The 72,089-nt window shown below is 37.4% G+C and overlaps 2 protein-coding genes across 2 annotated transcripts in view; both read left to right on the top strand.

Annotated features, from left to right (window-relative positions):
* Positions 1 to 3,889: 3,889 nt before the first annotated feature.
* On the top strand, positions 3,890 to 30,252 carry ING3 (inhibitor of growth family member 3). The gene is made up of 12 exons (XM_028525547.2): positions 3,890 to 4,069; positions 4,323 to 4,394; positions 7,234 to 7,334; positions 8,760 to 8,825; positions 19,065 to 19,161; positions 21,176 to 21,247; positions 22,063 to 22,182; positions 22,444 to 22,601; positions 23,186 to 23,379; positions 24,672 to 24,861; positions 26,007 to 26,045; positions 27,793 to 30,252. The coding sequence occupies exons 1-12, from the start codon at positions 4,042 to 4,044 to the stop codon at positions 27,907 to 27,909; spliced, it is 1,254 nt and encodes a 417-aa protein (XP_028381348.1). The 5' UTR covers positions 3,890 to 4,041; the 3' UTR covers positions 27,910 to 30,252.
* Positions 30,253 to 39,910: 9,658 nt separating this feature from the next.
* Positions 39,911 to 72,089, top strand: part of CPED1 (cadherin like and PC-esterase domain containing 1) — a 275,507-nt gene continuing 243,328 nt past the window's right edge. The window contains 2 exon segments of the mRNA XM_028525677.2: positions 39,911 to 40,522; positions 68,109 to 68,292. Of these exon segments, the coding sequence (XP_028381478.1) occupies positions 40,274 to 40,522; positions 68,109 to 68,292 (433 nt within the window). The 5' untranslated portion in view covers positions 39,911 to 40,273.

Here is a 72,089-nt window from a genome sequence, read left to right on the forward strand (position 1 = left end):
GAAGGCAACTTAAGCAACACCATGACACTAAGAGTGCTGTACCTCTGTGTCCTCCCTTGCAGCCATCATCACGTAACCACCACAGTGGGAGTAGTTGTATTCATTAGTTAAGAAAATATTTTATTTCACTGCTTCAAAAGCAAGGTCTCAAGATGGTGGTTTTCTTTGTAAGACAGAAAGTGACAGAACTTTAAGGCATCAGGCTGCCCTGGCTGCATGGCTCAGTAGGTTGGAGCGTCATCCAGTATACCTAAAGGTTGCTGGTTCTGATTCCCAGTCAGGGTACATGCCTAGGTTGTGGATTTGATGCTGTACATTCTGGAAGCAACAAATTGATGCTTCTCTCTCACACTGATGTCTCTCTTTCCCTCCACATTTCTAAGAATCTACGGAAACATGTCCTCAGGTGAGGAATTAAAAAAAAAAAAGATATAAGGCCAAACATCCCCCAGAGGTCATGCTATATGAAGAATTTAAATTTTCCTTTCTCTTGGACTTCTAATAACAATCATATTTTGCATTCATTTTTAACCCTTTCCCCGCATCTTAATTCCTTATATGTAGCCAGTAGCTTTCAGTGCAGTACTCTTACACAGCCTTTCCTGCATCACTTCCCCTTTGAACTTAAAGACAGTGGCAGTACAACAGTTGGAGGTGAAAAAATCTTTAGTGAGTTCTAGGTGGTGGCCAGCCTCAAAGCCTCAAAGAAGCAGGGGCAAAAGACAAAGCTAAGTGTAGCAAAAGGAGCATTAGCAACATGGACAATGTAGAAAGGGACTTAAACAATATCAATGGTGATGGTAACAGAAGCTGACATTTATGGTATCTTAACATTTACCAGGAAGTGACCTAAGTGCTTTGCACGGATAGTGTCATTTCACTCTAAAACTCCTTTGATTTTCTTACTATTGCTATTTCTAGCATACTGATCAGGAAATGAAGGCAAGGAGTTTTAAAATATCTTTCTCAAGGTGATACAACCAGTGTTGGAGAAAAATAACAGAAGGGAAAACCACCAAGGATAAAACTAAACGTGCTCATGAGAACTTGCAGATAATGTTATTTATTGTGCTGCAATTAATGCAATTCTGCTATAATTCCTTCCCTCTCCAAGTCTCATTCCCAGTTTCAAATTCCAAGAGAGTATATCTAATATGCTTAGCTATGGCCTGTCCCTGTTAAATTAATAAGCTACAATTAAAAAGCATAATAATGTAATACAGACATGGTCAACCCTGTATATGAGGGGCACAGCCTAGAAATGCAGTACTGGTTATAAGTGGGAAGCCACTCCAAGTGGTATCTACTTTATGACCTAATGATGTAAGGAGCTGTCACAATTTTCTGCAGCTGACATGTGGTCCAAAAATACGAATTACATTCATTAAGTTAAATATATAGTGTTTTGCTTTATTATTTTTTAGTTTCTCTGAAATGTGTATATGTATTAACTGAATTGGGAACCATCTAGTATCTCATTTTTCTGAAAGTCAGAAACTCCCTGAAGAAGCCCAGTTTACAGTGAGATGATATACTTCTATTCCTTCTATTTCTGACACAATGCTATTTTAGCTATCTGAATCAGCCACCTGCTGAAAACAACAAAAAATGCTGGGTTAAAAAACAATCAAATACATTGATGAACTGGTAGGAAATGAAGGAATTTTGAGGGCAGGTGAGGGGAGGAAGAAAAAGGAAAATATCCTGAGAAAAAAAATGAGAGCCAATGTAGACTCTTGCTACAAGATTATCTGCCAAATTCTGTACACCTAGAGCTCCTGCTTTGATAGCTGTGTAGTTGCCACGGTCAGGAAATAATGCCAAGGGCCCATCTAAAGGGGGGAGTTTATTAGGAGACAAAAATCTGGGGCCCCAAAGGGCTACATTCCCAATGTAAAGGTAAATGAGAAAAACACCTGATGCACTAAGGAAAAATGCCTGTCTTGACCTTGGGACCCAGGAAAGAAAGAAAAAGTCTTCCCTGAGAATGTATAAAAAGCTATTTGGACTTTAGGCCCAAATTCAATTTACCTGTGCAATCCCATAAATCTCCAGTGAAGAATTTAATATGGTCCTAGGGCTTTTGGTGCCTCCAAGGAACTTGCAGAAAGCAAAATGTATTACTATCTAGAAAAACCCACTTTCAACTCAAGTCTCAAGGAATCCCCGCAGTTATAATTCCAGAAAGATGAGTACAGGATCAAAAATCACAAGCCACAAGAAAAGAGGCACCATGAGCAAAAGCTAGAAGAAATAACAGGTGGCACAAAAGACTCATACAATTTTCAATATTGGATTTAACAGGCACCGAATATAGACTGTGTTTAATTTGTATTGAAAAAATTAGAAAATGGCTCGGACATAAAACTGAACAGATATTCTAAAAATGAAAACTATTTGAAAATTTTGAGGTGAACCACCTAAAAAAGATTAGGAGAAATGGAGGATAAAGTGAGATATCTGTATTAGAGATGTTCTAAGAGATAATGAAGAAAATGGGAAATAAGCAACACTAAAGATAAAATGGCTGAGAATTTTCTAGAATTGTTACAGGACAATAATCCTGAGATTCGGGAATGCTCTCAAATAGTTAAAAAAAATTTTTTAAGGAAAGAGGAAGTTAGGGAGAGATGGAAGGAAGGAGGAAGGAAAGAAGGGAGGGAGGAATCATACCTAGATTCATTGCTTTGAAACTGTGAAAACAGAGATCTTAAAAGCAGTTAGAAGCCAGGAAGGAGGTGGAGGAGGTAGATTTGACACTGGATTTTAGATAAAAGAACAGAAAATAAATTAGGTAATTGTTATTAGGATTGAGATAAATTTTCTTTGAGATTCATGAATATGACAGGTAAGTGTCCTGATTAGAAGCAGTGAAAATGTCTTCAGTACGCAGAGGGGGAAGCAGGAAACACAAATGCATGAAGTATTTCGACTTCAATGAAATACACAAATGTTAACATTAAGTTATGAACTAAAAACAAATTTCCCCCAAACACAAAGATAGTAGACAAGTGGAAAATAATAGCCAAGCTTTACTGAGTGCAAACATTTTTAAGAGAAAAACAGTGAGGGAATATCACGGGTGAACATTTACGAGGTGGAGTCAAAAAGCAGAAAAAGACAACTCACAGGACTATATACGTGTAATACAGGTTATTTAGTAACCATAAAGTTATTAGCACAGTCCATTAGATATTAAGGCTCCGTCCCTTATCCCTGCTTTTTTCTTTTTTTTTTGCGAATGCAGTTTGCACGTATAGATCAGTTTCATTAGAATGACGACGAGATAGACTGCATAATATATGATACTTTTGAGAAGTATTTGTGCATCTTTTAATATGGAAAATATTCACTTCACATTTAATATAAACTAAGTTACACGGAAGGCAGTCAGACGTCCCATTTATGTTTTTAGGAGTGGGTACTGAGGATAATTCCAGCAGCGAGTTCTGTTTTAAAAGAGTTCGCGCAAAGTTCAAATTGCCCGAACTTTGCTGGATATTCTAGCATTCGATATTTTCCTAGCATTGAGATCCATGACTCACAAACGCCAGGGAATGTAATCACAGCAGTAAGAACAGGTGAAAAGTTCTTCCTAGTTGTGTTACGTAGGCGCATACAATTCCCGTCATTCCCTGTACAAAAATCAACAAATAAACAGAGGCACCGCACTTCAGATTCTCCTGCGCAGCCCTCCCCACGGCTCCTGGTATTTGTAGTATCCCGGTGAAAAACTGCCGGCGTGTTAACTCTTGCTGCAGAGAGAATGAAACTACACTTCCCAGAATGGCGCGGGAACGGTCTCCGGTCAGCCTACGTCATTACTTCAGCCAACCAATGACAGCTCCGGGCGGCAGTGAGGCAAGCGCCGTCAGGCGCCAAAGTGGTTTTTTTTCTTTTCTTTTTTTTTTTTTTTTCCGCCGAAGCCGAGCGGGCGCTGCTAGCGGAGGCGCCATATTGGAAGGGACAAAACTCCGGCGACAGCGAGTGACACAAATAAACCCCTGGACCCCCTCGTTCTCTAAGAGCTAAAGGCCCGCGATGTTGTACCTAGAGGACTATCTCGAAAGTGAGTGGGCAGCGCTGGCGGGGGCAGCCTGTGGGACCTGCGGGCGGGCGAGAGCGCGAGTGGACGGGATGGCGGGATGGCGGGAGGGAGGGGGAGGCGGGGGATGTTTCTTTCTCACGGTAACTGGCAGCCTCGCTCTGGGCCGGCGGCTCCCTAGACCCCCCCCCGCGACGCACGCACGCGCGCACGCAGTGACGTAGGCGCGTACTTTCGCTCTTTGCCCCGCCCCTCTGACAGACTCTCCCTTTGACAGTGATTGAGCAGCTTCCAATGGACCTGCGGGACCGCTTCACGGAGATGCGCGAGATGGACCTGCAGGTGCAGAGTAAGTCGGCGCGTTTAACCTTGTTTGCTGCGCACTTTCAGTGCCCATCGACTCCAGCGCCTCTACTATTTGACTCTCCTGCTCACTGACTAGTACATAGGAATTGTCAAAAAGAATTCTCAATGCCAAATCCTGCCTCTTCTTGCCTCCCACTCTACTTTTCTCCTCGCTTTGACAAGGGGAGACATTAGAGGGCTTGTGTGTTTTTTTCTTGAATTTTGGACTGTGCAATAAAATTTCCTGTACCTTTATTGAGAATGTAGATACATGTTTTAATTCACATTGGCATAAATGTTAAAATTTTGACTTTGAGCCTTTATGTATTGAACATAGATTTTAGCATTTATACTTTTGTTAAAGTTTATCCTAATAAAAAATTTTCAAGAACAGAAAACACATAAAAGCACGGGTTATATGTGGTTTGTTTTTTCTTTAAAGACCTTTGGCATTTCAAATTCGAAAAGTTAACACATTATAGAATATCTCCTTAGTTGTCAACAGCATGGTATCTTGTTAGTCAAAATAAGTGAGGGAAATAAGCTTGTTGTCTGCCATAATAAACAGTTTGGCTCTTCTGTTGGTGATAGCTTGGTAATTTAGTAACTTTTCCCCAAAATTAACCTTGCTCTTTCATACAGCTTTATTTGGTTTATATGATTTTTTTTCTGTGAAGTTTCTTTAAAGGGTTAATGATTCAAAAAGAATCAGTGCCTTTGGAGATAAGAAGGTAAATACTTAGAGCAAAATTACGCTTAAAACAAGATAACAGTGCTCGTTGTGCTCAGTGGATGGGGCGTTGTCTTGCAGACGGAAGGGTCACGGGTTTGATTCCCAGTCAAAGTACCTGCCTGGATTGTGGGCCAGGTACCTCGTTTACGGTATGCGAAAGGCAGCCTATTTATTCTCAACCAATTCATGTTTCTCTCACAGGTGGTTTTTTCCCCTCTTTCTCACTCCCCTCCCGTTTCTTTAACAATAAATAAAATCTTTAAAAAACAAACAGGAAAACAGTGATTGAGTACTAAATTTATCATTATTATGTTTTGAGAGAACCTCACAAACTTTCCCCCTCTCTGAAGTGACTATAATATAGCTATTTACTATCTCGTATAGATACTATATTAAAAGTTAAGGATGCGAAATAAATTGTATGACACAATGAAAATGAATAATCAAGTACTTTTTTGGCCATGTGTCACTTCCTTTCTTCGGAGAAATGTAGGTACTCTTTAATAAAATTACTTAAGTGATATTAATGACTGGCCTTCATAGGGTGTATCTGCAGAAGACATTTTTCTTAATCTCATTTATTCCGTGTGTTAGGCTACACATATAAAGTTTCTAGTGCTGCCAGATTTTCTTATAAAAGTGGTGAAGGAAGATCTGGGGTTTAGGGTGTGATAGTGAGGAAAGGAGTATCATGAAAAGAGATCAGAGAACCAACATTCCAGAGTGTGGGAGTCTTGAGGTAGTTAAGAATCTGTTCTTTCTCCCCCTTGCTTCTCTGCCCTACCCCACCCACCACATACAACCCATTATTCAGGAATGTGGTTTTCTCAGCCTATTGTCAATTTCATGTGGCACAAAATACAGGTGATACAAGAAAGCCACCCTCTTTTATTCATTGTATTGTGGTGTGGAAGTCTGAATTCTGTGTTTCTCCACTTGCCCACAAGGTTCATTTTAACTTTAATGTGGTTGAAATGCTAAAGATTTTCTAAAGTAGCAGTGTTGTCTATAGGTTTGAGCACAGATTTTAATGTCAGATCTGAGTTCATTTTAGGGCTTTGCTGACTTATATATTGGCCTTGATCTCATTACCTCTTCTGAGAAGTTTTCATTGTAAAATGAGAACCATCTGAGAATTAAAATAATACAGAAATTAGAATATATAGTACCTGAAACAAAGTAGGCATTGAATAGGGAGTTGCTTATTTTATGCTTTTTTATTATCATTACCGATTTTAAATTTTCTTGTAATTTGGATGTAGCTTATGCAAATTAGAGGTCTTTAAACTTGTATTTTTAAATAATTAGAATTTTCTAAAATTAATAGGTATCATGGATTTACAAAGAGACCTGGTAAGCAAATAAATTTGGCAATACTTATTTAAATAAAGGAAAATTCTTTGAAAAAATTAACTGTAAGACATCACTGGAAATCTCCATAATTTTGAAGAGTAGAGTAAAAAAGTTTTCGATTTACATGGCAACAAAATCCCTTTTATTTATCTTTTCTTTTTTAGCAGTCATGAAATGAGGTGACTGTTCTTGGCAGTCATTTAGAAAAAAAAAATTTACCTAGAATAAATAATACAGTGTATTTAGTGAATAAATGATTGTACTATTGCTTTTAATCATGATATGAGGTGATCGTGTGTTTACGGCCATATGGTGAGAGGTTAATTTTTTTTTCACTTTTTCATATTAAAAGAAATGTGACTTTTTCTTAATATTTCTTATTAAAAGAAATAACTAGTGGTGCTTGCAATAAGAAATTGTGTTTTGGCACATTTGGCTGATTTAATAGCATTAGCTTTTGACTTCAGCCTATTTGGAAACTGGTATAGACCCTATCTATGTTGTTGACTGCTTTGACTATTGGAAAAAGTTTTGAAATAACAAAAATAAATTATTAGTAGAGAATATTGTAACTTTCTTTTTTACTATGGTAATTAAAGTATGATATACTCACATAATTAAAGCATGACATATTTAAGTTAGTGACCAGGTGGAGTGTATGATGTCAGATATTTGTCGTCCTTCCCCCCCATCAAACATGTATATTAAGTGTATGAATTTAGCCATCTGAATAGGAAATGCTTTTATTATGTTGTAGATGCAATGGATCAACTAGAACAAAGAGTCAGTGAATTCTTTATGAATGCAAAGAAAAATAAACCAGAGTGGAGAGAAGAACAAATGGCATCCATCAAAAAAGTATGTGCAACAAACACTCCTGGTGATTTGTTAGTTAAAAGTGGGACCCTCTCAGGAAGATATTTTAAAATTAAATAGTTTTCTGGGTATCAAAATGAAAGGAAGTTTTCAGTGGCTCCTTAGAATGTAAATAGTTGTTGTGTTTTAGAGCTTCAGGTGTAGGAATTTTTAATCATTGAAGCATTTTGGTAATATAAAAAATTATTTCAGTAATTAGTGACTTTTATTAGAGAATCACAGTACCATAAAAATATACTTTTAATTAGCAAATCTCAAAGCATAGTTTTTATATTGCTAGTTACCTAAGTAGGTGGACTCACAGAACAGAATCTTAAGAGCTGTAAGGATCCTTAAAAAATTTTTTTAGTTTAAAATTCTAAATTTATGCATGAGTTAGGCCCAGAAATAAAGAATTCTTTGTGTTTTTAATTAGTTGTAGAGTACTTAAAGTTATCTTCAGATTAGAATGGATATCAGGTGTCCCTCTAAGGTTTACTTTAAAGGTATGATCTAGTTTTTCGGGGGTACATTGGAAGAACTACCTAATAAGCACCTTGCTTTGGTTATGACTCTGCCATTTATTTCTGTGACATTGGACAGGTCCTTTAATATCTCTTGGTAATAATGGCTCCCCCAGCTCCAGCCTTCATGGAATTGTTCAAGGATCAACTAATAAGTTTGAAACCTACCAATTTAGAGTATTTTTGTAATTTATTTTACCACATGGGGGTGATTATTTCTGTTAAGAGAAAAAAAATTTAGAATTTATGACAGTTGGTCCTGGTTTAGAGGACACTTGGAGACTTAGGTGTGTTTGAGTATAGACACAACATATATACATCCTAAACCCATTCCTCATGCCTTTTACCTGTTACATTTTGGGGGTAATACAGCTTAAGTATGCTCTGAAAATTCTAATAGTACATGGAAATTTATAGAATCCATTTTTTAAAACAATTATTTTATTCTCAGGAGAAATCTAAAATATAGGTTGAGTTGTATGAGTTGATATCTAACTTAAAATGAGTGTTATAGAACAATTGGAAAATAGGGACATACAAGGCAGATTTATTAGTAGTTGTATTTTCATTAAAAAGTTTTAGAAGTAGAGATCTTAAATGTTTTCTACAAATTAGACAAATCTTAACTTTAAATTTTTTTAAAGAAAAAGATTATTATTAGCTCATATAACTTTTACTAGTATGGAGGCTAGACTTGGAATAGTATTTACTTTTATTTATATATTTTCTAGGAATTCTGAACATCATTCTTTAATTCTTGGCCATTGTGCATAATTTCTAATCCTAGCTCACCTCCACCTTTTCCTTAGCCGGATTTTTATCATTTAGGATGACTGAGTGATAACAAGGTATGATAATTTTAAGATTATTAATTTATTCTTGAAATGAAAATATTTTTATTTAGGATTACTATAAAGCTTTGGAAGATGCAGATGAGAAGGTACAGTTGGCAAACCAGATATATGATTTGGTAAGTAAAATTAATGTGAATGCTATGCTATCAATACTTGAATTATGCTTATTTTAAATATTATTGGCTTACATGTAGTAAGAACAGACTGAAACATTTAATTTGAGAGTTTGGTGCCTATTTGGTTTCTTTGTGGAAAAGAGTCCTGGAGTGTCCAGAGTGTTTATTCACAGGTCAAGATCCTTGCATTTTAGCCAAATCTACTTTGCCTTCAAATTGCACCTCATGTTAGACTTCTTTTTTAAAAAAAAACAGAAATTTGTGTTTAGCTTTATTTTAGTTGTCTTTATCTTTTTAAGGTAGTGTGTTTACTTTCCTGATAAATCATATTGAGATTGTTTCTGTGGTATAGTACACCTAAGACCACTGTGTTGACAGGAGTTCTTGGTAGTCCAACTAGAAAGAAGAAGATCGTACTCACCTGTATTCAGTGATGTCAATAGACAGTACACAGCTGGCTTAGGTGTTAAAAATGGGAAACAGTAGCTTAAGTGAACTTTAAAAGAAGGTTTTTTTTTTTTTGCAGCAGTGCTTATAATAGATTGAAATCACTATGAAAGCAAGTATATACAATGTTTCTCAAGCTGGTATAAATATGGTGCTCTTTTTAATGTAAAGCATCTTCTCCTAAATTAGCTGCTTTAAGTAATACTCATTTCTGGTTTGGCTTCAAAGCAAGTCGAAGCTGAAAACAAATGTTCACTTTTGGTGAACTTTACCCTATTAGATTTTGTATCTTATTTTATAATCTTTTCTGGACACAATCTTACTACTGAACAAGTACATGTAAATTTCATGATCATTGGTAAGCAAGACACAGAAAAAAGATGCATACCACATATGATATACATTGTAAATATGTATACAAAACTAGAAAACGTTTGTCATGTAAAGCCGTAGAAAATGTTTATTTGTTTTTATGTACTGAAAATATTTATGGCTATAATAATCTAGGCTTGTTTGTCTCTACAGTTATTCTGAAAATAATCATTTTTTTCCGACTAGGTAGAGGGGGCTGGAATGAAAAAAGTTCTTAACTGTTTTGATCTTGAATTATGTTTATAAACATAGAAAAAGACATTGTTATTTGAACCCAAGACTAATTTTTTTAGTAACATTCTATGACTGTATGTGCCAGTCTTTATTTAGAGACTACCTACTTTTTAAGTCATTCAGCACTTTGGTTCTATTGTGTTGTTTATTTTTGTTATTTCGCATCCTTTTATATCTTTGTTAAAAATAATTCAGGCATTTAGAAAAATATATGCAACATAAATATAGCTTTTTAAATGTGTGTGTGTTTGTGTGTATATCCATCTGTCACTTATGAACCAAAAGTTTTCATCCACTGTGTGCTTGATATAATGGAGTGTACCTGGGTGTAATGGAGGAGTAAAGAGAAAATACTACAAACGGCTCCTGTCCTTAAGGTAAACTAGTTGGGAAGACATGCCCACAAAGTAAAGTGAAGAGCCTGAATAGAAACATGTAACAAATAAAGATCATTGCAGTCGAGTATTAAGGCATATCTAGTAAAAGACTGAACTAAGCCATATGGAGTTATTGTTGATTTCTTGGAGGATATGAGATAAGTTTTGAATTTATTCGGAGGCTCAGGGGCCTGGGTTAGGTATTATATTGAGGGGAGAGCATTTCACTCAGAAAGAAAATGAAGATTAAAATTAAATTTTTTGTGGGGGATAGATTATTTACCTAGAGAGTAAGGTAATAAAAAGTGATGTGATTTAGCAAAAGGTAATAAAAACAGGTGTTATAACAGATCTATACAGACATGATTTCAGCTATTCACGAATAGCAGGCCTTTGGAAAAGTCATGTAATCCTGGAACCTCACTTTCCTTACCTGTGAAACTGGCACGTTAATTTGCACCTTGAAGGAATAGTTACCTCCTTCACATTTATGTATAAATGTGATGCTTTTAGCTTGGCAGATGTAGGCATCGCTCCTTCTTTAAATCCTCATTCCATCTCATTTCTCTGACTGACATTTTCAACTTTCTTGAAGCCACTTCTTTTCAGCTCTGCCAGGCTGAACCTGTTTTATTCCTGTTCCCCCAGTATTTCTAGCACTGCCTTTTGTCTTCTCCTCATTCTTTTCCTCTCCTCCTTCCCTTTCCTGCCTCCTCCTCCACTTCCTTTTACTTCTGTCCCCTTCAGACCTTTCCTCCTTTTTTAATACTCCGCTGCTACTTCAGGTGACCATCATATTCATAATATAAAAATCCATTCTTCTTTGAGATTTAATATTATCAGTATTATTCTCTCACCTTTGTGGCCTTTCTCTTCCTTCTTGAATATCGCTGATAATGGTTGCTGTTCCCTGGGGGTTGGCGTTTGACCTTTGTGGCGCCCTACTCTATTCAAGTTGTTACTTAGCATATAGAGGTAACTCTCTTCCCAGGGGGTGTGGGTGTTCCCCGGTTCTGGAGACCAGGAAGACCAAATGCCACATGGTGAAGACTTGTTTACATTACTGTAATATAAAAATGCCAGTTTTACCTCCTTTGTGCCCATGCACACCACCCAAGTTGAAAAACATTCCTCCTCCATTACTTTCCTGTGTGTTCTCTTAGTTTTGACAATTATACATTAATTATTCCTCAAGCTCACATTTTTCTTCTGAGTCTGTCTTACCTGAAAGTTCCTAGGCCCTGGAACTCCGTGTATTAAAACTTAACTCCTAGCCTCTCCTTTTTCTTCTCTCACTCTCTCAGTAATGCATCCCCCCCCCCCCCCACACACACACATTTTCTTTCTTAATCTCAGGGGAACCACCCCTCTCCTAGTCATTTCACATTGGAATACTGAAAGCCATCCTAGACTCCTCCTCTCCCAGCCTTCCCCACATTTAATCAATCACCATGTCTTGTTAATTTTAGTTTCTAAGTATGTACCTCTCATCATCCCTTCCTCTCCACTTCAGCATGCCATTGTCCAGGTACTTTAAGAAGAAAAAATTGCCTGGAGTACCTTTCCTTTTCATCTTTGCTTGGTAAACTTTATCTTTCATAATCCTACACAGGCATTGCTTCTTTATTAAAGTCATCTCAATAGTCTTGATATTTGTGTCATTTATATCTAGAAGAGACTTGACAACTTATAACAGAAAAGCTACACAATAGTGATTAAAACAAAAGATTTCTTTTTTATTTCATCTAAAATAACTGTTCTCAGAGGAGATAGACCAGGGCTCCAACATCATCAAGGTCCCAGACTGTTTCCAGTCTGTTCCCCCTCCTGGACAAGTGGAAGAACTGCAGTAGGGGATTCCTCAAAAGGGCTCCTTTTACGGTTCAGTCAGCTCCTCTAAAGAGCCTTCCTGAAAGTCTCATGTACTGACTTCCTGCTGCAAAGGAGGCTGAGGAAAGTTGTGTAGCGCAGCACATTGCCAGCCCCTGTATGTGGGCTGTAAGGAAGGAGAGAAAGCATATTGAGTAGCTAATTAGCAGTTTGTGCCTTGCCCTCCCCGTCAACAGAACCATGCCAGTCTCCAAATCATTGTTAATCACAGGAATTTGTTACTACTCGAATTATGTTGTAGTCAATTATTTACTTTTTTTATTTTTATTTACCTTTTACCTTTTGTCTTTTCCCTGCTATAAGTGTCAAGAACTATATCTTTTTGTGTGTGTCTTCATAGTTACTCCTCAATAAATATTTGTTAAACAAAATCACCTGGGTAAGTTGATGGAGAAAAAGAAACAGTAATATGACTCCCAAGATATGAGTCTTAGGGATAGATAGAGTTCAAAGTCATCATCGTTGGTGTCAGACACAGTTTAGTTGGCTGATAATTTCTTTAAAGGTAATAGAGTTACATTTTAGTATGCTGAGATTGTTTTGGTAGACTGCAGTGCAAATAGTCACTTCTTTTCAGAGTATGACTTTAAACCAGGAAAAGGGAAAGTTTAGTTTCCTTTATGGAATCATTTTCAGAGACCAGACAATCTTATGATCCATGTCTTTGCTCAGTTATTTTTGGTGTTCTTTTTAAATTGCTTTCTTCCTCTTAATAATTATATATTACATATAATTTTTTGCTGTTTTCAATTCCTTTGCTTTTAGAAAGGTTTCTTTTAAATTATAATAAAACATTTATTAAACATTATTAGACCTTGCTCTGGCCACTGCGGCTTGGTTGGATATCCTCTCACAAACCAAGATGTCACAGGTTCAATTCCTGGTCGGGGGCCTATGCCTGAGTTGTGGCTTCAGTCCCCAGTCAGGGTGCATGCAAGACGCAACCAGTGGATGTTTCTCTTTCACGTTGATGTTTCCCTCTCTTTTTCTCTCTCTCTTCCCCTCTCTCTGGAATCAATAAAAGAAAACGAAATTTAAAAGACATTATTAGACCTTACTATACAAAGTAATGACAGTTATTGAATATCCAGCTACTCATTCCCAGTAAAGTCTTAGATTATTATTATTATTTCATCCTCACCCGAGGATATGCTTATTAAGTTTTAGAGAGAGGAAGGGAGGGAGAGAAGAATAGATGTGAAAGAGAAACATCAGTCAGTTGCCTCTTGTATGCTCCTGGACCCGGGACCGAACCCGAAACCCAGGCATGTGCCCCGACCGGGAATTAAAGCCCATGGACCTTTTAGTTTATGGGATGATGCTCCAACCAACTGAACCACGCTGACCAGGGTCTATTTTATATTAGCTGTAACCAGGGCCCCTGAGGGTAGGTGAGGTTCTAAGTCATTCTGTACCCTCATAGTCTGGCATGGTAGATTAGTTGTCTCGTGCCTAAAAGGACAAAGATAACTTTTTTGAGGTGATCCACCCCAATGTTTTCCCAACTTCAATCATTTGCATTCTGCCTTTAAGGTTTTTACAATATCTCCATAGCACCTGTACATCTATTTACCAAGTAACTTTTTAAATGAAATTTATTTAAGGGGTAAACTTACAAATTTGGTTTTACTTACATAAATGAAAACTAGCATTACTTATCACAAGTAAATAATTACTAAAACGTTTACAGCAATTATACATTCTCCTGGAACATTTGTGCTGTGTATGCTGCACCATAGTGCCAGAGTGGCTTGTGGTACTTGAACCCTTGTGCTTCAGGCCAAGAAATTTACTTGATTACCCTCTCAAGTCACTGTAGTCAAATGGAAGGGATCACTGACTTGTTCAGTAGGGAGGTCACGAAATGCATTTACCACTTCAAATTAGTTCTGCTCCCCAAAATAATCAACAGTAAACATCCAAGTAAAAGTGTTTATAAACATTAAAGAGAAATTAAATTCTGGTAACATTTAATATTTGATACCTTAGAATGCTGTGTACTTGAGAGGTGAGTAGGTGGGACATAATGTAACTGTAAAATTACAGAACTTTTTATTTATAGATCATTCATCCAGTTAACAGTACTACTTCTACCGATTAAGTTATACTTAGGGGGAGAGTATAACTTTCATTCAACAAATATTTATAGAGCTCCAGCTATGAACAGTTACTGGTGCTAGGTGGGCAGTAATGACACGCATAGACAAAGAGTATAAGCAAACTAGTAAATAAAGATTATTTTCGATTTTGCTAAGTGCTGTGAAGGATATAAACATTGTGGAGAGAGAGGAAAAGAATGAGTAACTGGGGGAAGCTGTTAAGAGTATAGTCAGGATGAATGTAGTCTCGGGGTGACAGTTGAGGGCGTACTTGGAAAATGAGAAGGAGCCAACCATGTGACAAGCATTAAAGAAAAACATTTCAGGCAGATGATGTGCCAAGTGCAGAGTCTGAGATGGAAAAGGGCTTGGCAGATTGAACCGGGAAAATGGCCAGTGTGGCTGGAGTACAGCGAGAGAGGAGGAGTGGTCTGAGGGGAAGCAGGCGGGAGCCAGCGCGTGCAGGGGAGTGCCAGTCCATGCAGCAGAGTGATTTTTATTCTAACAGCAGCAGGAGGCCACAGAGGATTCTGAGCAGAGGAGTGAAGTACACCTTAGAGGAGACTAATGACTGATGTATGCCTTTGCTTAAACATATTTTATGGTAATTTTAAGTAAGCATGTATTATTTTGACATATTTTAAAATATAACAATTTAGTATTAATCGTGTTTGATTTCGCTCTTCAGTGTTTTACCATAGCATATTTCATTACATGATTTTTCATTGAAATATTTTGCTTACTTTTAAAATCAGTAGTAAACTTTATTCCTTTGACCTGCACTGCACTTATAACCTCATTTATTAGGAAAAGAAACTGGACTGCATAAATACCAACAAATGAGCAACTTTGTGGGATTAGAGTTCAGTAGAACAAAGTAAAAGTTTATTTCAGTAGTGCTTCAATGAAATTTGACTAACAAAAAAATCTGTCTTTTATTACAATAATTTCCTTTTAGAATCCTGATACTCATAATCATCATGCACTCATTTGTGTTCCTCAGCCAGATGTCACCGTCTTCAGGCCGCATTAGATTACAATACCTAATAAAGTTGATTTATGTATACTCTGATAGAATTTGAACTTTCACATAATGCTTGGATGATTTCAGCAGTCTATTACGGTGCCCAATACCCTTAAACCTGCCTCTTTTTTATATCCTGGCCTGTTCCCGAGATGATTCTATTTCGGGCCAACATTTTACCTATAAATTTGAGAATTCTTCATCTGGTACCCTAATTAAGGAAATATATTATACGAGTTTGACCTTTTGATTTGTCTCCTACCCTTACTGTCTTTTAGAAAGATGATTAGATGGAGTTTATGCGCTAAGGCCTTAAGTATTTGATTCAGCCTAAAGACAGATCAAATTTTCATCTAGTTTAAATATAATTCAGAGATGGAAAGAGTCATTTTCATGACTTATCAGAGAAATACTTTACTATCATGGTTCTTTTTTCTTCCCCAATTTACCCTCCTTATTCACCATTACCTGATCTTTTCATGGGTAGAAATTTATCTCTTATTGCCGTGGATTTCAACTTAGAAACTTCTAGACTGAGTGCTCATTTTAAAAGGGTAGGTTAGACATCTAAATTTTAGATTTGTCTGTATTGAGAACCGTAAATCATGTAGAAACTTTTAAAAAGCTATATACATTTAGTTCAGTTTGGGTCTATCAGTGACATGAAAATTTGAATATTAGAACACTAGGAGAGTCAAAAGAGAACAAAGGATTACAACTGTATGCAAAAATGTTAAAGAATGAGGATTTTTTTGTTTATTTCATGCACAGGAGCCAAGTGCAACTTACGTATCTTTATGATCATGAATGTCTTAAATATTCTGAGAGAATTTCCTTTGTCCTTGAAGAGGTCAGAAAAATGATGATAATTTTAAAGCACTGAGGATATGGTGTTACAGGGTATGATTTTGGAGTTTAAGGAAACTTTTGTGGCTAGCATTTATTCACATTAAGTGGGGAACAAATCAATAATCAGACTCCGTGGTCAGCTTTGTGTTAGCAATCTGTAGCCAATGGAAAATCTCAAGTGGATCAGTACCCTCTTTACTGCTGTAAATCAATCTTACGGGGTGCAGGGGCCTGGTAACTTAGGTTTTGCTTTGTCTGTAATCTGTGAGGCCATTATAGTGATGAGCTAGAATAGATCCTTCAACCATTCAGAATCATGTAGGTACAGGGGATGCACTTTATAGATTATAGTCAAGTTCAATTAAGCTTTTGCTATGGCTTTTTAATACTTTGTAAGTATGCTGGTGCTTTATAGCTTCAGTTAAATGTTGTGTTTAACTTATCTTCCAAAGTCTAATTTGATTTAATACAGCAATGGTGAATCTAAGAACATTCTCATTGATTAATAATTGCTTATGTTATTAATCAGTTCATAATCTTTTTTATGTATCAGGATGTGGGAATGATTGTAAGCTGTCTTAGAACCTGCCCACAACAGTGTGGTTAAGGCTTTTCTGTGTTTGTTTATTGAAGTTATGAATTTGGTTTTTTTGCGTTATTAATTCTTTGGGTTGCAGTGCTTTTTTTGAGCTGTCTAGTAGTGGAAATTCTCATCATTATTTTCTATACTTTCAGGTGTAATAAAGCTTGTCACTACTGTCTTTAATAAAGTAAAGTGGTTTTTCACTGCAGGGTGGAGTTGGGGTGTGATGATGTCTTCATCTTACCCTGCTCCCACTCTTCCAACTGAGATTCTAATAAGCTATATGTACCGATTACAGGCCACACCATACTCTACTCTGTTTTTCTCTAAGAACACTGTTTGTCTTCCTGTCTCTTTACATTCTTTAGTTGTTACTTCTTTTTCTGACTTTTTGAATACAATCCATTCTTCACTAACACATTCATGCTTCCTTTGTGTCTGTACTGCCCAGTGTTATCTTTTTTAAGTGTTACTTCTGACCCCTTTTCAACTGTTGCTTATTTGATACATCTAGTGTATAGATATATTTTAAACCTTTATCATCTTAAAAATCTTATATAACTCTTGATTTGTTAGCTGAATTCTAATTACTATGAAGTCAAGGGTTTCTCATACTTCATGTATCCTTCATGTAACCCATGCCAAACACATAATAAGAACGCAATATGTGTTAGTAGTATAATAATAGGGAAGAAAGGTGGTGGGGTACTTTCTGTGCATTAAGTGGTCTTAGAATCAAATATGAGTATTTTTCTGATTTCCCTTGAGATTAAATTTTGACAATGTAAAATATATTTTTGAATAACTGAGGTCTGTGTTCATACTTTATTTTTGGAAGGGAGGGTCCTTTAAAGGATGCTCAGTTACCTGCAGGTTCTTTGAATAGGAGCAATTGTCCATAATATGTGACCCTATAGGATTTTAAATATTGTAATTACAACTTCTGACAAGTTCTGAAAAATAACTTGTGTATGAAGAGGGAGGAAAATTGTGATTTAAATTATTGAAAAATCAAACCAACACCCCAATTGTTGCTGTTGATATATAAAATATAAATAATAAGATATTTGTGTATTTTCAGTTTGAATTACATTACTCTGAGTTAAAAAAAACAATTGACTTCTACAGGTTCAGAGCACAATGTTAGGTATAAATTGTAAGGCACAACTTACTACAGTTAGATCAGTGTTAAATCTCATTTCCATAATGCATTAGCTATTGACTTTGGGCATGTTACTTAACTTCTGTGAGCCTTGGTTTCTTCTTATGAAATGGAAACAGTAATAACCTATCTCAAAAGATTAGAGGGAGGGCTAGAAAAGAGAGACCATTTAAGCACCAAGCAGATTACTTGGTATCTAGTGCACGCATATTATCTTTTGTTACTTTTCTCCAATTCCCCCTTATTTTGGATACACATTATTTAATTGCAGTTCTTATTTAAGTTTTTTTTGCGTTTTAATGTATCATACACATTTTGATATTTGTAAGAAAGTTATTTTCCATTACGTCAATGATCCTGTGCAAAATCAGAGTTGAAAAAAGATGGTGTCAGTAATGTACTATGAATATTTTTCAAAGATTTCATGATTTGTTTCACTTCAAAATAGTAAATTTGAAAACATTTTAATATTAAGCTTAAAAATAAATTAAGGCTTGTTGCTAGTTTGAGATGTCATACCATTTTCTGAAATCAGTCAAAAGGTCTTTAGGTGAGTGAGAAAATAAAATTTGCTACCTTTACAAGGGCAGTAGTTTTACAATAAAACCACTTTAACCAGGTTCTTTGGGGAATGGCGTTTTTCTGGCTAAACAACCCTTTTGTTTCAGTCCTTTACATAAATGTTTACAAGTATAATGGCCCACTTTCTGCCTCAGAGAAATGTACATATAGAATAGAGTAGCTTCTTTGTTTCTGCACTGAGGGTCTTTCATTGCTTGTTCTGAGTAACTGTGACTGTGGTGTGGCAGTGTGGATGGCCTCGTTAGAAGCAGGGCGAGGTTAGGCTAAAACTACTCCAGGGCATACTGTGAGAACTTTCCAGCCTTTTTCTGTGCCTCCCCCTTCCCCAAATACCTAATGTCAGCTTTACTTTAGTTTTTATATGCCACTTTTTCAAGTACTTTCTAACAAATTGAAATTTTGTGTTCTTAAAACTTAAAATTTATTAAAGAGGGCTTCAGAGATTATTTAGCCAGCATCTTCATTTTACAGATTAAAAACCTGAGGTGTAGGTTAATTGATCTGTTCAGGGATACAAAACAGATTCACTAACAGAAATAAAGATGTAGATTTCCTCATTGAACTGACACTTTAATAGTGTCCCAAATTTTGGTGGTTATCTTTGGTCTTCTTTGAAACAGGTAGACCGACACTTGAGAAAGCTGGATCAGGAACTGGCTAAGTTTAAAATGGAGCTGGAAGCTGATAATGCTGGAATTACAGAAATATTAGAGAGGCGTAAGTAAAATTTACAGTTTTCCATTAATGTTGGACAGTATGTGTGTGCATCCCCGAGGAGACGACCCACAGGGACTTCTCAGATCCTGCAGTTCGCTGAGTGGTGGCAGCCGGGGAAAGAGCTTGGAGCCTTGGCAGTTGGAACTGTTCGGGTCATGGAAACAGAGAGATAAATAGGGTAGTCATCCACCCACTATGAAAATAACACATAGAGTCATTCCATTTTAAAATATGCAATGTGCTAGTAAGATGAGTGGTAAGAACAAAGATTTAAAGAAAAATAACCATCTAGAAACAAGTCAACCATCTGTCATTAAATGTACTGACTTTGCCCTTCCTCTTTATGCTTTGTATGAACAGTAAACTTTGAGAAGGGTTATTATTTCTTCTTAAGAACTGTCTTAAGGCTTTTGCTCAGCTGTGTTACTAAGAAAGATTTTAATGGGTTCCATGATAGTGTCTCTTTTTCTCAAAAAAGTCTTTCTAAGCTTTCTTGTATCAGCAAGAAGCCATGTTAATAGTATTTCTTTGCAAGACTCAACATTATTTCTTGCTATAGTTTACCCATATCACTTCTTGGATTTAACTAAAGAGCATTCCTAAAAAATGGAGACAAGAGCTTTGTTTAATTAATTTCACACTTTTTCCAACCTAAATATGTAATGTCCATAATGCATACAGTGTGGTGCTAAACCCAGAGTAGGCACTAGCTCAATATTAGTGAGCCAAGTTAGTTTTTTGGCTGATTTCTACTAGAATTTAATTAAAGGGTTCAAACATCTTTTTTTTTTGGTGCATTTCAATAGCAAGAACATGTACTTACTTCTACACACAGATGAAAGGTTTCTTTACAGTGTGAGGTGAATTTATCTCTGTTTATACTCTCACAAAACGTCAATTAGAGACGCTGCCAGGCACAAATCCATCTTGGTGTTCATAGTTGCATTTTGTATTCAAAAGTATTCAAAAGTAGATCCATCACTTTATTTTTTTAAGATTTTATTTATTTTTAGAGAGGGGGAAAGGGAGGGAGAAAGAGAGAGAAACATCGATCCATAGCCTCTCACAGGCCCCCAACCAGGTACCTAGCCTGCAACCCAGGCATATGCCCTGACTGGGAATCAAGCTGGCAACCTTTCAGCTTACCAGAAGACGCCCAACCTACTGAGCCAAACCAGTCAGGATGGATCCATCAGTATAGATGATCATCTAATATTCCAGGGGAGCCCTGTCTGAACATAATATGTCTTTTGAAACAAAATAAAATATCCTATAGCTGCTTTGATTTTATTTTGAAATGCTGATAATAGCTATAACAATAATTTATGCCTATTCAGTACTGCAGGAAAATTCATGAAGCATCCTCATAAGGACACAGACATGTGAAACTAAATCAGATCCAGTATAAAAACTGTTCCCCCATGCCCTGCCACAATTTCATCTCAAGGGATCAAAAGAAACCCAGAACATTTACTTAAAAGTATTTTAAAGCTTGGCAGTAGAAATTTTATGCTTCATTTTCCACAAGCAAAATCTCTACCTTCTTTTAGGAAATTTTTACTATCTTAGGTTATTTTAATAATCAAAGAATTCATGTAGTAATGCCCCATTGCTTTATACTTGAAGATTTCCCATAGAAAAATCTTCAAGTCAGTAAAACTACGTTGAGTTTTTACTTCTTAGCAGTAATGTAGTTGTAATATCCATTCATTCCCATATGTAATATCTACTGTTGTAAATTCCCTTATTAGACTTTAGCATGACTTGAGCTGTTTTGTATTTAAGGTGAATATTAAGAAATGGGCTACTTATTGTTTATAGAAACTGTGGAACTGGCTCAGGGTGAAATTGGCAGTGGTAACCTAATGTGTCTGACTAAAATGAGGCATATGCCTCAGAGTTTGCTACTCCTCTTTTGAATGAAGGGTGCACAGTACCTGTATTTGATTGACATGTAAAGTTCTGTGGTGACAGTTAATGGCAGTGAATTTCTGTGCTCCCCCCCTTTTTTTAGGATCTTTGGAATTAGATACTCCTTCACAGCCAGTGAACAATCACCATGCTCATTCACATACTCCAGTAGAAAGTAAGTTTGGTTTAGTGCAAATAAATTTTTAAATACAATAAAAAACTCATTACCTGTATATTCTCTTTTATTAGGTCTACACAACTGATTGAGAAATAAGTATCTTTCTCTTCCTTTATTTTGTTAGATATGTATTTATCATTGTGATTACTGGCAGACTTCCTTCTTCACTTGGGAAAAGCATATTTGATTTAGGAACAGGGAATTTGTTTTACTCTGGAATCCATATAGGCGAAGATGTCTGGCACTAATAGTACATGCTTCTGACATACAAACACCTGGTTCTCCCTAGGAAGTGTTAGAACTGAGCCAGGCAGTGAGCTACCTGATGGCAGGCTCTGTGTTTTTCATTCTTGCTTCTCTAGTGCCTAGCCTACTGTTTGGCATATAATAAAGATTCATTTAGTGACTAAATAAATGGTTAGCCAGTTGGCTTGATGACTTGATCTGTGCATATTTTTTTTGACAGATCAATTTGACATGAAAGAAGCACTGATTAAAAACTTACCTCAATTGTAAATAAGGTTTTCAAAACAGATTTTCCCTCATGCGGCATATGAAACCATTGTGTGTCATGGGTTATCTTCAATACTTTGCTTCTGAAGTGTTTTTTTTTAAATGTTAGAGCATTCTGCTCTTGATAAAACCTGTGACACAGAGAGTTGTTCGTCCTGTCTTCTAAGAAAACATAGTGTTCTGTATTTCCTGAGGAACTCAGAACATAAATATATCAGTTTATAACTAGATGGAAGTATTATGCCTTGCCCACTGTTCTCTGAAGTTTAAAAACACATGGATTCTTTCTTTATGTGCAGAAAGGAAGTATAATCCAACTTCTCACCATGCAACAACAGACCATATTCCTGAAAAAAAGTTTAAATCTGAAGCTCTTCTATCTACCCTAACGTCAGATGCCTCTAAGGAGAATACACTAGGTAAATTTATTTCTTAAGTGTGATTGGTTGCTTTAGTTTATTCATGTTAAAATAAGGGAAATTGAAAACATTCAAGATTAATGAATCATATAGTGTCTTTGCCTGGCCAAAGTCTACATATGGGGAAAGAAGGAAAAGGAAAAACATGACGTGAAAATTTTAAATTAATGATTATATCTGTGATGCAAAATAATGTTATTTTAAATGCACTAACTTTATGTTCTCTCTGACCATTTTTATTTCCTCTTTAATTCTACGCAGGTTGTCGAAACAATAATTCTACGGCCTCTTCCAACAATGCTTACAATGTGAATTCCTCCCAACCCCTGGCCTCCTACAATATCGGCTCATTCTCATCAGGAACTGGGGCCGGGGCGATTACCATGGCGGCAGCTCAAGCAGTCCAGGCAACAGCTCAGGTAAGAGGCAGAGGTTGTGCCCTGACTATTGACAAACTCTAGTAGGAACAGCTAGATGTGAACAAAAAGTGTTTTCTTAATTGTATAGTTTCATTTTTAAATCATAGTTTTGTGATATCGTACATTTTATTTAATGAAATGAATATGTGGAAATTACTTGACTGACAGTGAAAAGTAAAAATACAGACTCATACAATGATGTGCAGATTCCTTCTCACGATAGCTGCTCATGGTGTCCATGTTCCTGACTGTAATCCACAGCAACTCTGGGACGACCCTTTGTTCTCTTTATGTTCCAGGGCTTTCTCTGCAGCCTCAGAACTTAGGTTGCCCTGAATTGGTACACTTCTACAGTTTGTGTCTATTCCGCATTAAGTTACTAATCCTGTAACTACTTCATAACTGTGGAAAAACTGGTTTTAATTCTTCACATAAAATAGCTTAAATATCAACTATGAAAATAATGGTTTAAACAAAATAAGGTAGTATTGGTTAAACCAAAATAATACTGTAACTAGTAACACTTGAAAAAGGCAATCTACGTATTTATGTATATTAATACTATCAATGAATGTCTATTCAAGATGAAAGAAGGACGAAGAACGTCAAGTTTAAAAGCCAGTTATGAAGCATTTAAAAATAATGACTTTCAGCTGGGAAAAGAATTTTCAATGCCCAGGGAAACAGCTGGCTATTCATCTTCTTCGGCACTCATGACTACATTAACACAGAATGCTGGTTCATCAGCAGCAGACTCAAGAAGCGGGAGAAAGAGCAAGTAAGTCTTACAGGAGGAGCCCTGTGTCTTTACCAGGTGTGCACACTGGGCTTGGCACCCCCCTGGGCTTTCCTGCTTTAGTAACACAGGTAGCCTGTGAGGGATCCAAGTGTACTTTGGAGAGGTAGAAGACAAAATGTTGTACTCACGCTGCCGTACTTTGAAGGGGTAAAGTCTGTAAAAAGTGTTAGGAGTTTTTAAAATTTTTTTAGACTCTTAAATTGGATTTATTAACAAATGTTTACCTTCTTTTGTTCATTAGGATAAACCATTTTATGAGACCTTCTTTATTTGTAAATCCTTATTTTGTCATGTGTTTTAGGTAAATTAATATATAAAATACAAATTACATCCTGGAAATTTTTTGTTTTTAAATGAGATTCTCTATTTTGATTAAAAACAAGGTATCTTAATTCGTGGCCTTATTGTCCCTAAACTTGAAATTATGAAAGTATCTTTGCATATAACACTCCTAGGAGGATAAGTGCCTGCATGTGCCTGTTGTCCATACATAATGAAAGTTCAAATGCTGGTCCAAGAGAATTAGTTACCTAATAATTGTATTATAATTTTTTTACTGTATTCTATTTTTGTGAGTAAATCCCTAAATGAATGATCAATGTAGAATTACCACAAAAGAGCTAAGTAATTTAAAAATTAATTCATCTTAATGACCCAAATTTACTGTAACTACTGGTAATAATTTTTGTATTTTTAATATTTAATTAGCATATAGGTAGTGATCAATTGTTTCAGAGTTTTAAAACTCTTGGTTTCCTGTTCTACACAGGTAAGTATTCACATATTGCTTGATGGTCATGATTATTTTCCACCAAATGCTTTTGTGTACATATACAAAGAATTCTTTGTATTCTTTGTATATGTACAAAGAAAATACAAAATACAAAGAATTACCTATAAGGTGACCATAACTAATACTAATTCTTGAAGGTATTACCTACAATTTATGTCAGTAGTAAATAGTAACTAATTAAAAAAATTATTTGAAAAAATATTAAATACTTTGAAAAAATTTCTTTTTAAATACCTTTATTCTCCAGATAACAAAAATAAACCATTATAAAAAATGTTGTTTTGTTGTTCCAAATGATGATAATTTTAAATCTTTTTATCAAATGACTTTAACTTGGTCGTAAACAATAATTTATACAGTTGGTTTCATTTCATACCACTTTTATTTAGGAGTTATTCTCAGGTAACTTCTGGATGCTGAGCAAATAAAACTGATACTGTTGTTTTTTATTGTTGTTGTTATTTATTTATTTTTTCAGAAACAACAAGTCTTCAAGCCAGCAGTCATCATCCTCATCCTCTTCCTCTTCCTTGTCATCATGTTCTTCATCATCAACCGTTGTACAAGAAATTGCTCAACAAACCACGGTAGTACCAGAATCTGATTCAAACAGTCAGGTTGATTGGACTTACGACCCAAATGAACCACGATACTGCATTTGTAATCAGGTAAAAATCTGGCATATGTCTATAAAAGCATAATCTGAATAAACTAGGAAAAAGAACAATTTTATTTTGTTCAAGTGATATTTTTACTCTAGTTAAAATACCCTTTCTCTTTTTTTGTGTGATTTTCTCCTGTTTCTTATAAAAATGTTTGTTGTAAATACAAAGAGTATAGAGCAATATGTAAGTCAACCATAATCTCAGGCCTCAGATATAATGTGTAACTAAACATTTGTTTGTATCACTACTGCATACCCCAAGTGCATATTATTGTAGTCTGCTCATGTTGCCATAATACCATACCACAGACTGGGTGGTTTAAAGAACAGAAATTTATTTTCTCACAGTTCTGCAGGCTGGGTAGTCCAAGACCAAGGTGCTGACTGATCCCATTCCTGGGTTAAGAAAGGAAGAAAATCTGGTAAATGCCTTGGCAATAAAAGTAGGTTACTTACAAAAGAACAAAATCAGATTCACCCATGATTTCTCTCCGTAACACTAAAATCTAGAATTTGTTGAAATATATATGTAGAACTTTGAGGGAGAAATCTGAGTGCCCTCCGAAAAAACTGTTACCCAGAGAAATTATTTGTTCATGTGCATAGAATAGAAAGTATGCCATCTCTTTAATCCTTTCTGGAAAATTATTCAGTCCATTGAGAACTTCAGTGAGTTCAGGAATTAGAAAGCTGTACTGTAAAGTGCTAGTAATGAATAGCAAAAAGGTAATGAGGAAGGATATATGTATATCAGGTAATATATGTATAAGGTAATACATTTAGAAGTTTAAATGGAGTATTGAGTGCTAAAATATAAATGGCCTAACATGACACAAGAAAAAATAAAAGACCTAAGTAGGTAAGTAACCAAAGAAGAAACTTGAAATCTTTACATAAGGAACCACCCACAAAGGTGATTTTCAGAGCAAGTTCTTTCAGACTTTGAAAGGGGGTATAATTTCTGTGTATCTCGCCCTGTGACCCTTTAAAGAAAAAATATATAAACTGTATAAATCTCTGTATATCCTGTTTCTTAATGCAATTATATATTTGGTATATTTCTGTATTTTTTAACACTATTATAAACAATTAGTTTGGATTTAGGTGCTTGTTATATAGTCATAAGAATATTTAAATTTTTTTAACTAGGTATCCTATGGTGAGATGGTGGGCTGTGATAACCAAGATGTAAGTATTAAATTTTTCTCTTTACGAATGAAAAATATCACATATTATTAACTTGAGTATTTTTATTTACTGTGTCTCTCAGTCTAAGAAAACAGTTATGCAGAAGAATTTTCCTCTCAAAATAGAATAGTGTCCCTTAATGTGTTCCCTATTTTAACTTTTAAAACTAATTGTAGGGTTTTATGCAGATTATATTTCTCAAGAAGGCGTTATGTTGCATGAAAATGAAAACACCCCCTCCTCCTTTGCTAAAGAATATTGTGTTTACTAGAATCTAGTTCACTTATCACGGTGAAGAACTGGACTTCTAAACAATACATTCTTTCAGGAAGTATGATGCTCAGGTCAAGTGTAGGAGTGGTGAGGATCTAACGTGAGGTTGTTTTCCTCCCATTAGTGTAGCATTTCCTATTGTAGTCTGCAGGTGTCAGCTGAGAAAAGCCACCTCTGATATTAAAAAAAAAAGATAATTGAAATTGCTCTTTCTTTTGGAAGCTTAATTTTTGTTAGATATATGCTTTTATTGAATGCTGAGAATGTGTGATTTAGGAATTTTTACGCCCTCCTTATTTTCACATAGTTCTTTTGTCCATCTTTTACTCCAGAGGAGGTAAAGAAATCCTACTCAGTAAGGTCAGGGTCTTAATGTTAATACTAAGAGATTTAAATTTTTAAACAATGTGAAGATTGAGCAGGATTAGCTTGGTACATTAAAATTTGGGCTTCTTCTGACCAGATAGGATCCCAACAGCATGTTCACATAGAGAGAGAAATATCCTCTATCCACTTCCTTTTTTAGGATTGCTTGTGGGCTGTTTGTGATTATTGCAAAAACAGTGTTGCCCACACATTTCAAGAACAGCATTAGAAACTGTCTTCTGGGCAGTTAGTGAAAATGACAAATGAGATTTTTGTGAATACCCCATCATACTCTGATCTCTCTCATTCCCACTTACACCCTTCTGAATGCTAAGATTTTCTGTGAAAGTGTAGAACTGCCTAATGTATTGCAGAGTATAGTGCTTTTCCTCTACATGTCTCTCAGTGGATACATAAGGAAACCCAGGGCATTCCTTTATGTCTTCTATTACAAGTATCTTATTCCACTCTGTGCGGGGAAGAATAAGGCTGAATATTCAATAAGATCTTTAAAATACATTTCCTTTCTACATAAGAGACCCATCTCACTTCTTCTTGGCTTTGAAAGTTGGTATCACCCTGGCTGGTGTGACTCAGTAGATTGAGTGCCTGCCTGCAAATTAAAAAGGCACCTGTTTGATTCCCAAGCAGGGCACTGCCTGGGTTGTGGGCCAGGTCCCCAGTAGGGGGTACAGGAGAGGCAGCTGATCTGTGTTTATCTCCCTCTCTTTTTCCTTCTCTTCTCCTCTCTTTAAAAATAAACACATAAAATCTTTCTTTTAAAAAGTTGGTGTCAACTTACTCTCCAAGTAATTCTAGTGAAAATAAAATTACTCTCAAGGTAATTTTAGAAGTAAAATTAGCGAATTTTAGGTCATTTTTTAGGATTACATGAATCTCAGTTAACAAAGATACATAATTTTTCTGTGCCTCCATTTCCTTTTCTCTGAAGCTTATTAGTTGAACCGTGTGATTTGTGTATCATCTCCTAGATCTAAACATGTTTTCCCATTATTCTAACTAATACTCATTCTACTGGGCATATGTTAATATACTCCCTAATCTTTAGAGGTACTAAAAATGATTGCTTTGCAATTTTACTTTGCAGTGCCCTATAGAATGGTTCCACTATGGGTGTGTTGGACTGACAGAAGCACCGAAAGGAAAATGGTACTGTCCACAGTGTACCGCTGCAATGAAGAGAAGGGGCAGCCGGCACAAATAGAGGTGCTCGCCTCATGTGAGAAAGGAAAAACTTCAACTAAACATTTTATATAGGACTTTAAAGAAGAAAAGAGAAAAAAGAAACAATGCATTTCTAGGCAACCACTTAAAGGATTTACATAGACAATCCTGTAAGATCTTGAATTTGAATTTTATGGGTTGTATTTTAATAATGTAAGTAAATTATTTATGCACTCCTGGTGTGCTATGAATATTATTCCAGTTAGCCTTGGATTATTTCAGTGGCCAACATATGCAGATATTTGTATTCCTCAGCCATTTTCTCAAAGTAATGGGCATTCTATAATTTAGACTTCAAAGAATTCCAACGATGAAGATTTTAAGAAAAGTATTTTATATTTAACAGGTATGTTCTGCTGCATGTACTGTACTCCAGAGCTGTTATGTAACACTGTATATAAATGGTTGCAAAAAAAAAAGTTAGTGCTTCTAAGAAGAATTTAAGATAATGGTTTTTTAAATGCCTTTATAATAAGCTTTGTTTCTTTGTGAAACTACATTCAGCAGGCTGAAGGAGATGGTTCGTGTGATAAAGTGAGCTGGTGTCCTCTAGAGTATGTGGGCACTTAAACAGAAACTCCCGTAGGTGAAAACTCTTCTGTGCCATTAGTCTTTATATGTTTCTGCATCCAGACAGAGTGCAGTTCATGGGGGTGGGGCGGGAGGGGCCGAAGGGGAGAGGGTGTTAAAGTGATACATTTTTATACCAAATGTGTTTATTTTTTTGTGCAAGTAATACTTAAAATTGGAATTGTATTAGGTGTTAAAATAAAGTTTTTTAAAAATTACTTGTATTTATAATTTACACACTTAATATTGAAAATTTCTTAATTCCAGTTAGGTTCCAATTTTCATAATGTAAAAAGGGACAGAGACCCAGGACACAGAAAGCTGTATAATCTGTGATTTCTTTAATAATGCTTGAATTTTGTGATGTGAAAATAAGGGGAAGACATTTTTAAAGTAAATTTGAAATGCAAATGTATTTTTTTAGAGCGTTCCCGGGGTTTTTCTTCTGTTGGAAGGACATGAAAGAAGTCTTAATTACAACAGATAAAATGAAAAGAATGGTTATAGATGTTTTGACTTGTGGCAGTGTGGCCAATTTAAATAAAGAGACCCCCTGGATTGGAGCTTAAAATTCAGTTCTACTTTTTCTTTTACCATGTATTGGTATGACAGTTAATTCAAATTTTGAATCACTCTGGGCCTTATTAAACCAGGGCGATGCTAGCTGTAGGAAGTCTCTGAAGCTCTTCTGAGGATTTATTCTACAGGTGCTATTTAAATTATAAATTTTGCATACTGTCAAGTTTGGTTGGTAGAAAAATTCTTAAAGCTTTAAAAATACTTACATTATTATTATTATTATTTTGTATCCAAACTTACTGGGTCCATCAGATTTTTGCTCTAATGAAAACCACTTATGAGCCTCTTAGAACTTACTCAGAAAACTGTGAAGTCTATGCAATACTACCCAAGGGTTATGGGTTAGGGAATTTCAAAGGTCTCTTCCAGCTTCCCCATTCTGCAGTTTTGAGATGCTGCAGTCTGATTTTATAACTGGACAACCCATAAAGCTTCGGTAGGTGCATTTGTGGGTACTCATGATTTCATAGTATCATGATTTTGTGGTACTCAATATTTTTATGGAGATTTTATAAACCTTTAAGAAATAATATATAATGTAGTATTCAGCTTATCAGCATGTTACCTGGAGATGCTTAGTGGTGTTGTTTAATGTTCTAATGATATAGAATGATTTTTCCAAACTTATTTGTTGTTATAGGAATTGGTCAAAGGAAAAAGCCTTATATACAGCCTTATTTTAAGAGAAAATTCTTTGTCAGAGTCAGACACATCCCTATTTTCAGCTGCTCTAGTATGTTAATTCCACTACTTACCAAATCATCCAGAAACAGTTTCACAAATCTTAAACTCAAACACTGAATATTTTATGAAGCATGTATAAAGAAGTAAACCCACACTTTGGGCAATTATTTAATAATAGGTAGAGCCTGTTACTATCTCATACAGCCAGACGTGGAACTACCTCATCAAAGAAAAAAAAGAGGCCAGCTATTAACATTCTCTGTGACATTTATACCAAGGGGTATAATGAGCATTTTTGGTATGATAAAAGACACATACATTCCAAATCTTTGTTGTACAAAACTCTTGTAACAATTGGTGGCACAAAAAAAAATACGCATGTGGGCTCCCAGTTTTTAGGCGGTGGAAATTGAGGCCTTGCTGCTGTGAAGCGCATATTAAAATGTTCACAGTGACACACTGGAAGCAATGAATGGCTTAATTAAATGCCTAAGTGAAGCTGAGTGTTTGATGAACATACAATTATTCTTTTTAAGGGCAGTTAGTTTTTTACTCTCCTTTAAAGCAAATTCAACATCTTTTAGATTTTTAATAATCTTAGGCTTGTGCAACATTAGTGCCCTTGTTCCTTAGACCTCTTAATTGGTCTTCTTGATCTAATTAATTAACTATTTCAGTATTAGAAAAAATAAATGTCTAATATACTTGGCTTGGAAGGGATAAGATACTCTTTGAATGTGTAGATATTGTAGAATGTAGATGTTGAACTCACATGTTTAAAATGAAATCATTCAACAGATGGGCTTTAAAAGAAAAACTATCCTCAAAAATGTTAATAATTTTACAAATGTTAAGCATGTAAGTGTTGAGAATACAGAAATGAAGGGGGGTTGTGTGTTCCTGTGGGAAGGACAGACATGTTAACAAACAATTGCTGTGTTTGATACATGCTATAATATATGGGAATACAAAGCTCTCTGGGAATACTGGGAGACTTGACAAAGGTTTCATTTCAACTGATGCCTAAAGACAGATAAGTAGGGAAGGTTTGCAAGGCAGAAGAGATTGTTTAAGGCTCGCATACACTTGGGGAATGTAAAAGTAGCCAGGAATGAGTGGGTACACATCTCTGTACGTGGGGCACAGAGATGTGTCTGTGAATGAAGCCAGACGCGGAGCAAGAGTCTGTTCACACACACATTATGCTGTGCCGTGGAATCGCCAATGTAAATAGTGGTGGCCTCTACACATTGTCAGTTAAATACATTAGTATTGTTATTTTAACAGTTGAATCAAATCATAGCACTTTTATCAAGATTACAAATAGGATGATAAAGTTAATTAGTCCGTAACTTGGAAATTGTTTTTAAAAATTCTAAATTTAAGGTGAATCTTTTCTCACAATCTTTTAAATGCTACAAATTAGAATTGCTAGTCCAGATTTTTAGATTTTCTTATTTAGATGATAAAATCTGAATTACTCAGATTGCAATTTCTGACCCAGGATTTTAATATTCATGATTTGATTCAGCTACAGAGAAAAGTAAGTTAAAGTTTAAAGTAATGAACTGACTTCAGGACTTTTGTTGTTATTTTAATCGAAGTTTGACAGAGGAGAGAAGTATACCCCCTCTGGCCATTTTCATTTTAAGGTAGTAAGTCATGTATACTTGCTGAGTCAATATCTTAACTAATAAAGGGACTTTGACATTTTTAAATGTTTACTTGAAAGAAATTTAATTTCTTAATAAATTCTTCAGAGCCATATGATTCAGTTTTTAATTAATTCAGAGCCACTTTTTAGTTTCTTTACTGATGGTAATAGAGACAGTATAATCATTCATTTTTCTGCTGCTTATTAGCAGTTCAGAAGCTGATGTGGGACGTGGAGATAAGGAATGTGTATGCTTGTGTGCACGTTGCTTATTCTCATTCCCCATTTCCAATGGTCTATGCTAATGAATAAGAATAGTTTTCCTTAGGAAAGTGTACAGTTGCTAGTCTCTGATAATGAACTAATTAAAAACGTTAACAAGTTTAACATGTAAGGAAAAGCAATGGTCACATTTTAATTCTTTTTTCATTGTTGAATATACCCCAGTAGAGACACCCTTCATGTTGAAAATAAAAACAATTGTAATAGGTACTAAGCTTTCTAGATCATATGGAATACAAGGAGGCAGCTGGAAATATTTCTAAATAACTCTGAACATAAATGCGAGTTGCTTCATTAGAATGACTTTACTAATAACTAGTTAGAGGAAAATTTTAGTATGACTTCCCCAGTGTGTCTCATTAGAATTCATCAAAATTATTGTTTGTATCCTTGACGCATTTATGTATTTATCTTTAATATGACAAATGACTGTTTTCTTGATTGGGTTTCCCAAGGGTGCCAAAAGATGTTTTTGCTTTACCAATGTTTGTCATTTATAAATGTTTAAAAAAGTCCAGTTACCTTGTTGAAAGCAAAAAATGAAGCTTATGTATCAGATCACATGGTTTAGATACAGAAGCAGTATTTTGACTCTATGTGGTATACATGTCACCAAAGAACCATGCTTTGACAAAGAGTATTTCCTTGTCGGCCAGATTAGCTAAATGAGTGTCAGCCTTCATTAGAGTGATAAAACCACACCTCCCCACCTTCCATCCCCCATCACACATTAATTTTTTTAGGAAACAAATCTGAAGCTTTAACAATTTCAAAATAATTTTTTCTGAAAATAAAAATGGCTGACTGAATTTTGCTTGCATTTAAAAAGAAAAACAAGTTAAATTATGTGACTTTCCTGAGATGATTTTTACTGGCCAGGTAGCTCATTTGGTTTGAGTGTCCTCTTGACACACTAAGGTTGTGGGTTTGATCTCCAGGCAGGGCACATACAAGAAGCAATCAATGAATTCATCAGTAAGTGTAGCAAATAGATGTTTCTCTTCTCTCTCTTCTCCCCTTCCTCTTTCTCAAATCAATAAACTTTATAAAAAATGTATTATTTTTCCTGGAATATTACAGGTCTACAGAGAAGACAAATGAAATTTCTAATTGAGTAAAAGAGCATAATTTGATACTGTGGTATGACAAAAGAAAGCTAAATTTGTTCATTTATATATGGATTAATAAAAACTTAGAAATTCTGGCTTTATGCCAAGATAAAACTGTCCTAAAGAAAGTAAAACATAATTCACTGGGTTAAACATTTGTCATTCAACCTGTGTGCTCACTGCTTTAAAAAAGTAGTTTATCATCTATTTGTTTATCTTTTAGAATGTATGTGTAAATATATATGTGTGTGTTATGTATATGAATATACATATAAATATATTTAGATATATGTATATGTTGTTCTTTAGAGGATGCAACTCTTAAAAGCAAATTTGAGAGACTTAAAGCAGATTACATGCACAAAGTTGGATTTGTTTTGAGGAGCATTATAATCACACATTAAGGAAGTGGTTAAAATCCCAATGTCATTGCCACAAACTGTTCACATGCTCGCTATTCTAAGTAACAATCTTAGCCACATACAAAAATTGTGCAACAATTCCTTTGGTTAAATTTCAGTTTCCCAACCTCAGCACTGTGGGTGTTCCGTGCTGGATGATTTTCTGTGGGGGAGGTGCTTCCCTTGAACCTTGTACCTGTACACTAGATGTCAATAGCACCTTCAGCCTCAAGTGTGACAACCAAAGCTGTCTAGACATTGCTAGATGTGTTCTGGGGCACAGAACTGCCCCACTGGGTTCAAGGTTACCAAGATGTAAAATACTTCTTGGGGGAAGAATGGGAATAATATGGAAAGTATTTGAATTTATGACATGTAGACCTCAAACATATGAATTGTTCAGTCACTCAAGGGAAGACACTGCCAGAAGACACAAGAATATGGAGTTGAGTAAAATAGTTTCTGTCATAAAGCAGTCTATACTGTAAGATATAATATACTAGTAACTAAAATATAGTACAGCATCTGATAAAAGTAATTTTGGTACTGATGCAGGCAAATTCAAAATGCTTATAAAGAGAGCTTGTGGACAGTAAGCAAAGTCACCAGTGCAGCAGGTCCTTGAATAGCATCATTTTGTTCAACGTCATTTGGTTCTTAACATTGATGAGAAAAATAAAATTAATTCTTTGGCCACTGTCTGTGTGGAGTTTGCACATTCTCCTTATGTCTGTGTGGGTTTTCTTCAGGGACTTCAGTTTCCTCCCACATCCCAAAGATGTGCATGTGAGGAGAGCTGGTGTGTCTACATTGTCCCAGTCTGAACAAGTGTGGGTGTGTGAGTGGCCCTGCCATGAAGGTTTGCCGTCCAGGTTGTGTTGTGCCTTGTGCCCTGAGCTGCTGGGGTAGGCTCTGGAGTCAGTGGATACCGTACATGTTTTTATTAATCTTTCTTAAATGTATATATAGTTCACATTTATTTTGGTGTTTAATATTAGAAGTGTTTTGGGTCTTTATTTAAAAGTTTGGTGATGTTTTTGTAACCAGAAATATGCTGTAGGAACTTAGTCCATGGTAAAATTGGTCTCATGTTGGTTTCCTTAAAATCACAGTTCCCCAGAACCTATTGATGGCATTAAGTAAGGACTTACCATATGTTGAATTTAAAAAGACAGTACCGAATGGGAGTAGGGGGGAGAAAACTGTACTTGAACAATGATTAAAAATAAAAAAATAAAAAAAAAATAAAAAGGCAGTACCTAGTGTTGCGTATGGGATCTCAAGGTGATTTGCATGCTCAGAAAAACTGGCCTTGGGGACAGTTCAAAATGAAAAGGATTTAGTTTGAAGTGTTTGGTCTATCTGCACTGTTGTTCTCGAGATACGTGAAGAGACTGTAGAATTGTCTGTTTAAATAAATAAACATTGAACAAAAGAAGGATAGTAGAAAAATGAAGTTTTGCCCCACAGAATCTTATTTCCATGTGTACATTGAACAAATGCTATGCCTGAGGGAACTCCTGCACATGGTGCCCTTTAACCTTTGACATGGCACCCTAGGCCGCGGCTGAATCCTGCTGTCACTAGGCAGCAGCCTTCAGTGGCTTTTGAACCACTGGAAAGGAAGAAATCTTTACTGAACCTCCCTCCATAAAAGGTTCAGTGGTCTATTGAAGCCCATAGATTTATATACAAAAAGTGACTTTACATAAGTGAAATGATTTGGAGAGAAACAATGTAACTGGCTTGAAAGGAAATTAAACAAGTTTAAATGTTGACTGCATTAAAAATTGCAGGACTGTTTGAGGATTTCTGTTCATTCTTTTCTACCATAGAAAGAGCCAGGCCTGGGCCTGACTATAGACTGAACTTCTGGTATGTCATTATAATGAAAGGCAAGTGTAACGCTGTAAATACAGATGAAAGCATGCAGGATCCTAAACCTGATCTAAACTAACACTCTATGCCTACATAACTGTGGGATAAGGCATAATTGTGACTGAGCATAGCATTTTCCTCCTGAGGGACAGTGAGGGCCCAAAGGCAAGAATTTGACACTGCACATAGAATTTTCTGTTAAATCATGTGTGTATTTTGCACCACTGACAGTAACTACATGAACTTGACTCATGTTGTCCTTATTCTACCTAAAAAACAAAAGAGATTTTGCTCTGAGTTTACCATTAAAGTTAGTGGTAATATAACAGCATTCTCAGGTAATTGTAAATAAAGGCCAACCTATATCCTGACAACTGTCAATGATATCTTCATTAATATATATTCTGGGAAAGAAACGTTTTATTTTTGGATTCATACTGTCTGCAAATAAAGGCTAAATACACTCATAAATTTAGAAATATAGCCATCCTTGACCTGGATCTGACTTTCCAGCTTTATCCTCAGTGGTCTTCCACTAAGACGTTAAACCTGTATTTGCCCTTTTGAAGTCATTGAAATCTTTGTGACACTTAAGGGCTTGCTTAAGAAATGACCACTTTCCTTATCACTTTCAAAAAGATGTGCGTTCTCTATTTTGAGTCTCCATGGCACTTACTCCCATCTTAGTTGTGGCTGGAACAGCTAGCTATACGTTTATCAGCCTTGTTTCCTTTTCCTCTTGGGCGTGTAGCTAAACTTCATTTCCCAGTTCACTTTCACTTAGGTGGGCCCATGTTACTGGGCTCTGGCCTGTAGAAGGTGGGCCAAAGAATACATGACAATTTGAAGCCTGGCCCCAAAAGAGCTCCCACACCATCCTAATGCCCTTCTCTCATTCTTCATCCACCTGTGTTTTTCAGAGGACCCCAAGTGGGTGAGCAAGATTCTAGGGTATGGAAGGAAAACCACCAGGTGAAAGGACCGTGGGTGCCAAATGTCTTAATGGAAACTGACAAACCCTGGAAAATTATGAGTGCTTTTATTGTATCAAGCCACTAAGGTTTTGAAGTTGCTTCTTATACAAGTTATTCTACCTTGACCAATTTATCAGTGTGTTTATTATATTTTAGTAATTTACAACATGTGTCATATGTCTTCTGTTGTCCACAGTGCCTAGGACAGTGTTTTGGCATGGTAGAGATTTAAATACATGATTCATGATCTAAAAACATCATCTTATGTTCAAAGCTAATGGAGGAAATTCTAAAGCCAGCATTAGATGAAGGGTGGTAGGAGCTGAGGAGAGGGCCCTCAAAGTCTAGGGAAGAAGTGCTGGAGGCTGAGCGCCCAGGTGTCGTTGACAGCACTGCCAGGATGTAATTCACATCGCCATGGTCAAGAGCCTTTTGAAAGGGAAAGGCTTCCTCTGTAGGAAAGATACCAAGAGGGCTCAGAACCTGAAGATTTCACCTTCGTGCCAGGTTGTAGGAGAGAGGAAATCCATTTCAAAATGCATCCTTAGAAGGATAACTTAGAAGTCTCAGGTACCCTTTGAGGTCTAGTGATCACTAAAGTTGATACTCAGATGAAGTATTTTATAAGGAAGCTGATACTCAAAGAGGTAAATTACTTTCCCAAAGTTCCTGATCCTACACTGGAATCTTGTCTATTATGGATATTTTTACTGCTCTAGTTTAAATGATAAAACAAAATGCCTTCTACAAACAATGATTATTAAATAAATCTCCCTTCATCACCACTCCATACTAAAAGCTAAACTGAAGCAAGCATATGTTATAAAACAGTATATTTTGTGTTGGAGAGGCCTGTCACTCTCTTGTTCCAGGTTGGTGCTCCTTACATAACAGCCCTTGGATACTGAAATGATTTAGTGGAAGGGCCACTTTATGAAACGAGACACACAAAAACATTCACTCTGAGACACAGCCAGAATCCACAGGCTCCTAGTTCTGCATATTTATCCTCCTACTCCCCACACTGAACCAACCTTTTATTCATTCCTCCCTCTTCTGATGCCTCATACTCTAATACATGCTTCCCTTACTACTCGGGCATAAATCCCTCCCATCTGCAGTCTCCACCTACAACTCACTCCCACCCCACCCTCTCAATCTTCCACACTAGCATCTGCCACCCACTTCCATCTCACAGAGCAACAGGGAGAGATCTAACACTAAGTGCTCATGCTTGCCTTTGGTACTTCTGTGTCCCCAGAACCCCATTATGCTGGTAATTATCTGTTCAGGTGTTTGACACCACATAAGACTGAGGTCAGTCTCAGGATCAAAAGCATAACAGACATGCATTCAGCATGCTTTCTTCCAACATATGCACACAGAATGCTTATGTGCTTTCCATATAATATTTCATCTGGTCATGCCCAACAGCACTTCAATGGAGACATTCGTATCCTCATTTCATAAACCACATGCTAAAAAACAATTGATAAAAAGCAACACAATTCATACCCAGGTTGGATTAATTCTAATGTCAAATGTTGTTTATGGACTCCCTTAGTTTGTTTGAGGCTGATTCCTGCTCTTCTTTCTGCCATCCCACTCTAATTAACTTTTTTCTCTCTTCTGCAGACATCACTTTATCTGCTGTCTTCTCCCACTCCCTCAGACTAATGGTAAAAATAGGAAAGTGGGTTCTTCAATCTGCCAGCATTATTTCTAGAACATTAATTTTCCATCTTCTTTCAGACTCCTGTTATCTGAAGTCTAGCTCTAAAATTATCTCTGTTGTTTTCCTCTTCTCCCAGCCCCAAGGCAATATTACTATAGCATCCGATTTATTGTCTCTTTTGTATTCTGTCTTCAACAATTTAACAATGCATAAAAATGACCCTTTATATTCCTCAAACTCTTGTTTTTTCAGACTTTTTACCTTAATAGAACTGCATGTCCATTACTTTTTATGTAGTAAATAACTGTCACACCCTGGATCTCATCGACACAGGAACAATTATGACTTACAGATATCATAATTCCCATGATGTCTCAGATCACATTGTATCCACCAAAACTGCCTTCCAAAACACTATTGTTTAGTCATTTCTTCTAAAATCTCTCTTGGCTTCCTAAAGTCAAGTGCCACTTCATTTTTCTATACTCCTTCACTTCTCATGAAATTGAGGACCCTGACGCTATAAATTAATATTAAACACACTAGAAATATATGCAAGGACTTTGCATAAATCTAGATTTAGTGTGAATATTTATTCTGCAAAACTTAAGCTGTTTTACAAGAAGGCGTAGAAGTTGTTTCCTACCTGTAGATGCCCATTTCTCAGTCTACAGTAGCTGGGCACCCCTAGGGGGCGCACCATCTCACAAAATCTAAATGACTAACGAGCGTGCCTAAAGGATGGGGTCACTCTGGGGGTGTGGCCTCACAGGAGTACCTCAGCCCACAAAAACGAGTTTGAGTTAGAAACAGGTTACAAATCTATTTGGATTCAGAGCCTTTGGAGATGACTGCTACCAGCCTAAACCAATTCGCAAAGCGAGGGCTGGGAGAGGTGAGCACCACGCACAAGGCAGATTGCTTTTCTCCCTGAAGTTCCCTCAGCTGACTCAGCAAAAGTGGGTGGCGTTTGCAGAATCGCCAGACTAGGAGTGTTTTTGCGGGCCGTCTATACAGCACCAATAGATTGAATTGAATTCTGGACAAAGCATGCTGTGTACGCCTTTCTGTAGAGCAAAAGTTACCCATACCTGTTACAATCAACTATAATAAGAGCAGTGCCAGCAATTAGCCTTTGAAAGGCTCAGCCATTAGTCCAGGAAAGGACTAATAATAACTGTGATATGAGTTAGGTACTAAAACAGAAAGGTCACTTCCAGTTATTCTGTGAATACAACAGGCTTGCTGTTCTGAGGTCCAGACAGCAGTTGTGACCCCATAAGAGTGACCACAATTCTCTGAAGTGAAGATACTCCCAATTCACGCAGTCTTCTTTGATCTCACCCCCGACTTCTGTCGTCAGTTGACGAAGGGCTATTTGTTTTTGCAACATTATATTAGGAAACAGAAATTACATAAGGCATCCAAATCAAATGTGTATTTAAAATTCTGCAGCCCTGGAGAGGCAGACGCATTTCGGGGGGAAAGAAATGCTGTTCCCAGTCTGTGGAAGCCCCTGTTCCTTTCTCATCCAGAGCTGACCGCGCGGCTCCAGCTGCCCCCGAGGACCCGAGGAGCCCGGGGCAGTAGTCCCGCCCCGCCCCGCCCGCCTGCCGGTGTGGCTGCGGTGCCCCGGCCGCTGCTGCCCACCGGGAGGGCGGCAGGCGCGCGTGGGGCTCTGTGTGTCCACGCGGGCGTCCGTGTGGGGGAGATGAATTGGAGTCACACGACTGGGTGTTACCTTCTGAGTGGTTCTGATCAACAATCCATTGCGGGGGTGGGGGGTGGCATGGAAACTTTTTCTGCCTAAAAGGATGAAAACCGAGTAAGTACACAGAATTTTGAACTTGAAACGGAATGTAACAAATACAAGCAAAACCCTAGCAGTAACCGTGTCCATTCAAAGCGTTCATTCTTTTTTTTATATTAAAAGCCATAAATGCTTACAGGAAAGTGGCAATTTAAAACTGAATGAAGGGAAGTAGTTAAGGAACTTGAAAGGCGGAAAGCAGGACTGCTTTTAAAACCGGAGGAAAACGAGGAACTGCTAAGGCAAGCTGGCCTGCGCCCAGCTGTGCAACAGGCGCTTTTGGTTTTAACCTATTGCGTTCTTCAGCGCTGCTCCGAGGCTCCAGATTTACTCTGGTGTTTGCTGTCTTCTCCTTTCCTGTGAAGTCTTCACTGGGAGTTTAAGGATGTTGTGGAAATAAGGCATTACCGGAAGCAACAGTTTGGCAGCCTGAGATACATTCAGGATATTAGTTACAACTATCATTATTTTGATGTCTTCTTCTTCTTTTTTTAACCCAGGACAGACACTTTTTACTGTCATCCATGGAAGGGCTCTTAGTAACCGCCCCAGACTTTTTGGACCTATAATTCTTTGGCATGATCCTTCGGAAAGTTCTTAAGCGGGATGGAGCAATCTTGATGTAAGCTGTGGAAAAAGAAGACATTTGTATTCTTCATGCTGACAAAAAATAGTTGCTATGACTTTTCCGGCAACGTGGACAGGGGCCAAGTGAAGCTGAACTGGTCATGGTCTGTCGTCCAGTGTTCCTTTGTCGTCGGCGATTTTGCCCCCGGCCTTTCTTGGTGGGCTTGGTGGTGGCAATCTGTCTTTTCTACCAGACCCTGACACTCCGAGGGACGAAGAAGCTCGCAGGTACTGTCCCTGGGGCTGCCCCAAACACACCCACCGAAACCCAGGCAAGCAGATGCGAAAAAGGATTCTCTGTGGACAAACAGTGCTTCCTTCTCTCCGGTAATGCGCAGGAAATCAGAAAGGTAAGACCGTCATCAGTTAACCTTGACATTTTCTGCAAAGTAGCCTCTCTCTGTCCTTTCCATAAAACTAAAATTAACTTCCATGAGGGCTGAAAGGGAGCCAGGGTGTACACAGCCCAGAGAGTGACCTTATGACAGTGAAACACATGTTAGCTTCAACTTCTTGCTTCCAGAAAGCCCAGGCCATTATTTTATCTCTTAGAATTTCACTTCATTGCAGCTGAATGAAATAGACAGTTTGGAGGAGGTGGAAGTGATGCGAACACTTTCTAAACTATTAGTATTCTAAGAGACCTAAAGATTTAAAGTTTAGGAACATCAACTAAAGATTCCTAAAATTTGGTAAACATTGGTGTCTCTTTCCTCAGAGCAGTCAGTATGAGTGACCAGACCACTTCAGACTCAAAGATACTCCAAAACTTCAATTTGTAATAGGTTAAATCAATTGTTAACTAGTGAACACTTTTTTTAGAGCAAATATTTATTTCTGAAACATTTAAAAGAAAAAATATAATAGGTTTCTTTGAAAGAGCTGACACACTATTTTATTGCTTATAGAAACAGGAAAATATAGATTGTTCTATACTTACATTATGCTAATTAACTTTACTAATCTCACTTGTCAAGTTGTTGGCGAAAACTCATAGGAACACTTGGAATTTCTGCTTTAATATACCACTCTCTTTATGCTTGTCAGTGAAATGATGACATTTAAAATGGTTCAGTCGAAAAGAGAACAAGAAAAACACACAGACAGAATTCATAATAGCAAAGTCAATGATTTCTGTGCTATGGCAGGTATTATAGCAAGATGATTTAGGAATCCATAAAGTACTGTCTTATTTCTGCAGTAAATCCTGTGATCACGGTTATTGTTTGGAGTAGAATTTCTTGTTAAATATCAGCAATGTTTCTACTATTATTGCCTACACCTCTAGCACCAGCACCGTCTGGCTTTAAAAACTCATGGATTTCATATCAGACTTATAACCCTGTGAGATAGATAAGATAGCTTTGAGTGTCATTATTTTACAGACAAGATGAATGACATTTGAAGGTGTCCAGGCAGGCCACTGGGCCAGCATTCTGATGTGGTACATCTACCTGGTTTCTTTTGTAGGACTGATGCTCGAAATAAAGATTAAGTTCAAAGCTTCTAATAATAACTCATGAAGCTGCAACTCTAGAACTGATTGAACTACAAAATAACATTAGGTTAAAACAAAGGAAATTCACATTCTTTTTAATGACTATTTTATCAATAATGTCAAGAAGCATCTTAACCAAGAAATATGTGATGTAAAAAATAGCAGATAATGACTTAGAAACACTTCTGGATGAACTTCAACTGCAAGTGTGAATCAATTGTTAAATACTCTAAAGTAATTGAAGAATGTGCATTTTTGTTCATTTATACTAGCATTAACTTAACTCTTGCAATTTTTGTGCTTTTTTGAGTAACTCAAATTTATAATGGGTGTAAACTAACTTTTAAAAGTTACTTCTTGTTTGTTTCTAGTATCAATAAATATCATTTCTTTAAAAATAGTTGAGATGGTTTTGCTATTTAAGTGCCTAAAATTTTTGCTGAGAATTTTGGGCAAAAAGGTTTTTATTCATTACCTTACAGTCCTTCTTAGCCCTAGTTGACTTCACGTGAGTCCTGCTTTTGCCTGTAACTTAGGCATATGTTAACTGTTATTTCTAAGCTGTCACAGAAAATTCCATTTGAGCTTTGGATCTCCTGCTACTTAAAAACCATCTGTAACTTATCGGCTGCTTGTGTAAAACATTCACTGTAGAATTTTCTTCACAAAAAAATGACAAATATATGATAATTTTTTTCAAATTGTTGACAACCTTAAATATTTTAATCATAAGCAAGATTCTAAACTCACAGTTACAATCCAGAAATCCAGTAGATATGATCACTGAATTTCCAAACATTTGTCAATTAATTCTCTATTTTTAACTTAACTTGTGCCAGCCATTGGTTTAGAGCCATTTTTTAAACTAGAGATACAAAGGAAGTTAGATGTGGAAGTTAGTTTAAATCAGGTATAAATTACTTATTGTTGTGATATAGGACACACAAGAGAATTAAATAATAATCTAGTTTTAAAGATTAATATTCTTTCTGATAGTTTAAGTGAAGAAAGAAATGCTTTTGAGATCAACATATAGATCATTCTCACAAAAAGCTACTTATTAAACTTTATTTAAAAATAACTGATAAGATACTACATAGATTTTCTTTAAGACCCTTAAGACCTAAAATACAGCGTTTAGGACTTTTGTAGAAGAAGCATTGCTCCTATCTATAAAATTTGGGTTTTGTTTTTACCTTGATTAACATAACAAAATATGCTTGTCACTAGGGCTTTCCCTGACTATGTCCATCCATCTTTAAGTGATTTTTAAAGTTACTTAAAATAGGTGGATTTGACCTGAGGTTCATGGATTCCAGAAAGTACTTGGAGATATAAGGTGTTTACTGAAATCAAGCATTTTGTGGAAAATATTATTGTGTGTATGTGTATGTGCAATTATCTGGGAAAAGTCATGATTCTCTTCAGATATTCATACCCAAAGAAATATCAAGAAACATGAAAAATGCCTAAAAAGCAAAACATTTAAACTTTAAACCAACTGCCTCCCCAGAAAGTAGAAGTTGCATCTGGATTTACAAGTCTAACAAAAGGAGAAAAATTCTTAAAGGCACCACCAGAGGACATTTGAAAAAGTGATTTAATGAATGCTGCAGAGTCTGCAGGAATGTACTTTCAGAATCCAAAGTGTATCTCATGGAGTGTTTCTTGAACCATAGTTTTCATACTTTCATGAAAGAGCCATGAGTATGTTCCAGCCTTTTGGTTTCTGTTGTTTCTAAGAGAAGATCTTTTGTACTGAATCAGCCCAGCCACAGAGGGCTCTGCAGTTGTAATATTTAAAGGTGGGTTCCCTTTACATCTTTACAGTTGGGATCTGGTTCAATGTCTAGAACTGTTTTCAGTAGAGATTGAGATCATGGTATACAGTACACGCCAACTTTCCAAAGTGAGGAAGTGCTCTCCCTCTTTCTGGCCAAATTTTAACTCTTTTTTCCATTTTAACTTCCTAAGAAGCCTTGCTAAGCTGACATACTTTTGTCATTTCTGGGTTTTCTTCCAACATAACTTATTTGAATTTTGGCCGGTGATTTGATGTGTCTTAAAATTACATCAATTTAGTGTATATACTAAAGACAATTTCAGTTGTTTTCACTAAAGCACGTCAGTCAGCAGATTTACTTATTTTTATGGAATCTAACACTTTAATATGTATTTTGTAACATAGGAACACATAAATTATAAACAGAAACAATGGAAGAAAATCTCCTTAGTATGTGCTCCTCTAGTGGAAACTTTGCTATTTGGGGAATACGTTTGTACTCACCCTAGCCATGTGGTTCTGATTATGTCCTGTTGATGTTCTAGAAGAATTACCATTTCTTTGTTGCTTGACTGTTCATTCTCCTTTTCTTCTTGACTTCATTCTCCTTCAGTAACTCTTCTTTACAACTACTCTTTCCAGCACCCAACCCTCACCCAATGCAAATTAATGAATGTTTTCACTACAAATATGTTTTTTTTGTTTTGTGCTTCTAATAATGTGCCGCTAAATATCTTCCAAGATACTTAACGTTTGAGAATTTCTAACAATTACTTGTTTAGATCAACTTTCCTAGAAATAGAAGCAGAGGCATACACTTAATGCTAAAACTTTATTGAATGGTACAATCCCAGAATGCAAGAGTAGGGGTGAGGAAAGGAAGAGGGAGAACAAACACAAATGGGTGCATTATTGAGAGCCATTTCCAGAGAAGCCGTGTTAAACTATTTTGTATGCAAACAGGCACTGGGGTAAGTGGGCAAGAAGGGCTAGTAATTATTCTTCTGGCTTTCCCTTTCTTCTGTCTTCCATTGGCTAGAGTTTGTCCCACCCTACTTCCAAATAGTGTTATCTGGAGTCTCTGGGCAGCCACTGGGGAGCCAGGGCCCCAGTGGTACAGTCCTGCTAGGGCAAAGGTGAGCTGCTCCCTCTTTTTATATATCTCTATCTATCTATCTCTATCTCTATCTCTATCTCTATCTCTATCTCTATCTCTATCTCTATCTATCATCTCATCTGTCTCCATCTATCTATATATCCCCTCACCTAATGACATTTTATTTTCATTGCTTTTAGAGAGAGAGGAAGGGAGAGAGAGAATCATTGATGTTAGAGAGAAGTACCGATCAGTTGCCTCTGGATGCATCTGGACTGGGGATTGTAGGTGACCTGACTAGGAATCAGACCTGCAACCTTTTGGTTATGGGACAACGCTTCAACCAACTGAGCCTCACTGGCCAGAACCTCCCTCCTTTTCCATCAGAAGTGTTCATAGGAGCTCCTAGACCTGTGGCAGCTGAAGTAGTAAAAAGAGTTTCCATAGCTTACCACAATAAATGGCCTGAGCAATACCCACTGGAAGAGTATGTGAGGCAAGCTGATCTAGTGTCTGATACAGCAGTTATGCTAATTTTGCTTTCTAAAATCCATAGAAAATGACAAAATGTGCCCTTACTTTTGGGAAATGGCTTTGCTTTCTTTAAATTAAATGTTTCTAATAGTCACACTGAGAACTCTCCTCTTTCTCCTCATTCATTTATTATTCTACTTATTCATTTTCTACATTCATTAAGTACAAATTTATTGAATAGTTAACATGTGCATGAATAGTTTTATGTTGTAGAGAGAACACTCCAGAAAGTACATTGAAGGATGGACTGGAGGGGATAGAATTGAAGCTAGGTAGAGCAGTTGGGAGGCAATTTCAAAATATTATCACACCTTTTTTGCCAAATCTTCCTTTCCTCTTGTGTTCTTGAATATGCTTTTTCAACCTTCTACAGACTGATTCTGGTGTTTCTCTGGTGTTTCTCTAGTATATCAGAGTTACTTTCTATTAGTTACATTATTACAATATGTTATGTTATTTATTTATGTTTAGAGAGAGGGGAAGGAAGGGAGAGAGTGTAACATTGATGTGCATGAGAAACAGAGATGGGTAAAGAAACATAGATCTGTTCCCTCTCACACACCTCCAGCTGGGGGGGACCTGGCCCACAACCCAGGCATGTGCCCTAGCTGGGATTTGAACCAGCGACCCTTCATTTCACAGATTGGTTCTCAATCCACTGAACCACACCAGCCAGGGTGACAACATTACAATTTTATATTTAGACCATACCTTCTGCTAATAAACATGTTCGTAACTGGTAAAACAACAAGCTTTCACTGCACTTGGCAATCCACCTCACCCGATATGCTCCTTCTTTGTCCTTGCCTTCAGAGAAACCACAGCTCGTTCTCTCTGGGTGCACTTCTGGCCACCCCTACCCATCCCTTTTAATTTGGTCTTTTCTACTGAAATGTCCAAATTGGCGACTCCTTGGCTACCAGATTAAATTAATTTGTTTTCAATCTACATTTTTCTTCTGTGAAGAATTTTACACTATTAGGCAACGACTTTTTCTTGCAACTCCCCTTTTGACTTCCACGACTCAATAGGGTTATTCTCTGACCAGTGTGAAAACCTGGCAGCCTCCTTTCAGTGTTCCTTTACTCAGGCCGATGCTAACAGTAGACATTCCCAACTTCAGTGTATTGGGCCTTTGTTGTCTTGTTTTGTACTTTCTTTTGGTGATTATTTCAACTTTGCACATTTTTAATTTTTATCCTTTTATATACAGATAACCTTTCAGGAATAATTATATCTTGGATCTCACTCCTGAACCTTCAGATATGCTTCCCCAATTTTATTGTTATCTTTTATTTGGGGAGTAACAAGAGCTTTGAAAACTCAAATAACTTTCTTTCAAAATTTTCATGCCCAAATCAATGACTCTTCTTGACCTATTTCTATAAATAGCACTACCCTTCCCACATTCCTCTGGATGCATAGGTTTTAAAACTTAAGAGTTATGTTTGGTAATTATTGCTCTTTCTCCATACCTTGCCCATCACTTCATCTTTCTAACTTGTCTCCTCACCACATCTGTAGGCCCGTCACTGATCTGAATGGACAATTCCAAGTTAGAAAGGCAAACAACATTTTTCAGATTATTTTTTCTTTTTAAAAATTGAAAATTTTTAAATCAAAATAAGAACACAAAATATAAAATTTACCTTGTTCAGCATTTTTAAAAGTACAGTCCAGCAGTACTAATCATATTTACATTGTTGTGTAGAGGCCACAGTATTCTTGCCTTGCTCACAGTCCTTATTTGAAACCATTTTTTTCAACCCCACTCAACTGGAATGCTGCATTTCCCTGGCTTATGGCCTACACCTAGATTTCCTCTCTGTGGTTTATATGCTGCCTTTAGACATACCGTTCCTTTTCTAGCTCTGACTTTGAACTTCTCTCTGAGACCATGGTATGCCTTTGGCCTTTTATCACACCGAGTGACTTTAGTAAGTATTACCTGAGCACAAACGTGTATTGTTCTGTAAAGTGGGCTTTTCTCTAGCTCCCCAAATGAATCCAGAAAATAACTGATCAGTATTTTAAAAGCTTAGCTTCTTCTTCCACAATCTCTATGCTGTGTCGTCATTGTCACCAATTTAGACTATTTCAGTAGTCTAATTGGCTATCCCTCAATCTACCTTCACATTCAAAGCCATCTGTGCATAACTCCTATAATATTGCTCCTGAAAAGCTTTCAGTAGTTGTAATGTTGAGTGCCCACTAAGTTGAGTAGAAACTATCTTTTCTGCTCCTAGCATGTCCCAAGATAGTTTTTCAGCCCTGTCTCTCACTCTGCCTTTATTCGTAATCCATAAGCCAGCCCATACCCTGTTCTCCAAATACCGCCATCTCTACCTCTGCCTGAAGTCTCCTCCAGCAAGTCTGCTCTAGTTGACACCTCTAGTAACCTTTCTGATTGTTCTCAAAGGATTATGAAACCTATGGAATTTCACTTCCTTCATGGTGGCAAGCCTTATCTCTATAAGTTGATGCATACTAAACATGCCTAATAAAATTTATTTTTCATTATAACTACTTAGAAATGAATAAACATGAGAATGTTAGAACTGGAAACAAGTTAGAGATCATTAAGTTCAAGGTCTTTATTTTACGAGTGAAGAAAATGAAGCTCACAAAAGAAAAGGGCCTCCCTGAAAGCAACACATCATGCCAATGATGATATCTGGATTAGATTAAGACTTGTGCTTTTCTCTATCTCCTCTGTATTTCCACACACTGTCCCCATTCATTGGCATTATGAATGTATACATTGAAATTCTAACCCCCCACAAATTCAGAATGTGATCTGAAATATGGTTGTTGTAGATACGATTAGTTAAGATGAGGTCACACTGGAGTAGGGTGGGCCCCCAATCCCATATGACTGGCATTATGAGAAGACAGCCACGTGAAGACAGAGACACAGGGAGACTGCCATGTGATGATAAAGACAGAGATTGAAGTCATGCAGCTGCAAGCCAAGGAACCCCAAAGACTACTGGCAATCCCCCAGAAACTTGGAAGAATTCCCCTGCAGTTTTCAGAGGGAGCATGGTGCTGCTGACACCCGATTTCAGAATTGTGAGACAATACATTTCTACTGTTTTAAGCCACCCAGTTTGTGGTACTTTGTTATAGCAACTCAAGGAAATGAATAAAATTGGGGAGGCAGCATAGAGCTCTGGAGTCAGATTAACAGCACTTGCTTCCTCACTACCTGGGCACATTTCTTGACCTCTTTAGGATTTTGTTTGCACACCTGAAACTGGATATATTTTCACCTACCTTACAGGGCTAACATGAGGTTTAAATGAAATCACGTGAAGCACTTAAAGTATCTGGCAGATAGAAGGTGCTCATTGAATATTAAGTATCAGAACAATTATGATTTAATATCCTTGAGGATTTACCCATTTCTATAATTCCTATAGATCCCAACATGTTTCCACAGAGTAGGTGAGCAGCAAATAATGGTTGCAGTGAACATAAGTACTTGGGCAACAGTGTCTGAGATGAGAGCCTTGTCGGTTTCCTTTCCCTGTCTGCCAGCCCCTAAGCTGATGCATTTTCACAGGAAATGAACCATCAGAATCAGGACAAAGTTTAGGGGGTGCTGATATGTTACTTCAGAGTCAGGTATGCCTATCTGTAGGCAAGGTCTTCAGTTTGGGCTGAATTCCATTTTTTTTAAGCTTGAGATGTTGGGAAAATAATACGCTACATCTGGGGATGTAGAAATAGTTGGGGGGCAAGAGGAGAAAAGGTTAAGATGTTAAGATTTTGGACCTTGAACAAATTTACACACAGGTTGGGGCAAAAGTAGGTTTACAGTTGTGAGTATGTGAAACGCAGTTTATTCTTGTATTCTTATTTATTAATTATCATGTCATTTTCCATACAAACAGCTGTAAATCTACCCTGTATATGTACTGTCTGCCTCCTTACACGGAATACAAGCTCTTTAAGAACAAGGACTTTATTTCACTTACTGCTACATCCTCACTGACACATAGTACTGAATAAATATCTAGGCAGTGAGTGAATACATAAATGAATCTTGAATTTAAGGGTCAGAGAAGACCAACTTTAGAGCAGAGGCCAGGAAATGAAATGAGGACAAACTTCTCTCTTTCTTTTCACTGACTCTGAAGTTCTCCACTCCATATTTTTCCTGCTCCAGTGTACCTTGAACTCCTGTACCATTTCTTGCACTTGTGATTAATGCTAATCATCCTGCCATTTTGCTACATTGAATCTGCTTCTTCAATTAGCATCCATCTCTCCTGTTCTCGTCAGCTCATTTGTCATGCTGGGATCCTTATCCTACAAACATTCTGGAGGACCTAGCATATTAAAACAAACAAAAACGACATTCTTTCCCAACTACTTTCTAACTACTCCCCATCTCTGTTGGCGTCTTTGTCACCACCATCTAACCTCATATTTGAAGGTAAAGATTTTAAAATCATGCTGAGAGCATGTAGACAGGCTCTCAAGAGATGTTGTCAGCATACTAACGGTATACTCATAGAATTAGTTAGCATTTAATGCCTGTAGATTTCTCTGAGATAGTTGATTAGAGCTATGTTAAATTTTTATAATGAAATATGCACATGGGTGAAAATTGTTCATGCTGAGAGAATTTTAAATTCAAATTTGCTTACATTAGATAAATTTTAATGGAGCCTTGATGAAGCTTGTATTTAAGCAAGTTATATTAGGTTTCCTATGAATCAAGGAATTAATCAGTTTATAAGTGTCATTCTCTTTTATTTTTTCAAGATAGGGTTTTTTTAAAGATAGCTTCTGCTTCCTCCTCTAATTCTGTTTCTCGTTCTAATGCAATTAGTTAGAAGGTCACATAAGATAAATCCTTTCCAATGGGAACCAGTGACATTATAAGAAGAGCTTCCTGTTATCAACTTTGAGTGTGTAGCCTTTGGGGTGAAGAAATGTTTTGGTTTCATTTTTCCCTTTGGTTTCCTTTGGATATTTTTTCTAGGGAGCCATGGTCACTGAAAGGATGAGCTCATGTTCTAAAATAGGATTCATACTCTCTAGCAGAAACTATACCAAAGTTGGACATTTGCAAGATAAACAGTACTTGGTCAGCTGTGTTCAAAATGTAAAACAAAACATCTTGACCTATTATGTACAGGGTTAAAAACGGAATATACTGATACGATAGGAATTGAGTCTTTGTTGTATGTAAAGATCTTAATGAAGAAAACTTTTTCAATTAAATTCACTAGTGGAGGCTAAGAATACTTATGATTCAAAATAAAAGATGAACCAAAGTCATTAAGTTTACTAAGTCACTAAGTTTAATAAAACATAGTTATGTTGTGGAACAAAAGAGGACTTTAGTACCTGTTGGTTCAAATTCCTGCTGTCATTTACTAGCTACAGGAGACAGGCAAATTTTACCTGGATTTCTAAATTCTCATTTTCTCATTGAAAATATGGAGCTAACTAAGTTCTCCTTATGAGAACTGGATATTTGGCTGAAAACACCAAGCATGGTGGCTGACCACTGTGAGCATTCAACGTGCTCTGCCTGCCCCTGAGAAGCTGGGTTTCAGCTCTGGCATGAAAATAAGCACTTTAGATGGCTTATTATATCCTTGTTTCAAGAATGCACATATTTTTGATCCTCAGCCTATGTGTTTTCTTCATCAGCTTTTGCTCAGGCAAATGTTTAAATCGGCATGTTCTATGCTAACAGTCTTCAGTTACTTTTCTCTGAAAGCTCTAAATGCAATCAAATGCAGACACATTCCACTGATTTTTCCAGGGCTCTGCATGACACTTCCTTTCTCTCTGGACCAACAAAGTGTTTGGGTTCAAGTAGTGGGAATGTGACACATTTTCTCTGATTTATAGAGTATAAATTATTTACAAATTTTGATACTTTAATTCTTTTTGTAGCCAATTTCTTATAGCACACCTCACAGCTGATCGGAAATTGAGCTGATTTCTGCTGCTCTAAGTGTTTTCTGACTATGAGTAAGGGAGGGATCTGGGAAAACTGGTCAATTCAGAATGGGAGAATCAGGCAAGTGAAAAAAAAAAAGCCGGATGATAGTAGTGAATAACTTATGGAGAGAAAACAGAATTGATTTAAACAGTAATAATGCTCCAGGGTCCTGGTGATACAAGAAAAAGAGGATATTGTTGGGGTAGTGGAAATCTTCTGAATCACCTGTCAAAGGTTCATGCATCTGAGGCAGATCCTGCTGTGCCCCACTCTCTCCGAAAGAAAAAGCACCAATGGGGGCCCAGTTCCAATACTGAAGAGCTGAATGACCATGGACAAGTGACCCACTTGGGTTTCATTTTCCTAGACTGTAGCACAGGGGTGGAAATGTCTGTTGCAGAGATATTATGGGACCAAATTAGACACTGTCACTGAATGCTTTGGAAAATATTGAGACCATACCAAGCAGGGGAATAAACGTTATTAAAAGGGAAATAGGCATATTAAAATTTTTAAGAGTTTATTTGAGCAAAAATCTATTCAAATCAGGCAGCACCAAACTGGAAGTGGTGAGGAGCACTACAGCAGCAGGAGATCAGGGAGAGACTTTTATACAGAAAAGGCAGAAGCAGAGCAAGGGAATTATTGATGGGCTGTAACTTAAGGCCTAGTTGGCTGTTTGTGATTGGTTGTTCTTAGGTTCTGATTTCATAACTTTGAGGCATTTTTAGACTTAGGTTTTGGTGTGCTTATATAGCCTGATAAGGATTTAGATCCACATTAGTCCAATGACTTCCTTGTTTAATTAATTTAACACACCCCTAAGGATAACATCATGAAAATATTCTCATTGCAGCCCCTCTTGAGGAAAAAAATGCATAGTAGCAACATAAATGTGAGTACCAGGAACACTCCTTTTTTCATTAAAAAGTCATAACATAGTATGCTATTTAAATGTCAAGTTATACAGTTATGTTTCAAAATGCCACAAGGAATCCAAAATTGGGCTGTCACAACTGAGTTTCCTCTTGGTGTTTCACTGTTTCTTTAACAAGCAATAGAAAGTGAATAGTTTCAGCCCTCAGCCTGGTTCTTCCCAAGTGGAAAATCTAGCATTAATTTAGCCAAATTGCACAAATGCTTCAGGAAAAATGGAACAGGAAATTAACTTTTCTGTAGTAATACAGGAACTACCTACCCTTAAAAAAGTATCAACCAGAAAGTTGACTTGCTGAGCAGTAAACCTTCCCTACTGCACAGACCCAGAAGGCAGAAGCGATTTCAAACGGGCTTTTCCTCACTCTTCACTTTATTATTAACTATCTTTGTAAATTTTTCTGAGTACAGAGTGAAAACATTAACAACATATTTGAAGCTTCCTACACACAAGCTAAACCTATTTATCTAGGTACTTTAGCGCAGAGAAGCTAATTTAAAAGCAGGTATATTTGGGGCAGAGTTGATTTTATTTTAGTCAAAGAGTAGATAAGGATAAAGAAAAAAGAGAGAAGCTGATTATTTTTCTTTTATAAAAGCAATGGCTAAAGAAATACTATGTCTGCTTTCCACAAATCTGATTGCTGGGGAGTAGATAAGATGTATTTGTGAGAATATATTCTATCAGAAATAAAACCTAAAGAAGCTAGAATTGTCTCTTCTTTTTACTATAAAAAATGCTACTTTAAAAGGAAGCCCTCTTTCTGTGATATAAATATGAGGATTCTCATTAGCCAATTGATAATACTCATATTCTTAAGCACAATTCTTAGCAAATCCCTAAGCAAAGTCACCAGACATTTATAATAAAGTAACCAACCACTCCCCTGTGAAGTTTACCATTTAAACAAAACCTAATTACTGGCAGTCAGATGAGGACTGGGATCAAGTTTACTCAATGCCTGGCACGAAACAGTTTGAAGGGATGGATAAATGGGATCTAGTATAATCCATGCTGTGTGTCCAGTGTAGGACTTCCTGTGGTGGCCAGCAGTTTTTAAATTTTAAGTTTTTGTATTTTCAATTGGATTCTTAAACTCTGGTGTCCTATCTAGGTGTCCTCCATTTATAAGATGTCCTTACTTCCTGTTTTCCTAAGAAGACCGGAGCAATCTGTGGTGTTAGATGAGATGGTGGTTTCTTCTTTAGGCTTGGCTTCTGAGACATCTCAGCTGGACCTTTTAAGAATAAACTGGATTTCCAGGAAGGGAACTCATTTCTTAGACAGTCACAGAAGAAATCCAAATGCTATTCTGCAATAATTCATCCTCTAGTGGAAGAATTAGAGTTTAAGGAGTTTCAAATTTGATAACAGTATTGGATAATGTTTTATTCTTTCCTTTAGACATAGTGCTTATGTTGTGCTATTACTAGGTATTGTCATCCTGCCAATTTTTTATTTTTAAAGTAAAAAGTTGGCCATCAAATATGTAAACATTCTAGATTGAGTGTGTAGTTTTGAGGGCTCTAAAACAGAGTTTGAAAGGAATATTCGAAGTTGTGTTATGTGTTGGCATAACAGTGCAACATCTGGCAATATGAGCAGGATCAGGAAAGACTGGGTGGAGCCTTCTAGGATTCTTATGGCTTAGGCTGGGGAAAATGTTACCCAGGGGAATCGCCAAGGAGAGCCAAAGTTGTATATCAGTGCTGGCCAGTAGGCTGAAGGGGAGAGATGAGGAAGCCATGGAAAGTGAGCAGCTACAAGGGTACTCAAAGTAAACAAAAATTCAGAGTAAGTGCTAAGAAGTAAATGTGTACTTGAGGAAACTTGCTGTAAAATTTGGTGTAAGGCAGGGTGTTCTTTTAACCAGGTAGTGTCTGAATCTTTCACACTCTCTCCCCCATTCTTAACACTTTGGCCCTCACATGGGTAGGATGAAGGTTTGTGAGCTGTATGTCTCTATCCTGTAGCTTTTCATTCAACCAAGAACTGGAGCTAACCTTTGCTGCCCTGGAGCTGTGGGTCCACTTACCTGGAGGATGTTGGCTTTCATCCTTACCCATCTGTTCAGTTCCTGGGGACCCTGGGTTTCTGGAGAGAATCCAGATGAACTTGTTGGTGTAGGGATGTGAACACTGAGGGGAGAAGACAGGAGGCAGATATGCTATGTGCATGGGATTGACAAATTAGACGCTTGAAGTGGGCTTAGGAACCCATCCTCCTCCCTGGGAGGAGAGGGGAGGGCTATGGATATGGTGACTGGATAGTCAGTGGGTGGAAAATCTTAATCCCCTATTCAGTGCCTGAACCTTATGTCCAGAGTTGTTTTATTTGGCTACACTCTGTGTCCAGTATAAGGCATGTACGCTATGGCACTAAAAGTGATTCCAGGCTGGCCGCCCCAGATTCTTTCTTGATGGCCTACTACAGAAGCCTGGGGTCCAAGTGTGTGCAGTGGTGAAATTCAGGGAAGACCTCAGGCTCAGAGGAGTGCTGAAGTCACGACAGGGCAGAAAGGGTAGTAGGGGGATGAACAGCAAGCCATGTAGGGAGAGCAGAGAGAAGAAAATGAAGAATGAAGTAGAACTGAAAATGGGAGGTTCATCAACTTAATGGTGGATACTTTTAAAGGTCCTAAGACTGGACAGTGATGACCACATTTTCTAAGCCAAAAACAGGGAATGCAATGAAGGACTTTTTATATTTCAAGTTGAATTTGTTTATATAACATTATGACAAAGTATAAAGTTAAAACATATTTAGTTGTGCAGTTAATAAACTGCCTAATTTTTATTATTCCAGCACCCAAATCTAAGAAGTATGTTCATTGTATACATGGTATCAATGGCCATTTTTTTCATATGATATGTTTGCTCTACCACTGGATTTTTATCAGAGAATAGTAGAGATGGTGATCCACTGATTATGTAACCTCAGACCCAGCTCAAAATGGTCCTGTGCTACTTAACCAGATACTGAGTTGTTTTTTAGAGACAACAGACCAAACTACTTGTCATGCAGCTGATGCATGTGCAGAGGAAAGAACTTTGGCCTTCAGCTGTACTTGGAACCAAAGTATCATCATTGTCATGTTCCCCCACTTCATCCCTACCACCACAATCACCACCACAGGATAGTAACATAATAGGAGCTCGAGCACCAGAGTTTGGTAACAATTATTTTTATCTTTATTGTCCCTAAAGGTGAAGGGATTAAGAAGTACAAACTGGTAGTTACAAAATAGTCATGGGGACTTCTGGCCAAGGTGGAGGTGTAAGTAGACATGCTTCGCCTCCTCATGCAACCATAAGGATCACAATTAATCTCAAAACAAAGTACAACCAGAACTTCCAGAAAATCAAACTGTATGGTAGTCGGACAATCAAGGATTTAAAGAAGAAATATTCACCCAGATGAATAGGAGGGGTGGAGATGGAGAGCTGGAACAGAGAGGACCAGGTAAGCTGGCAAAGAGTTGTGGTGGTGACTAGTTGACCAGAAAGTCCCACATTCACCTGTGGTAGATAAAAATTAGGAGGGACACCTGGGGAGCAAGCCATCCCAGGTCCAGCAAGACTGCACAGCCCAGGCTTCCAGTGCTGGGAAAATAAAGCCTCATAACTTTTGGCTGTAAAAACCAATGGGGGTTGGGGCAGTGGAAGAAACTGATGGTCTCTCAGGAGAGTCTGTTTAAGGGATCTGCATGGCCCTAGAATCTACACAAACCCATCTACTCTGGAATTCAGCACCAGGACAGCAGCTACAAGGGTGCCAGTCACATATAGGAAGTGGAGAGAGGGACTGGAAATGGAATGAGAGCCAAGCAAGCGGCATTGTTCCCTCTCAGATGATTCCCCCACATACAGAGCCACAAAAAGACAAAGTGGGTTGCCCACCCTGGTGACTACCTAAGGCTCCTCCCCTAACAACATAACTGGTATGCCAAGACAGGGATCAAACAGCTCTACCCGCTACACAGAAGCAAACACAGGGAGGCTGCCAAATTGAGGAGATAAAGAAATATGGGTCAAATGAAAGAACAGATCAGAACTCCAGAAAAAGAACTAAGCAAAATGAAGATAGCCAACCCATGGGATACAGAGTTCAAAACACTAGTGGCAAGGATTCTCAGAGATCTCATTGAGCATGGCAAATGCATAAGGGAAGAAATGAAGGCTACACTAACTGGAATAAAAGAAAAATCCACAGAGGACCAACTGTGAATGGAAAGAAGCCAGGGTTCAAATCAATGATTTGGAACATAAGGAAGAAATAAACAGTTAATCAGTACAGAATGAAGAAGCACAAATTAAAAAAAAATGATGAGAGAATAAGAAGCCTCTGGGATATCTCTAAATGTGCCAACATCCAAATCATAAGGACGCCAGAAGGAGAAGAGGAAGAGCAAGAAATTGAAAACTTATTTGAAAAAATAATGAAATAAAACGTCCTTAATTTGGTGAGGGAAATAGACATACAAGTCCAGGAAGCACAGAGAATTCCAAACATGTTGGACCCAAAGAGAGCAACACCAAGACACATCATAATTAAAATGACAAAGGTTAAAAGATAAAGAGAGAATGTTAAAAGCAGCAAGAGAAAAGCAGAGTTACTTACAAAGGAGTTCCCATAAGACTATCAGCTGATTTCTCAAAAGAAGCTTTACAGGAAAAAAGGGACTGGCAAGAAATATTCAAAATTATGAAAAGCAAGGACCTAGATTGCTTTATCCAGCCAAGCTACCATTTAGAATGGAAGGGCAGATAAAGTGCTTCCCAGGTAAGGTCAAGTTAAAGGAGTTTGTCATCACCAAGCCCATATATGAAATGTTAAAGGGACTTATCTAAGAAAAAGAAGCAAATCAAAACTTTGAACAGTAAAATGACAACAAACTCACCAATATCAACAATCGAATCTAAGAAAAAGAAAAACAAAAGCAAAACCAAAAAGAAGCTAGTCAAACAACTAGGAACAGGAACAGAATCATAGAAATAGAGATTGCATGGAGTGCTGGCAGTGGGGAGCGGGGAGGGGGAGAATGTGGGAAAAGGTTCAGGGATTAAAAGGCATAATTGGTAGGCTAAAAATACACAGGGGATATTAAAAATAGTATTGGAAATGGAGAAAGCCAAAGAACTTATATGAATGACCCATGGACATGAACATGAGGGTACCAGGCAGAGGGGGGCAAAGGGGAAGAAGTTGGGACCAATGTAATAGCATAATCAATAAAATATACTTAAAAACTGTAAAAATAGTCATGGGGATATAAAGTACAGCATAGGGAATGTAGTCAATAATATTATAATAACAGTATGGTGCCAGGTAGGTACTGGAAATATCGGGGGGATCACTTTGTGAATTATGTGATTGTCTGACCACTGCTCTGTATGCCTGAAACTAATACAAAATAACACTGAATGTAAACTGTAATTGAAAAATAAAATTATAAATAAAATAAATGCTTTATTGCCCTTAATATACAAACACTAGCTTTTTTCATATTCTATTTTAATTTGACACCCCTTGTGAAATCATATGATTCAAAATTTTTTGACAAGGCTGGTGTGATTCAGTTGGTTGGGTGTCATCCACAAAATGAAAAGGTCACTGGTTCAGTTCCAGGTGAGGGCACATGCCTGGGCTGCGGGCTCAGTCCCTGGTTGAGTATGTATAGGAAGATGACCAACTGATGTTTCTCTCTCACCTCAATGTTTTTCCCTCTCTCTTTTTTCCCCCTTTCCCTCTCTCTATAAGTAAATAAATAGATAAATAAATAAATAAATGTTTAAAGAAATCTTTTTAAGTTTTTATTTTGTTGAATTAATTAACAAGGAGGCCATTAGACTCAGGTGGCTCTGATGTTGTGGCACCCTATGTAAGCAACCAAAATCGAACCCTGTAAATGCCTCAAGAGACAGGCCGTGAAGTAATTTCCCTTTTTTGCTTCCACACTTTCTATATAAAGGTTTCCCCCTAGTTCCAATGGTGGATTTAGAGGTGGGGAAGCACTCCTAACTACTTCTGGGTTGACACTGCCCAATTCCAATTGATTTTTGTGCAAACAATCTTAAAATTTTTAGTATCTTTCAGTTTATCTTTTAACAATTTCAAATCTTTTAATTTGTCAAGAGATTCTTCTGTGTGATAACTTCTTTAGGAGATATCGGAATGTGCCTTATATTTATGATGAGCCATATATTTTCAAATGCTTCTATCTTCACTGTTTGAGTTTCCTTTGACCCCTAAAATAGCATGAAGAATAGATGGAAGGTCGGTGCTCATTTGCTGAGAAAAGTGGAGGAGCTTTTCATCAGGAGGAGCTTAAGTGGTGTCAGGAGATAGTGACCGGATGGGGAGAAATAAAGGGTAGACCCAGGACTCAGAAGGCCTTGCGGTGTTACTGGCAAAGCCTGGAACCTAGCTTTAGAGTGTCGGGCATCTATGAAAGTGGGTAGATTATATGATGCTTAGGTATTGACATTGTAATGAACTCAGTGTTCTCTTTTTTTTATGTTGCCTTTGCATGGACTATTTTAAGTCTGAATTGCTGAATTAACTCGTTGTTTTGGCATCAGGGGACAGAGACTTGCCATTATTTGAATTTTTTTTTCAAAAGAACAAGGTCTCTCCTTGTGCTTTTGAAAATCTGCTTGATTTTTCGTAATTGTTTGTTGGTTTTCCATTCTCTTCATTATGGAGGTTGTTTACTGTTGATACTGTGGTAAGATTCAGGGGACTAGAGAACATTTACTGGAGAGCCAGCAAATGCCCTCAGGGCTTAGAATAGAAAGACAATTAACTTCTTCCTTCTCTTAAGCTCCGTGTAAGTTGCTGAGGAGGATGGGGAGGGTGAAAGAAAAGGTACAAAAGAGGGACACCAGAGTGGTTCTGGTTTGCCCCAAAATAGGAAGCAAAATTGAACCCAAGGAAAAAGCAACTTACATTCTCTCTGGATTGCATTTAAAGCTTTATTGTATATTTAAAGATACTTTGAAGGAAGCTATCATGACTATCATCTCCCAGTTATTCCCCTGTGTTTATAATCTTAGTTTAGTTTGTTATGTCTGTAAAGTTACAGCAAATAGCAAGCTGATGACCCACAGCTGTGCATCATGGGTGGCATCTCAAGGAAAATTAGTTGGAGGAAAAGCCTCCAGAGGAGGCTGAAAAAGATGCTTAATATAACTTTCAAAACAGATAGAAAATAAAATGGGAGAAGCAGAGAAGGAAGGCACTATAAACCCTTCCATGTTCATTGAAATGGGTGAGCATTTCAGTGGGGGCGAACAGAGGCAGCCAACAACTGCTGCGGCCCTGGGGAGGCCAGAAGTCACAGCAGGAGACTCTAGATAGGAATAGAAGAGAAATCACACTTCTTGTGCCCTTAGTTTTGTTTTTAATTTCTCCCCGTCTCCAAGATTCCTGCTCTGTGTGAGTGTTAGCCTGGCAAAGGGATGAGCAGCACACATTTGAAGCAATGCCCAGAGTGATTGGAGTGCTGAGCTGCTCAGTCTGCCTGTTTTCTTCTTTTCTGCCTTGCAACTTGCTCTTTGCTTTCTCTTCTTCTTTCAGTTACATAAGCTGTATACTTTGTGCCCTTTTTACTTTTTATTTTTAAAACATGTCTATTGATTTTAAAGAGAGGGAAAGGGAGAAGGGGGGAGAGAGAGAGATGAAAACATTGGTTGCCTCCCATACATGCCCTGATGGGGTGTCAAACCTGCAACCTAGGTATATGCCCTGACTGGGAACTGAACCCCCAGCCTTTTTGGTGTATGGGACAGTGCTCCAATCAACTGAGCCCCACTGGCCAGGGCTGTGCACCCCTTTTTGAAGGCACTGCATGGTCCCAGGTCGTGCCTGAGGAGGATGGACATTAAATATAGAGGTTACCTAAGAATTCTCAGAGTTTACCTTCAGATTATAGGTTAATATTTTATACATTTTATGGAAAGTCTTTTCTGATAAGCAAACATTATAATGTATCTCTTAAGTCTCAGTATTTTAGATGTTCCCAGTGGACTAAGGCAACTTGACATTATTTATCATTATAGATTTTCTAGCCTAGGATGTCCAGTCTAGGGTCTGGCCTGCTGTTCTCATCTGTTTTCCCCTTTTGCACTGGGCTCTCTTATTCTCACGGTCAGCTTACTGACTCCCTCTTGGTTTACTTAGTATATTTGCAGCAAATCCTTTTTGGGACTTTTCTCTTTAGTCCTGTTATGTTTCCATCCTCTGTACTTAGCTCTCTCTCAGCCACATAGACCATGACTCGTGATTTGATTTGACAGTCCTGTGGCTGCTTCTCTTCACTCTTTCTAACCAAACCAGGCTCCCAGTGTGGTGCTTACTGCGCCTGCCCTCCTGATGCAGGCATTCCAGGGGTCTGGGCACCCGACGGTCTGTGACCCACTGTAGGTTCTTGGCTTTACACAGGAAAGAATTCAAACATGAGCCAGCATAAAGTTTAAAGTGAAAGTGAGTTTCTTAGTGAAGCAGTGAGATAGAGAATGTGCGACTCTGTAGACAACACAGTGGCCCTTTTAGCTGAATTTGCTTCCTTTATAGTTTCATTTAATCTGGGGTAGAGTATTCAATGAAGGGGAGGAATATTCAGGGTCTTTCTAGGAAAAGGGTGCAGATATCTTGGGGGAGCTTTATTGCCATTGTGTGTCCTTATATGGGCTTTCCATTTCTGATTATGGTGGTATGTGGAGTGTGGTTTAGCATGCTGATGCATTACAATGAACATATAATCAGGCTAGGGGTTACCTGCAGATGAAGTTAGTTGCCATGTTGGATCGAGCTGGTCTTTGCTGGTTTAAGCCATAAACCTGGCATGGGGTGGTTTTCCTTCTTCTTGATAGCTTCTATAGATTTTATTGACTATAGCTATTCTGCCACATACCCTATCTCACCCCCAGTGCTTTTCCTATCCTTATTCCTTCCTGTGCGATGAGATGACTCTTTAGGACAGGTCTCAGCTCTCGCCTTTATGACTTGATCACTCAGGTCACTGAATGTTTCCTTTTTTATTTTTTTAAAGAAATCTCTTCTTTTCATTATGGGAGCCCAGTGGCATATAGTTCCTGGGAAATCCTGTGACTTAGGTTATAAAAGTCTGGGCTTCTGAAATCTGTCAGTATACCCACCCATTCAGAAACAAAATAAAACAAGAAAAACACCATCCCTCCCTATAGTAAGTCCAGTTTTTCTCATCTGCCTCTTCTCTGTCTTTTAGTAAAAAAAAAAAAAAATCAAAGTTCATCAAGTTGGACTTAAGTAGAACGATCAACATAAAGTTATTATTTTAAAATTCACTTTTACTCACTAAGTTTCCAATTAGCTACTTAACATGATAATAAGTAATGTTGCACGACCTCTACTTTTATTCTCGTTGCTAGTTATCTCTTGTTACTTGCCTTACCATATTTACACTCACAATGAAAAGTATCTATGGTGCTGACCTTTAAGGAATTTCTGTTTTAAGTTTTTTTCACATCTTTTCTCTTCCTCTAAGAATTGTCTTTCTCCTCTCATTTTCTTTCATACACAGCATTCATAACACAGGCAAGAACAGCATCGTGCCATCTAAAAGAGCTCCTGGGTCATTGCATGATTTCATCGTTTATTGCTCCTCCCACTAAAGAGTAAGCTCAGAGAAAGACAGAAATTTGTCAGGGTTCTTCACTGTTATATACTTCACAGCCTGCAATTATGCCTGTCACATAGGAGGTGTTTAAAAATATTAAATAGGTGAATGAATAAACATTGGAAAAGAGCCAATGGGAAAGAAGGGGGAGGGAATATTAAGAATTCAGGAGGCGGAGCTAAAGATGAAGTTCTCAGTGATTTGAGCGTGGACCCAGGGAAGAGGCTTTTTGCCTAGGGGAGGAGGAGTGTGGAATCGGAAAAATAAGCAGAGCGATTAGTTGTAAGTAAGTGGAGGACAGGTTTCTTTAATGGAAATTAGAAGAAAAGAGGAAATGTTCATTGTGTCAATAGCCTACAGGTTTGCCAAAACAGGCTGTGTAACTCAGTGTGTTTCCTTCTAATAGTGCTAATTTCCTCTATGAATGGAGAGGCAGTTATTTATGGAAATAAGAGGCAGCTGGAGAGTGGAAAAGTTTTGTTACTGTGGACAATGGAAGAAAGAATTGACCAGGGATGCATAGTAGAATGGTCTGGGAAGCCTGAAGACTGAATTGGCTTTGCCATCCAGAATCTGGCCAATCAGGCACTTTTCTTCAGCAGTTCACTTCTTGGGTCTTATGCAGAGATCTTTCTTGGGTCTTACAGCTCAGTTTGCATAACATCTTATTCCCCCTTGTTTACCTGCTTTGTCCTGACTTTTTATAACTAATTGCTTATTTCTGTTTTCTTTGATAAGCTGTGAGCTCTGTGGGGGCAGAGACCTATCTGTCTTGTTTACTGCAGTATTCCCATCTCTTCCAAGCTTGAGGTTTTGCACGTAAATGTGATGGAAGGACAGTGGAGAAAGGGAATTTAACATAACAGGCAGACAGGGTTTGTGATGCTGAACCATGGAATGGTTCAGGATCCCAGGGTTTGGGATGCATAATAGGCAGACAGGGTTTGGGATGCTGAACCTTCTTTCTCTGAGCTGCAGAGAAAGAAGGTGGAAAAGGGGGCTAGTAGAAAGCTGGCATTTGGGGGAAAGACTGGTGGTTGCAGAACTGGTGTTTTGGGACTATATGAGAAGAGCTGGAAATATATTAATGTGATTAGAGAATGAAATAGGTCATTTTATAATTTCAGAGGTGGGGCTGTGAGGGGACCACAGAGTCCAGGACATAGCCACTGCAATGGATGTTTGCAGTGCTGTAGAGAAGATAGTCATTGGGATGAAGAGGTCATGGATATTTTATGGGTTGAGATGCAGATGCTGAAGCCTCCACTGAGATTTTCTAGGGGATTTTTCACATGATAGTAAGTAAAATAATTAAAGAACATGTGTGTGATTACAAATAATGAACTCATACTTTGCATTCGTGAATTAATTCATTTCCTCATTCATTCATTCATTCATTCACTTATTTCCTCTTATTCAGAACCTGGCAGTAAGCTGTATGTACAGTGACCCAAGCAGACAAGTCTAGACGCTTACAGAACATACAGACTAGTGGGAGAGGCAGGTATTAAACAAATTACAGATAATTATAAATTTTGAAGAATGCCAAAGGGAAAATTAGATTGAGGAATAGGTGATGATGGATTTTGGCAGTGGCTATTTAAATGAGTGCCATTTTCTCAAAACTATATTGAAAATACATTTTTTCAGTACTCACCCAAGTATATGTTCATTAGGTTTTGGGCGAGGAGAGAGAGAGGAGCATTGATATGAGACAGAAACATTGATCAGTTGCCTCCCATATGAGCCCAACTGGGGATGGAACCTGCAACCTAGTATGTGCCCTAACCTGGGATAAAACCCGCAACCTTTCTAGTGTACAGGACAATGCTCCAATCAACAGAACAACCCAGCCAGGGGTGAGGATACATTTTTTGATATATTGAAACTTTATTACTTTTGTTTCTTTATTATTTGTTTAGATCTTACATAGAGCCACAAATCAGCAAACTTGCCTTTCGCCGGATGTTGAGTGTTGGGCTAGCCCCAATGTCAGTTCGGAAGTACAGTCAGAAGGTGTTCAGTGTTATGGAGTGAGTTCTGAGAACTGTGTGATCATTCCATGACGGGCTTGAAATCCAGCTGAGTTCGCCGCGAGATTCTCCAGAGACTCTGCTTGCACTGCCAGGGAACCCATGGCTCCTAAACCATCCTGAAGTTAGAGTAATTTTTAAGTAGAAAATGTGTAAGACATACACCTTAAGAAACTTTATCCATTTTCTTTTTTTTTTGAATTCTCTAAAATAAGTGTACACGTCATCAGCTGAAAAAATCTCTTTTATTCTTATAGTGGAAAAATTAAAACATAATTCATAATAATAGGCTCTACAATATTTCTAAAATGTCAAAAATTGAGACCAGCAAGGCAATTTGACTTTCAGTTATATATGACACATATCTTAGGTCTATTATATTTTTGTAAAAACATCAAAAGATGTCACAAATACATGGCTACTTTAATAAATCTGAAAATCTTTGCATTGTGTAGAAAAAAAGTTTTATTTTTGATTCCTACTATATTTTAAAGAGCTGCATTTCCTGATTTTCTGGGGATTCTTGGTGAAAGCTTTTTAAAAGTGTGACTGCAATATATAGTACTTTTATAACATAGCTTTTAATTTATTTTTCACTGAAATTCATTATTTTGCTCAAATATTTAACTCAATTTTTGTCATTCTTGTTACCATTCACAATTTTACTGAAAGAAATATTTTAATACAAATTTTCCCTTTTTTATTTCCAATATTCTATGATAGTATTTATAACAAAGACTTTTACACAATCAAAAAAAGATGTTTGGATTCATTCATTTAAAGACTATTTATCATGTGCCCATTATGTTCCAAATACTGTTCTTAGGTTGGGGAAACAAAAGTGAACAAAACAGACAAAAATACATATTGTCATTTACCTTCTTTTATGGTGTGTGGAGACAGAAAATAAGTATAGTAAATAAATAATTATACTTTGTATTAGAAGGTAACATGTACTACAAAGAAAAACATATCAGGGCATATGGAAGCATATAGTTTATTGTGGAATTTTTTTCTTTTTGACAGGGACTAATTATATTAACTGAAAAGCGTATAGAATTCCTAATATAAGAGTTACAATATATTATAACTGATTATTATTCAATTTTATTCATATGTATTTAACATCATTTATTGGTCAGACATTATGTTGCATACTTGCACGTGGAAACTTCATGAATTCCCAATACAACCTCACGAAGTAGGATTTGTTATTACATCTATGAGAAAACTCTGACAAACGATTCAGTAATAACTCACTCCAGTGGATGAAGCAAGCAAGCAATTGGCATGATCAGAATTCAAATTCAAACTTTGGATTTTCCAATGTTTCTCTGTTCTCACTCTACCTTGCTGCATCTGACATTCCAAGTACTTTATTACAACACTCTATCCTTTGCTTTCTCGAAGGTGGTGTAAAGATTTCAGATTTGGAAGACCTTCCAATAAAAATGTGTTCAGTTAATAAGACAACTATCATGTAGCCCAGCAAAATGATTTCTGAGGGAATAGTCAGCAGATCTCTCAAGGAGAAGGGAAAGAGGGAAGTGACTTAGAGATTAGACTGCCAAAATCCCGAATTTCTAAATTCTCATCAACAGGCTCATAAGTCTCAAGTGTAGTTGCAGTGGTGGCCAGGTTAAATGTATTCTGCACTAAATATATATCTTCAAAATTGTATGAGTAATCAGAAGCTTTTATTTCCAAAAGTGCTGCTCTTGGCATTTTCTAATCCCGCATTTGCTGGTGCGGTTGACATAACTGTTCACATTGCTTTTATTTCACATATGCAGTGTGTGCACCTGTTGTCGGGCTGCTAAAACTGTTCTTGGTCCTTGGTATTGGGCCATTCTGCTGATACGGTGTGTTATAAATATTGCAAGGACAGGGCAGTTCATATGACAGGATAATAGAACATAATTTGACTGACAATCTCATTTCGTATTTAATCCCTGTAGTCTGAGACATGAGTTAAAATTTCAGCTATGTCAAGGTTATTACAAAATATGGCCAGTTTTATACTTTACTGAGAAGATGATCTACAGAAGATATCTCAGTAAGGGCCACCTTTGTGTTGCTTAAACCAATCCTGGTTGGGGAAAAAGGAGGAATGGCATCTTCCTAAATAATAACTTAGGGTTTGAAAATACAGTCTCTTTATGTGAAATCATTGCTGTACTTGAGCCAGCTGTAATAGAGAGACACACATCCTGTGGTTACGTAAGAAAATAATCTGAGAAGGGAATTCTGGGCTCTGCGTGTTTTGCTTGAGTGACACTGATATATTTGGAAGCATCTGTCTTCCCCTTCTACCTAGATGCATGTTTGTTTATTTTGGCTTCCAGTGGGCTACTGGTTCCATCTAACTCTTGAGTCCAAAGGCTCAAACTGTATTTGGGTTCAAGTACTCCTTCTTACAAGTTTATCATTAAAAAGTTTTACCAGATTTTGAGGAGAATTGTGTCCCCACTTGCAGTTAAATTCTTGACTTTAAATAGTTTCGTCGCCAATAAAATGCAATATCCTCTAACAAGGAAAAAGATCTAATTAGTCATGTTTTGCCAAAGTACCATGCACAGACAGTGTGAGTAGGTAAGGCTCTATTCTTTTCCATTATATCCATCACACATGTAGTAAGTGCCTGTGATAACATGTGGCAGGCAGAGCTCAGAATCAGAAACCTTTTTCGGGACTCCTTGCTCTTTATGATACATTATTATTTTAGAAACACATGTATTTCCTGTATGCCAAGCACAGTTCTAAGCAATTTACAAATATTAACTCCTTAATTCTCACAGCACCTTAGGAGGAAGGCCAAGGTCACACACATAGTGCAGGTGGAGCCAGAGAATTTAAGCCCAGCATTCTGGCTCCAGAGTTTGTGTTCTGTACTGCACAACATCTTGTCTAGTAATTTTCAGATAGAAATAATATGTGTGCAGTGCAGAACAGGATATGGTTTCTTTTTTTGTAAAGATTTTATTTATTTATTTTTAGAGAGGGAAGGGAGAGAGGTAGAGAGAGAGAGAAACATCAATGTGCGGTTGCTGGGGGTTATGGCCTGCAACCCAGGCATGTACCCTGGCTGGGAATCGAACCTGGGACACTTTGGTTCCCAGCCCGCGCTCCATCCACTGAGCTATGCCAGCCAGGGCAGGATATGGTTTCTTGCCTTCATAGGGTTTACAATCTAAATATGTTTCTTTTTTCTTCCCATACTTACCTTCAAAGATCCAGATATAGTACTATAGCTCATTAATTTAGCAGATACCTTCATTTATTGCATATGTACGATGTGCACTGAAAACCAGGACAAAGCAGGTTGCCCCTTAAAGAGCTCACATCATAAGGGAGAGACATGATTTCATGAGTGCTAATGGCAGGACATACTTCAATTACATCTTTTTTTTGAAAATGTACAGAATTTTTCAAAAGGGATAATGTTTGACTGGGAGTTTGCTAGATGGGTGAATGGAGAAAGAGAGGAAGGAATTGCAGGTGAAGGCACAGTGTTGTGTATATGAAGGTTCAGGGCATATTTAGGGATGGAAATTATTAAGAGCGTGATATGACCAGAAACCCAGGAAAGGGGGTCTAAGTTTGAATGGCCTTGTGTTCCTTGATATAGATGTGAAATTGATTCTTTCAGTAATGAGAAATAATGAAAAAATTTAAGTATTGAAAGATATGGTGCATACTGTGTTTTAGATCCATGTAATACACAGTTTGATTCAGAACTTCATTAAAGGTAATTTGGATTCCCAGTTTTGTTGTTTACCTTTTCTCCCTTTTATTATTGTGAGAAACAGGAGTACTTATTTGGAGGACAATAAGCTGTTGAAGGGAGAACCTAAAATTATATTTCGGTAGCTTTCTTCACACAAAGATCCATCCAGTCTCATTGATATGCATTCTAGTTTTGCTGCGTCCTGAGAAAAGCTGTAGCTATGTATGTCTTTAAAGAGCTCTGGGATTACTTCTCAGCTCTACCGATTCCTGAACAGTTCCTCCCAGCACAAAATCCATCCTCTCTCTCTGAGTCTGTTTCCTCTACCATGTTTACCTAAAAGACCTGTTATAAGGTAATGCAGCTGGAACTACTTTATAAAAGCACAATGCAGATGAAAGGCATTGCTATTAATTTACATTTTCAGCTAGAGTTGAGCTTTATATTTCTATGTCACAGTATTCCTCTAGGAGTTTTATATTTTAATGGCCTCAAACCATAACAGTGAGAAAAATTCAGTTCACCTTCAGTTCTTGCATGTGAGGTTGTCTTTGACCTTGTCTGCCTTTCAGAGTCTTTCACATCTAGGGAAGAACTTAAAGGATAACTTTCTGAATGGCCTTTGATTTGCATTTATGATGTTCTTCAAGAGAAATGTGCAACTTCTTCCACTTGAGTTTTTATGCCTTATTTCTTTTTTAGATCGAAGAATCAATTGAGACACACTTTGGCAGCCATGGCAGAAGGGCCATACTCTATGGGCCTCCTTCCTACAGCAAAAAGGAACTTTGGCTTCACCAGCACATTCTCACTCAACTTCACTACACAGTGCTCATCGCTGAAGAAAGGCTTGGTGCTGACCGTGGGCTGGAGCTGCTAGAAAAAGGTCAGAATAGGAAAGTAATTACCAAAGTGTCTTGACATAGAATATTAAATAATTTCTGGAATGTGTTACTATCTTCCTCTAAAAAAAATTCACTACAACAAATTTTTGCCACCGATCAGCTTTCTTGTACCTTAAAAACTTGGCTCCTTTTCAACTTCCTCTCAATTTTTCTTCAGCTATATGTCTTTATTCTTGACATTATTTAGTTTATATTTTTGTAGCATTTTGGAGTTGCATAGTTCATGTTTAAATGCTGCATAAAAATGTTTATGTTTATGAGCATGAATACATGTTCTTCCCAACACCAAACTGCTCCATATTTTAAGAAAATTGCCAATTCATCTGACTGCAAGTAGAATGTGCTGGAAATTGTTTCAAGAAACTAGCTTAAATGTGATTCACAGATTGTCTCTAAGTGTGAAAGAAGTGTGGCTATTTATCACACATGCCGTTACTAGTCAAATACTTTTATTTCTTTCATTTGAAGTGAAAAATAAAAGACAAATGTTTCAACAAGTTATTCAAAAAGAGAGCTGAAGAGATGATGAGGGACAAAAAGGGCAGTGACAAGAACAGCTCGCACTTGGCAACTATCCCCATGACAGACACTATGTTGTATTCTATATTCATAATCTCATTTAATCCTCACTGAAATCCCCTGAGTACTCTAAGATTAAGAAATATTAAACCCTGTCCCCCATATTCCAGAAGAGGAAACAAGTTTCAAGAGGTAAAGTAACTCACCCTGTTTCTTAAACCTGGGGCGAGGAAAGGGCAGGATTTGAACCCCTTTGTTCCAGCCCTCACTTGTGTGCTCGTCCTCTTCACCTCCTTGTTGCCTCAGTCTCGCTTTTGGCCCATTATCCTGTATGACTGTATTATTATTAGATCTACAAGGATGTGGAATGCTCATTCAGCTTGAGCGAATCGCACTTTCCTCTTTATAAGGGAGGGAAGAAAAAGCAATTGGCATCAACTGCTGATCTCAGTGGTGGTTTCCTTTGCAAGAGAATATCCAGACCCTGGTACCATAGTAATATTTATTTTTCAGTTAAGTTTCAACAACCTTGCCATCATCATACACTTCTTCATCAGTGGCTCCTTGCTCTTTAATGCGCTAGGTTTATGCTGGTGAATGAAAGAGGCAGGGAGAAAATTTGGACTTCTGGCCAAGATGGAGGTAGAGGTAGATACACTGTGCCTTCTCGCACAACCAAAAGTAGGACAACAACAAATTTAAAAATAAAACATGACCAGAACTGCCAGAAATTGAACTGTATGGAAGTCTGCCAGCCAAGGATTTAAAGAAGAAATATTCATCGCAGACCAGGAGGAGGGGTGGAGATGGGCCAACAGGGTGGAGAGGACACCTGGCAAAGCTGTGGCTGGAGGACTGAGGCAGGCAAGGTGGTGGCTGGCAGAGTGGGCAGTCCCACACTTCTGTGCAGATAAGTCAGAAGGAACAAATGGGGAGAGAGACAGACTGCACAACCCAGGATTCCAAAGCAGGGAAATAAAGCCTCAAAACCTCTGACTGAAAAAGCTGTGGGGGTTGCAGCAGCAGAAACTCCCAGCCTCACAGAAGGGTTCACTGGAGAGACCCACAGGGTCCTAGAATGTACACAAACCCACCCACCCAGGAATCAGCACCAGAAAGGCCCAATTTGCTTGTGGGTAGAGGAAGAAGTGACTGAAAGGTGGCTAAGAGCCAGGCAAGTAGCATTGTTCCCTCTTGGACTCCTCCCCCATATATAGCATCACAATGCAGTGATGTGGGTTCCCCAGCCTCAGTGAATACCTAAGGCTCCACCCCTTACTATGTAACAGGTATGCCAAGACAAAAAAAAAATGGCCCAAATAAAAGAACAGACCAAATTTCCAGAAAAAAAATACAGCTGAGTGATGAACAGATTGTTAGCCTAACCGATGCACAGTTCAAAACACTGGTAATGAGTATGCTTACAGAATTGACTGAGTATGGTTGCAAAATAGAGGAAAAAGTGAAGGCTATGAAAAGTGAAATAAAGGAAAATGTTCAGGTAACCAACAGTGAAGGGAAGGAAACCAGGACTCAAATCAATGGTTTGGATCAGAAGGAAGAAAAAAAACATTCAACCAGAACAGAATGAAGAAGCAATAATTTAAAAAAATGAGGAGAGGCTTAGGAGCCTCCAGAACAACTTGAAACATTCCAACATCCAAATCATAGGGGTGCCAGTAAGAGAGGAGAAAGAGCAAGAAATTGAAAACTTATTGGAAAAAATAATGAAGGAGAACTTCCCCAATCTGACAAAGGAAATAGACTTCTAGGAAGTCCAGGAAGTTCAAAATCTCAAAGAAGTTGGACCAAGGAGGAACACCAAGGTACATCATAATTACATTATCCAAGATTAAAGATTAGGAGAGAATCTTAAAAGCAGCAAGAGAAAAGGAGACAGTTTACCTACAAGGGACTTCCAATAAGACTGTCAGCGGCTTTCTCAAAAGAAATAGTGCAGGCAAGAAGGGGCTAGAAAGGAGTATTTGAAGTTATATAAGGCAAAGATCTAAATCCAAGATTACCCTATCCAGCAAAGCTATCATTTAGAATGGAGGGGCAGATAAGGTGCTTCCCAGATAAGGTCAAGTTAAAGGAGGTTATCTTCACCAAGCTCCTATTGTATGAAATGTTAAAGGGATTTAGCTAAGAAATAGAAGAAGATAAGAAATATGAACAGTAAAATGACAACAAACTCACAACTGTTAGCAACCAAACCTAAAAAAAACAAAAACAAAACAAACTAAGCCAACAACTAGAACAGGAGCAGAATCACAGAAATGGAATTCACATAGAGGGTTATCAGTGAGAAAGGAGAGAAAGAAGATGGGGGAAAAGGTACAGGGAATAAGTAGTATAAATGGTAGATAGAAAATAGGGGGAGGTTAAGAATAGTATAGGAAATGTAGAAGCCAAAGAACTTATATGTATGACCCATGGACATGAATAAAAAGGTGGCAAGAATGTGGGTGGAGGGGGGTACTGGGCAGAGGGGAATAAAGAGGAAGGAAATGGGACAACTGTAATAGCATAATCAATAAAATATATTTTTTTAAAAGAAAGAGGCTGGGGGGAACATTCAGCCATGATCACTCCTTACTATGTTCACCTTTTACCTCATTAGCTATAAAGTTGCAAGCTACTTAGCTAGCAAAATCCCAGAGATTGGAGACCCTCAAAATTCATTTTGGTGAATAGAATGGTGTTAAAAATGTGGAGAGTGTGGGTCATGAGGACAGGCTTTCAGGAATGTCATTTGCTGGTCCCTGCCCCCTAAGAGATAGTATGGAAACATAGAGCACTGGGCTTCTGGAAGCAACTGAGAAAAACAAAAGGGAAGACGGAAGTTCCGGCACATCAAAGAAGGCTGGAAACAAATTTTATAAACCTCATTGAAGTCAGTTCTAATAAGATGGACCAACCTAGAGTTCTAGAACATCCATGATATTGTCAGGAAACCATTTATCAGAATAGGTGTTAAGGAAACTGCCTCTCATCCCGGGGAATAGTTTAGCCCATCACCGAACCAGGTGGTTGGCTGTATGTGCTGATACAACCACCACCTGCATGCCGTGTGAGCTGTGCTCCTGAGTCGTGCAGAACACCACTGTCGTCGGAGGTGCTACTGGCTGTGTATGGGCACAACATGGATCATCTGTGCATTTCAACTTCATTCAATTTCAGTTTTCAGTTTTCTCCAGTTGCAAAACACAGGGAATATGTCTCCTCTCTCCCTTGACGATCTTGGGTCAGTTTTGCA

This window comes from Phyllostomus discolor, chromosome 10 (assembly GCF_004126475.2).
Source record: "Phyllostomus discolor isolate MPI-MPIP mPhyDis1 chromosome 10, mPhyDis1.pri.v3, whole genome shotgun sequence".
Taxonomy (NCBI): Eukaryota; Metazoa; Chordata; class Mammalia; order Chiroptera; family Phyllostomidae; genus Phyllostomus; species Phyllostomus discolor.

Excerpts from the sequence above, each read along its gene's own strand:
- ING3 (XM_028525547.2), top strand. The coding sequence starts at position 4,042 with ATGTTGTACCTAGAGGACTATCTCGAAA. Across the intron at positions 4,070-4,322 it reads CCTAGAGGACTATCTCGAAA|TGATTGAGCAGCTTCCAATG; the intron begins GTGAGTGGGCAG and ends TCCCTTTGACAG. Across the intron at positions 24,862-26,006 it reads GATACTGCATTTGTAATCAG|GTATCCTATGGTGAGATGGT; the intron begins GTAAAAATCTGG and ends TTTTTTAACTAG.